The sequence below is a fragment of the Oryzias latipes genome, chromosome 21 (genome assembly GCF_053564925.1).
Source record: "Oryzias latipes strain Hd-rR chromosome 21, Olatipes_Hd-rR_3.1".
NCBI lineage: Eukaryota > Metazoa > Chordata > Actinopteri > Beloniformes > Adrianichthyidae > Oryzias > Oryzias latipes.
In genome coordinates this window covers 35265557-35337645 of record NC_136257.1, presented here as the reverse complement: position 1 = coordinate 35337645, position 72089 = coordinate 35265557, and the positions used below count along the sequence as shown (strand labels likewise).

General features: G+C 45.7%; 2 long non-coding RNA genes across 5 annotated transcripts; one reads left to right on the top strand and one right to left on the bottom strand.

The window, feature by feature from the left end:
- Positions 1–12625: 12625 nt before the first annotated feature.
- On the top strand, positions 12626–23512 carry LOC111947102 (uncharacterized). Its single transcript, XR_002872919.2, has 5 exons — positions 12626–20062; positions 20591–20625; positions 21092–21249; positions 21582–21677; positions 23041–23512. It is a non-coding gene; the product is annotated as an uncharacterized LOC111947102 (long non-coding RNA).
- A 3058-nt stretch (positions 23513–26570) lies between these two features.
- On the bottom strand, positions 26571–64559 carry LOC144988903 (uncharacterized). Of its 4 annotated transcripts, none has more exons than XR_013652982.1 (5): positions 59214–64559; positions 58333–58397; positions 57931–58088; positions 43728–43852; positions 26571–26927 (listed from the first exon to the last, which is right to left on the bottom strand). It is a non-coding gene; the product is annotated as an uncharacterized LOC144988903 (long non-coding RNA). The 4 variants fall into 4 exon arrangements; XR_013652981.1 differs by having other exon boundaries at positions 57931–58397; positions 59214–59471; positions 63193–64559; XR_013652980.1 differs by having other exon boundaries at positions 57931–58397.
- Positions 64560–72089: the final 7530 nt, after the last annotated feature.

Here is a 72089-nt window from a genome sequence, read left to right as displayed (position 1 = left end):
GAAGGAAAACGCAGCAACAAAGACAGAAAACACAGCAACTAGGAAGGCAAACGGAGCAACAAAGACAGAAAACACAGCAACTAGTAAGAAAAAAGGAGCAACAAAGTCGGTAAACACGGCAACAAAGACAGAAGACGCAGCAATGAGAAAGGAAAACGCAGCAACAAGGAAGTAAAACGCAGCAACAAAGACAAAAAACACAGCAATGAGAAAGGAAAACGCAGCAACAAGGAGGAAAACGCAGCAACAAAGACAAAAAACACAGCAATGAGTAAGGAAAACGCAGCAACGAGGAAGGAAAACGCAGCAACAAAGACAGAAAACACAGCAACGAGGAAGGCAAACGCAGCAACAAAGACAGAAAACACAGCAATGAGGAAGAAAAACGCAGCAAAAAAGACAGAAAACACAGCAATGAGGAAGAAAAACGCAGCAACAAAGACAGAAAACACAGCAAGGAGTAAGAAAAAAGGAGCAACAAAGACGGTAAACACGGCAACAAAGAAGGAAATCGCAGCAATGAGAAAGGAAAACGCAGCAACGAGGAAGGAAAACGCAGCAACAAAGACAGAAAACACACCAATGAGGATAGAAAACGCATCAACAAAGACAGAAAACACAGCAATGAGGAACAAAAACGTAACAACGAGGAACGAAAGCGCAGCAACGACGAAGGAAAAAGCAGCAACAAAGACAGAAAACGCAGCAACGAGGGAAAAAACACAGGAACAAGGATGTAAAACCCAGCAACAATGACAGAAAACAAAGCAACGAGTAAGAAAAAAGGAGCAACAAAGACAGAAAACGCAGCAATGCCGAAAGAAAACGCAGCAACGAGGAAGGAAAACGCAGAAACAAAGACAGAAAACACAGCAACTAGTAAGAAAAAAGGAGCAACAAAGACAGAAAACACAGCACTGAGGAAGAAAAACGCAGCAACAAAGACAGAAAACACAGCAATGAGGAAGAAAAACGCAGCAACAAAGACAGAAAACACAGAAACGAGTAAGAAAAAAGAAACAACAAAGTCGGTAAACACGGCAACAAAGAAGGAAAACACAGCAACAAGAAGGAAAACGCAGCAACAAAGACAGAAAACACAGCAATGAGGAAGTAAAATGCAGCAACAAAGACAGAAAACGCAGCAACGCGGAAAAAACACGCAGCAACGAAGAACGAAAGCGCAACAACGACGAAGGAAAAAGCAGCAACAAAGACAGAAAACGCAGCAATGCGGAAAGAAAACGCAGCAACGAGGAAGGAAAACGCAGCAACAAAGACAGAAAACGCAGCAACGCGGAACGAAAGCGCAGCAACGAGGAACGAAAGCGAAGCAACGATGAAGGAAAAAGCAGGCGAGGAAGGAAAAACGGAGCAATGAGGAAGGAAAATGCAGAAACAAGGACGTACAACCTAAAAAACAAAGACGGAAAACACAGCAACAAGGACGGTAAACGCAGCAACAAAGAATGAAAACATAGCAATGAGGAAGGAAAACGCAGCAAGAGGAAGGAAAGCGCATAAACAAAGACAAAAAGAACAGCAATGATGAAGGAAAACGCAGCAGCAAAAACAGAAAACACAGCAACGAGTACGAAAAAATGAGCAACAAAGACAGTAAACACGGCAACAAAGAAGAAAAACGCAGCAATGAGAAAGGAAAACGCAGCAACAAGGAAGTAAAACGCAGCAACAAAGACAAAAAACACAGCAATGAGGAAGGAAAACGCAGCAACGAGGAAGGAAAACGCAGCAACAAAGACAAAAAACACAGCAATGAGGAAGGAAAACGCAGCAACGAGGAAGGAAAACGCAGCAACAAAGACAGAAAACACAGCAACGAGGAAGGCAAACGCAGCAACAAAGACAGAAAACACAGCAACTAGTAAGAAAAAAGGAGCAACAAAGTCGGTAAACACGGCAACAAAGAAGGAAAATGCAGCAATGAGAAAGGAAAACGCAGCAACAAGGAAGTAAAACGCAGCAACAAAGACAAAAAACACAGCAATGAGAAAGGAAAACGCAGCAACAAGGAGGAAAACGCAGCAACAAAGACAAAAAACACAGCAATGAGGAAGGAAAACGCAGCAACGAGGAAGGAAAACGCAGCAACAAAGACAGAAAACACAGCAACTAGGAAGGCAAACGGAGCAACAAAGACAGAAAACACAGCAACTAGTAAGAAAAAAGGAGCAACAAAGTCGGTAAACACGGCAACAAAGACAGAAGACGCAGCAATGAGAAAGGAAAACGCAGCAACAAGGAAGTAAAACGCAGCAACAAAGACAAAAAACACAGCAATGAGAAAGGAAAACGCAGCAACAAGGAGGAAAACGCAGCAACAAAGACAAAAAACACAGCAATGAGTAAGGAAAACGCAGCAACGAGGAAGGAAAACGCAGCAACAAAGACAGAAAACACAGCAACGAGGAAGGCAAACGCAGCAACAAAGACAGAAAACACAGCAATGAGGAAGAAAAACGCAGCAAAAAAGACAGAAAACACAGCAATGAGGAAGAAAAACGCAGCAACAAAGACAGAAAACACAGCAAGGAGTAAGAAAAAAGGAGCAACAAAGACGGTAAACACGGCAACAAAGAAGGAAATCGCAGCAATGAGAAAGGAAAACGCAGCAACGAGGAAGGAAAACGCAGCAACAAAGACAGAAAACACACCAATGAGGATAGAAAACGCATCAACAAAGACAGAAAACACAGCAATGAGGAACAAAAACGTAACAACGAGGAACGAAAGCGCAGCAACGACGAAGGAAAAAGCAGCAACAAAGACAGAAAACGCAGCAACGAGGGAAAAAACACAGGAACAAGGATGTAAAACCCAGCAACAATGACAGAAAACAAAGCAACGAGTAAGAAAAAAGGAGCAACAAAGACAGAAAACGCAGCAATGCCGAAAGAAAACGCAGCAACGAGGAAGGAAAACGCAGAAACAAAGACAGAAAACACAGCAACTAGTAAGAAAAAAGGAGCAACAAAGACAGAAAACACAGCACTGAGGAAGAAAAACGCAGCAACAAAGACAGAAAACACAGCAATGAGGAAGAAAAACGCAGCAACAAAGACAGAAAACACAGAAACGAGTAAGAAAAAAGAAACAACAAAGTCGGTAAACACGGCAACAAAGAAGGAAAACACAGCAACAAGAAGGAAAACGCAGCAACAAAGACAGAAAACACAGCAATGAGGAAGTAAAATGCAGCAACAAAGACAGAAAACGCAGCAACGCGGAAAAAACACGCAGCAACGAAGAACGAAAGCGCAACAACGACGAAGGAAAAAGCAGCAACAAAGACAGAAAACGCAGCAATGCGGAAAGAAAACGCAGCAACGAGGAAGGAAAACGCAGCAACAAAGACAGAAAACGCAGCAACGCGGAACGAAAGCGCAGCAACGAGGAACGAAAGCGAAGCAACGATGAAGGAAAAAGCAGGCGAGGAAGGAAAAACGGAGCAATGAGGAAGGAAAATGCAGAAACAAGGACGTACAACCTAAAAAACAAAGACGGAAAACACAGCAACAAGGACGGTAAACGCAGCAACAAAGAATGAAAACATAGCAATGAGGAAGGAAAACGCAGCAAGAGGAAGGAAAGCGCATAAACAAAGACAAAAAGAACAGCAATGATGAAGGAAAACGCAGCAGCAAAAACAGAAAACACAGCAACGAGTACGAAAAAATGAGCAACAAAGACAGTAAACACGGCAACAAAGAAGAAAAACGCAGCAATGAGAAAGGAAAACGCAGCAACAAGGAAGTAAAACGCAGCAACAAAGACAAAAAACACAGCAATGAGGAAGGAAAACGCAGCAACGAGGAAGGAAAACGCAGCAACAAAGACAAAAAACACAGCAATGAGGAAGGAAAACGCAGCAACGAGGAAGGAAAACGCAGCAACAAAGACAGAAAACACAGCAACGAGGAAGGCAAACGCAGCAACAAAGACAGAAAACACAGCAACTAGTAAGAAAAAAGGAGCAACAAAGTCGGTAAACACGGCAACAAAGAAGGAAAATGCAGCAATGAGAAAGGAAAACGCAGCAACAAGGAAGTAAAACGCAGCAACAAAGACAAAAAACACAGCAATGAGAAAGGAAAACGCAGCAACAAGGAGGAAAACGCAGCAACAAAGACAAAAAACACAGCAATGAGGAAGGAAAACGCAGCAACGAGGAAGGAAAACGCAGCAACAAAGACAGAAAACACAGCAACGAGTAAGAAAGAAGGAGCAACAAAGACAGAAAACGCAGCAATGCGGAAAGAAAGCGCAGCAACGACGAAGGAAAAAGCAGGCGAGGAAGGAAAAACAGAGCCATGAGGAAGGAAAATGCAGAAACAAGGACGTAAAACCTAAAAAACAAAGACGGAAAACACAGCAATGAGGAAGGAAAACGCAGCAACGAGGAAGGAAAGCGCAGAAACAAGGACGTAAACGCAGCAACAAAGATGGAAAACACAGCAATGAAGAACGAAAGCGCAGCAACGACGAAGGAAAATGCAGAAACAAGGACGTACAACCTAAAAAACAACGACGGAAAACGCAGCAACAAAGAAAGAAAACGCAGCAATGCGGAAAGACAACGCAGCAACGAGGAACGAAAACGCAGAAACAAAAACAGAAAACACAGCAACGAGTAAGATAAAATGAGCAACAAAGACGGTAAACACGGCAACAAAGAAGGAAAACGCAGCAATGAGGAAGGAAAACGCAGCAACGAGGAAGGAAAACGCAGCAACGACGAAGGAAAAAGCAGGCGAGGAAGGAAAAACAGAGCAATGAGGAAGGAAAATGCAGAAACAAGGACGTACAACCTAAAAACAAAGACGGAAAACACAGAAACAACAAATTAAACGCAGCAACAACGACGGAAAACACAGCAACAAGGACGGTAAACGCAGCAATGAGGAAAGAAAACGCAGCAACAAAGACAGAAAAAACAGTAACGAGTAAGAAAAAAGGAGCAACAAAGTCGGTAAACACGGCAACAAAGAAGGAAAACGCAGCAATGAGAAAGGAAAACGCAGCAACAAGGAAGGAAAACGCAGCAACAAAGACAGAAAACACAGCAACAAGGACGGTAAACGCAGCAACAAAGACAGAAAACACAGCAATGAGGAAGGAAAACGCAGCAACGAGGAAGGAAAGCGCAGCAACAAAGACAGAAAACACAGCAACAAGGACGGTAAACGCAGCAACAAAGACAGAAAACGCAGCAACGAGGAACGAAAACGCAGCAACGACGAAGGAAAAAGCAGGCGAGGAAGGAAAAACAGAGCAATGAGGAAGGAAAATGCAGAAACAAGGACGTACAACCTAAAAACAAAGACGGAAAACACAGAAACAACAAATTAAACGCAGCAACAAAGACGGAAAACACAGCAACAAGTAAGATAAAATGAGCAACAAAGACGGTAAACACGGCAACAAAGAAGGAAAACGCAGCAATGAGGAAGGAAAACGCAGCAACGAGGAAGGAAAACGCAGCAACGACGAAGGAAAAAGCAGGCGAGGAAGGAAAAACAGAGCAATGAGGAAGGAAAATGCAGAAACAAGGACGTACAACCTAAAAAACAAAGACGGAAAACACAGCAACAACGACGGTAAACGTTGCAATGAGGAAAGAAAACGCAGCAACGAGGGAGAAAATGCAGAAACAAGGACGTAAAACCTAAAAAACAAAGACGGAAAACACAGCAATGAGGAAGGAAAACGCAGCAACGAGGAAGGAAAGCGCAGAAACAAGGACGTAAACGCAGCAACAAAGATGGAAAACACAGCAATGAAGAACGAAAGCGCAGCAACGACGAAGGAAAATGCAGAAACAAGGACGTACAACCTAAAAAACAACGACGGAAAACGCAGCAACAAAGAAAGAAAACGCAGCAATGCGGAAAGACAACGCAGCAACGAGGAACGAAAACGCAGAAACAAAAACAGAAAACACAGCAACGAGTAAGATAAAATGAGCAACAAAGACGGTAAACACGGCAACAAAGAAGGAAAACGCAGCAATGAGGAAGGAAAACGCAGCAACGAGGAAGGAAAACGCAGCAACGACGAAGGAAAAAGCAGGCGAGGAAGGAAAAACAGAGCAATGAGGAAGGAAAATGCAGAAACAAGGACGTACAACCTAAAAACAAAGACGGAAAACACAGAAACAACAAATTAAACGCAGCAACAACGACGGAAAACACAGCAACAAGGACGGTAAACGCAGCAATGAGGAAAGAAAACGCAGCAACAAAGACAGAAAAAACAGTAACGAGTAAGAAAAAAGGAGCAACAAAGTCGGTAAACACGGCAACAAAGAAGGAAAACGCAGCAATGAGAAAGGAAAACGCAGCAACAAGGAAGGAAAACGCAGCAACAAAGACAGAAAACACAGCAATGAGGAAGGAAAACGCAGCAACGAGGAAGGAAAGCGCAGCAACAAAGACAGAAAACACAGCAACAAGGACGGTAAACGCAGCAACAAAGACAGAAAACACAGCAATGAGGAAGGAAAACGCAGCAACGAGGAACGAAAACGCAGCAACGACGAAGGAAAAAGCAGGCGAGGAAGGAAAAACAGAGCAATGAGGAAGGAAAATGCAGAAACAAGGACGTACAACCTAAAAACAAAGACGGAAAACACAGAAACAACAAATTAAACGCAGCAACAAAGACGGAAAACACAGCAACAAGTAAGATAAAATGAGCAACAAAGACGGTAAACACGGCAACAAAGAAGGAAAACGCAGCAATGAGGAAGGAAAACGCAGCAACGAGGAAGGAAAACGCAGCAACGACGAAGGAAAAAGCAGGCGAGGAAGGAAAAACAGAGCAATGAGGAAGGAAAATGCAGAAACAAGGACGTACAACCTAAAAAACAAAGATGGAAAACACAGCAACAACGACGGTAAACGTTGCAATGAGGAAAGAAAACGCAGCAACGAGGGAAAAAACGCAGAAACAAGGACGTAAAACCCAGCAACAAAGACAGAAAACAAAGCAATGAGGAAGGAAAACGCAGCAACGACGAAGGAAAAAGCAGGCGAGGAAGGAAAAACGGAGCAATGAGGAAGGAAAATGCAGAAACAAGGACGTAAACGCAGCAACAAAGACAGAAAACGCAGCAATGCGGAAAGAAAGCGCAGCAACGACATAGGAAAAAGCAGGCGAGGAAGGAAAAACAGAGCAATGAGGAAGGAAAATGCAGAAACAAGGACGTACAACCTAAAAAACAAAGACGGAAAACACAGGAACAAGAACGTAAATGCAGCAACAAAGATGGAAAACACAGCAATGAAGAACGAAAGCGCAGCAACGACGAAGGAAAATGCAGAAACAAGGACGTACAACCTAAAAAACAACGACGGAAAACGCAGCAACAATGAAAGAAAACGCAGCAACGCGGAAAGAAAACGCAGCAACGAGGAACGAAAACGCAGCAACGACGAAGGCAAAAGCAGGCGAGGAAGGAAAAACGGAGCAATGAGGAAGGAAAATGCAGAAACAAGGACGTACAACCTAAAAAACAAAGACGGAAAACACAGGAACAAGAACGTAAACGCAGCAACAAAGACGGAAAACACAGCAATGAGGAAGGAAAACGCAGCAACGAGGAAGGAAAGCGCAGAAACAAAAACAGAAAACGCAGCAATGCGGAAAGAAAACGCAGCAACAAAGACAGAAAACACAGCAACGCGGAAAGAAAACGCAGCAACTAGGAACAAAAACGCAGCAACGACGAAGGAAAAAGCAGGTGAGGAAGGAAAAACGGAGCAATGAGGAAGGAAAATGCAGAAACAAGGACGTACAACCTAAAAAACAAAGACGGAAAACACAGCAACAAGAACGTAAACGCAGCAACAAAGACGGAAAACACAGCAATGAGGAAGGAAAACGCAGCAACAAAAACAGAAAACACAGCAACGAGTACGAAAAAATGAGCAACAAAGTTGGTAAACACGGCAAAAAAGAAGGAAAACGCAGCAATGAGAAAGGAAAACGCAGCAACAAGGAAGGAAAACGCAGCAACAAAGACAGAAAACACAGCAATGAGGAAGGAAAACGCAGCAACAAAGACAGAAAACACATCAACGAGGAAGGCAAACGCAGCAACAAAGACAGAAAACACAGCAACGCGGAAAGAAAACGCAGCAACGAGGAACGAAAACGCAGCAACGACGAAGGAAAAAGCAGGCGAGGAAGGAAAAACGGACAAATGAGGAAGGAAAACGGAGCAACAAGGAAGGAAAACGCAGCAACAAAGAGAGAAAACACAGCAATGAGGAAGGAAAACGCAGCAACAAAGACAGAAAACACAGCAACGAGGAAGGCAAACGCAGCAACAAAGACAGAAAACACAGCAACGCGGAAAGAAAACGCAGCAACGAGGAACGAAAACGCAGCAACGACGAAGGAAAAAGCAGGCGAGGAAGGAAAAACGGACAAATGACGAAGGAAAACGCAGCAACAAAGACAGAAAACACAGCAACGCGGAAAGAAAACGCAGCAACTAGGAACAAAAACGCAGCAACGACGAAGGAAAAAGCAGGTGAGGAAGGAAAAACGGAGCAATGAGGAAGGAAAATGCAGAAACAAGGACGTACAACCTAAAAAACAAAGACGGAAAACACAGCAACAAGAACGTAAACGCAGCAACAAAGACGGAAAACACAGCAATGAGGAAGGAAAACGCAGCAACAAAAACAGAAAACACAGCAACGAGTACGAAAAAATGAGCAACAAAGTTGGTAAACACGGCAAAAAAGAAGGAAAACGCAGCAATGAGAAAGGAAAACGCAGCAACAAGGAAGGAAAACGCAGCAACAAAGACAGAAAACACAGCAATGAGGAAGGAAAACGCAGCAACAAAGACAGAAAACACATCAACGAGGAAGGCAAACGCAGCAACAAAGACAGAAAACACAGCAACGCGGAAAGAAAACGCAGCAACGAGGAACGAAAACGCAGCAACGACGAAGGAAAAAGCAGGCGAGGAAGGAAAAACGGACAAATGAGGAAGGAAAACGGAGCAACAAGGAAGGAAAACGCAGCAACAAAGAGAGAAAACACAGCAATGAGGAAGGAAAACGCAGCAACAAAGACAGAAAACACAGCAACGAGGAAGGCAAACGCAGCAACAAAGACAGAAAACACAGCAACGCGGAAAGAAAACGCAGCAACGAGGAACGAAAACGCAGCAACGACGAAGGAAAAAGCAGGCGAGGAAGGAAAAACGGACAAATGACGAAGGAAAACGCAGCAACAAAGACAGAAAACACAGCAACGAGGAAGGCAAACGCAGCAACAAAGACAGAAAACACAGCAACGAGTAAGATAAAATGAGCAACAAAGACGGTAAACACGGCAACAAAGAAGGAAAACGCAGCAATGAGGAAGGAAAACGCAGCAACGAGGAAGGAAAACGCAGCAACGACGAAGGAAAAAGCAGGCGAGGAAGGAAAAACAGAGCAATGAGGAAGGAAAATGCAGAAACAAGGACGTACAACCTAAAAACAAAGACGGAAAACACAGAAACAACAAATTAAACGCAGCAACAACGACGGAAAACACAGCAACAAGGACGGTAAACGCAGCAATGAGGAAAGAAAACGCAGCAACAAAGACAGAAAAAACAGTAACGAGTAAGAAAAAAGGAGCAACAAAGTCGGTAAACACGGCAACAAAGAAGGAAAACGCAGCAATGAGAAAGGAAAACGCAGCAACAAGGAAGGAAAACGCAGCAACAAAGACAGAAAACACAGCAATGAGGAAGGAAAACGCAGCAACGAGGAAGGAAAGCGCAGCAACAAAGACAGAAAACACAGCAACAAGGACGGTAAACGCAGCAACAAAGACAGAAAACACAGCAATGAGGAAGGAAAACGCAGCAACGAGGAACGAAAACGCAGCAACGACGAAGGAAAAAGCAGGCGAGGAAGGAAAAACAGAGCAATGAGGAAGGAAAATGCAGAAACAAGGACGTACAACCTAAAAACAAAGACGGAAAACACAGAAACAACAAATTAAACGCAGCAACAAAGACGGAAAACACAGCAACAAGTAAGATAAAATGAGCAACAAAGACGGTAAACACGGCAACAAAGAAGGAAAACGCAGCAATGAGGAAGGAAAACGCAGCAACGAGGAAGGAAAACGCAGCAACGACGAAGGAAAAAGCAGGCGAGGAAGGAAAAACAGAGCAATGAGGAAGGAAAATGCAGAAACAAGGACGTACAACCTAAAAAACAAAGATGGAAAACACAGCAACAACGACGGTAAACGTTGCAATGAGGAAAGAAAACGCAGCAACGAGGGAAAAAACGCAGAAACAAGGACGTAAAACCCAGCAACAAAGACAGAAAACAAAGCAATGAGGAAGGAAAACGCAGCAACGACGAAGGAAAAAGCAGGCGAGGAAGGAAAAACGGAGCAATGAGGAAGGAAAATGCAGAAACAAGGACGTAAACGCAGCAACAAAGACAGAAAACGCAGCAATGCGGAAAGAAAGCGCAGCAACGACATAGGAAAAAGCAGGCGAGGAAGGAAAAACAGAGCAATGAGGAAGGAAAATGTAGAAACAAGGACGTACAACCTAAAAAACAAAGACGGAAAACACAGGAACAAGAACGTAAATGCAGCAACAAAGATGGAAAACACAGCAATGAAGAACGAAAGCGCAGCAACGACGAAGGAAAATGCAGAAACAAGGACGTACAACCTAAAAAACAACGACGGAAAACGCAGCAACAATGAAAGAAAACGCAGCAACGCGGAAAGAAAACGCAGCAACGAGGAACGAAAACGCAGCAACGACGAAGGCAAAAGCAGGCGAGGAAGGAAAAACGGAGCAATGAGGAAGGAAAATGCAGAAACAAGGACGTACAACCTAAAAAACAAAGACGGAAAACACAGGAACAAGAACGTAAACGCAGCAACAAAGACGGAAAACACAGCAATGAGGAAGGAAAACGCAGCAACGAGGAAGGAAAGCGCAGAAACAAAAACAGAAAACGCAGCAATGCGGAAAGAAAACGCAGCAACAAAGACAGAAAACACAGCAACGCGGAAAGAAAACGCAGCAACTAGGAACAAAAACGCAGCAACGACGAAGGAAAAAGCAGGTGAGGAAGGAAAAACGGAGCAATGAGGAAGGAAAATGCAGAAACAAGGACGTACAACCTAAAAAACAAAGACGGAAAACACAGCAACAAGAACGTAAACGCAGCAACAAAGACGGAAAACACAGCAATGAGGAAGGAAAACGCAGCAACAAAAACAGAAAACACAGCAACGAGTACGAAAAAATGAGCAACAAAGTTGGTAAACACGGCAAAAAAGAAGGAAAACGCAGCAATGAGAAAGGAAAACGCAGCAACAAGGAAGGAAAACGCAGCAACAAAGACAGAAAACACAGCAATGAGGAAGGAAAACGCAGCAACAAAGACAGAAAACACATCAACGAGGAAGGCAAACGCAGCAACAAAGACAGAAAACACAGCAACGCGGAAAGAAAACGCAGCAACGAGGAACGAAAACGCAGCAACGACGAAGGAAAAAGCAGGCGAGGAAGGAAAAACGGACAAATGAGGAAGGAAAACGGAGCAACAAGGAAGGAAAACGCAGCAACAAAGAGAGAAAACACAGCAATGAGGAAGGAAAACGCAGCAACAAAGACAGAAAACACAGCAACGAGGAAGGCAAACGCAGCAACAAAGACAGAAAACACAGCAACGCGGAAAGAAAACGCAGCAACGAGGAACGAAAACGCAGCAACGACGAAGGAAAAAGCAGGCGAGGAAGGAAAAACGGACAAATGACGAAGGAAAACGCAGCAACAAAGACAGAAAACACAGCAACGCGGAAAGAAAACGCAGCAACTAGGAACAAAAACGCAGCAACGACGAAGGAAAAAGCAGGTGAGGAAGGAAAAACGGAGCAATGAGGAAGGAAAATGCAGAAACAAGGACGTACAACCTAAAAAACAAAGACGGAAAACACAGCAACAAGAACGTAAACGCAGCAACAAAGACGGAAAACACAGCAATGAGGAAGGAAAACGCAGCAACAAAAACAGAAAACACAGCAACGAGTACGAAAAAATGAGCAACAAAGTTGGTAAACACGGCAAAAAAGAAGGAAAACGCAGCAATGAGAAAGGAAAACGCAGCAACAAGGAAGGAAAACGCAGCAACAAAGACAGAAAACACAGCAATGAGGAAGGAAAACGCAGCAACAAAGACAGAAAACACATCAACGAGGAAGGCAAACGCAGCAACAAAGACAGAAAACACAGCAACGCGGAAAGAAAACGCAGCAACGAGGAACGAAAACGCAGCAACGACGAAGGAAAAAGCAGGCGAGGAAGGAAAAACGGACAAATGAGGAAGGAAAACGGAGCAACAAGGAAGGAAAACGCAGCAACAAAGAGAGAAAACACAGCAATGAGGAAGGAAAACGCAGCAACAAAGACAGAAAACACAGCAACGAGGAAGGCAAACGCAGCAACAAAGACAGAAAACACAGCAACGCGGAAAGAAAACGCAGCAACGAGGAACGAAAACGCAGCAACGACGAAGGAAAAAGCAGGCGAGGAAGGAAAAACGGACAAATGAGGAAGGAAAACGCAGCAACAAAGACAGAAAACACAGCAACGAGGAAGGCAAACGCAGCAACAAAGACAGAAAACACAGCAACGAGTAAGAAAAAAGGAGCAACAAAGACAGAAAACGCAGCAATGCGGAAAGAAAACGCAGCAACGAGGAAGGAAAACGCAGTAACAAAGACAGAAAACACAGCAACGCGGAAAGAAAACGCAGCAACGAGGAACGAAAACGCAGAAACGACGAAGGAAAAAGCAGGCGAGGAAGGAAAAACGGAGCAATGAGGAAGGAAAATGCAGAAACAAGGACGTACAACCTAAAAAAACAAAGATGGAAAACACAGCAACAATAATGTAAACGCAGCAACAAAGACGGAAAACACAGCAACAAAGAAGAAAAACGCAGCAATGAGAAAGGAAAACGCAGCAACAAGGAAGGAAAACGCAGCAACAAAGACAAAAAACACAGCAATGAGAAAGGAAAACGCAGCAACAAGGAGGAAAACGCAGCAACAAAGACAAAAAACACAGCAATGAGGAAGGAAAACGCAGCAACGAGGAAGGAAAACGCAGCAACAAAGACAGAAAACACAGCAACTAGGAAGGCAAACGGAGCAACAAAGACAGAAAACACAGCAACTAGTAAGAAAAAAGGAGCAACAAAGTCGGTAAACACGGCAACAAAGACAGAAGACGCAGCAATGAGAAAGGAAAACGCAGCAACAAGGAAGTAAAACGCAGCAACAAAGACAAAAAACACAGCAATGAGAAAGGAAAACGCAGCAACAAGGAGGAAAACGCTGCAACAAAGACAAAAAACACAGCAATGAGTAAGGAAAACGCAGCAACGAGGAAGGAAAACGCAGCAACAAAGACAGAAAACACAGCAACGAGGAAGGCAAACGCAGCAACAAAGACAGAAAACACAGCAATGAGGAAGAAAAACGCAGCAAAAAAGACAGAAAACACAGCAATGAGGAAGAAAAACGCAGCAACAAAGACAGAAAACACAGCAAGGAGTAAGAAAAAAGGAGCAACAAAGACGGTAAACACGGCAACAAAGAAGGAAATCGCAGCAATGAGAAAGGAAAACGCAGCAACGAGGAAGGAAAACGCAGCAACAAAGACAGAAAACACACCAATGAGGATAGAAAACGCATCAACAAAGACAGAAAACACAGCAATGAGGAACAAAAACGTAACAACGAGGAACGAAAGCGCAGCAACGACGAAGGAAAAAGCAGCAACAAAGACAGAAAACGCAGCAACGAGGGAAAAAACACAGGAACAAGGATGTAAAACCCAGCAACAATGACAGAAAACAAAGCAACGAGTAAGAAAAAAGGAGCAACAAAGACAGAAAACGCAGCAATGCCGAAAGAAAACGCAGCAACGAGGAAGGAAAACGCAGAAACAAAGACAGAAAACACAGCAACTAGTAAGAAAAAAGGAGCAACAAAGACAGAAAACACAGCACTGAGGAAGAAAAACGCAGCAACAAAGACAGAAAACACAGCAATGAGGAAGAAAAACGCAGCAACAAAGACAGAAAACACAGAAACGAGTAAGAAAAAAGAAACAACAAAGTCGGTAAACACGGCAACAAAGAAGGAAAACACAGCAACAAGAAGGAAAACGCAGCAACAAAGACAGAAAACACAGCAATGAGGAAGTAAAATGCAGCAACAAAGACAGAAAACGCAGCAACGCGGAAAAAACACGCAGCAACGAAGAACGAAAGCGCAACAACGACGAAGGAAAAAGCAGCAACAAAGACAGAAAACGCAGCAATGCGGAAAGAAAACGCAGCAACGAGGAAGGAAAACGCAGCAACAAAGACAGAAAACGCAGCAACGCGGAACGAAAGCGCAGCAACGAGGAACGAAAGCGAAGCAACGATGAAGGAAAAAGCAGGCGAGGAAGGAAAAACGGAGCAATGAGGAAGGAAAATGCAGAAACAAGGACGTACAACCTAAAAAACAAAGACGGAAAACACAGCAACAAGGACGGTAAACGCAGCAACAAAGAATGAAAACATAGCAATGAGGAAGGAAAACGCAGCAAGAGGAAGGAAAGCGCATAAACAAAGACAAAAAGAACAGCAATGATGAAGGAAAACGCAGCAGCAAAAACAGAAAACACAGCAACGAGTACGAAAAAATGAGCAACAAAGACAGTAAACACGGCAACAAAGAAGAAAAACGCAGCAATGAGAAAGGAAAACGCAGCAACAAGGAAGTAAAACGCAGCAACAAAGACAAAAAACACAGCAATGAGGAAGGAAAACGCAGCAACGAGGAAGGAAAACGCAGCAACAAAGACAAAAAACACAGCAATGAGGAAGGAAAACGCAGCAACGAGGAAGGAAAACGCAGCAACAAAGACAGAAAACACAGCAACGAGGAAGGCAAACGCAGCAACAAAGACAGAAAACACAGCAACTAGTAAGAAAAAAGGAGCAACAAAGTCGGTAAACACGGCAACAAAGAAGGAAAATGCAGCAATGAGAAAGGAAAACGCAGCAACAAGGAAGTAAAACGCAGCAACAAAGACAAAAAACACAGCAATGAGAAAGGAAAACGCAGCAACAAGGAGGAAAACGCAGCAACAAAGACAAAAAACACAGCAATGAGGAAGGAAAACGCAGCAACGAGGAAGGAAAACGCAGCAACAAAGACAGAAAACACAGCAACTAGGAAGGCAAACGGAGCAACAAAGACAGAAAACACAGCAACTAGTAAGAAAAAAGGAGCAACAAAGTCGGTAAACACGGCAACAAAGACAGAAGACGCAGCAATGAGAAAGGAAAACGCAGCAACAAGGAAGTAAAACGCAGCAACAAAGACAAAAAACACAGCAATGAGAAAGGAAAACGCAGCAACAAGGAGGAAAACGCAGCAACAAAGACAAAAAACACAGCAATGAGTAAGGAAAACGCAGCAACGAGGAAGGAAAACGCAGCAACAAAGACAGAAAACACAGCAACGAGGAAGGCAAACGCAGCAACAAAGACAGAAAACACAGCAATGAGGAAGAAAAACGCAGCAAAAAAGACAGAAAACACAGCAATGAGGAAGAAAAACGCAGCAACAAAGACAGAAAACACAGCAAGGAGTAAGAAAAAAGGAGCAACAAAGACGGTAAACACGGCAACAAAGAAGGAAATCGCAGCAATGAGAAAGGAAAACGCAGCAACGAGGAAGGAAAACGCAGCAACAAAGACAGAAAACACACCAATGAGGATAGAAAACGCATCAACAAAGACAGAAAACACAGCAATGAGGAACAAAAACGTAACAACGAGGAACGAAAGCGCAGCAACGACGAAGGAAAAAGCAGCAACAAAGACAGAAAACGCAGCAACGAGGGAAAAAACACAGGAACAAGGATGTAAAACCCAGCAACAATGACAGAAAACAAAGCAACGAGTAAGAAAAAAGGAGCAACAAAGACAGAAAACGCAGCAATGCCGAAAGAAAACGCAGCAACGAGGAAGGAAAACGCAGAAACAAAGACAGAAAACACAGCAACTAGTAAGAAAAAAGGAGCAACAAAGACAGAAAACACAGCACTGAGGAAGAAAAACGCAGCAACAAAGACAGAAAACACAGCAATGAGGAAGAAAAACGCAGCAACAAAGACAGAAAACACAGAAACGAGTAAGAAAAAAGAAACAACAAAGTCGGTAAACACGGCAACAAAGAAGGAAAACACAGCAACAAGAAGGAAAACGCAGCAACAAAGACAGAAAACACAGCAATGAGGAAGTAAAATGCAGCAACAAAGACAGAAAACGCAGCAACGCGGAAAAAACACGCAGCAACGAAGAACGAAAGCGCAACAACGACGAAGGAAAAAGCAGCAACAAAGACAGAAAACGCAGCAATGCGGAAAGAAAACGCAGCAACGAGGAAGGAAAACGCAGCAACAAAGACAGAAAACGCAGCAACGCGGAACGAAAGCGCAGCAACGAGGAACGAAAGCGAAGCAACGATGAAGGAAAAAGCAGGCGAGGAAGGAAAAACGGAGCAATGAGGAAGGAAAATGCAGAAACAAGGACGTACAACCTAAAAAACAAAGACGGAAAACACAGCAACAAGGACGGTAAACGCAGCAACAAAGAATGAAAACATAGCAATGAGGAAGGAAAACGCAGCAAGAGGAAGGAAAGCGCATAAACAAAGACAAAAAGAACAGCAATGATGAAGGAAAACGCAGCAGCAAAAACAGAAAACACAGCAACGAGTACGAAAAAATGAGCAACAAAGACAGTAAACACGGCAACAAAGAAGAAAAACGCAGCAATGAGAAAGGAAAACGCAGCAACAAGGAAGTAAAACGCAGCAACAAAGACAAAAAACACAGCAATGAGGAAGGAAAACGCAGCAACGAGGAAGGAAAACGCAGCAACAAAGACAAAAAACACAGCAATGAGGAAGGAAAACGCAGCAACGAGGAAGGAAAACGCAGCAACAAAGACAGAAAACACAGCAACGAGGAAGGCAAACGCAGCAACAAAGACAGAAAACACAGCAACTAGTAAGAAAAAAGGAGCAACAAAGTCGGTAAACACGGCAACAAAGAAGGAAAATGCAGCAATGAGAAAGGAAAACGCAGCAACAAGGAAGTATAACGCAGCAACAAAGACAGAAAACACAGCAATGAGGAAGAAAAACGCAGCAACAAAGACAGAAAACACAGCAATGAGGAAGAAAAACGCAGCAACAAAGACAGAAAACACAGCAATGAGGAAAGAAAAACGCAGCAACAAAGACAGAAAACACAGCAAGGAGTAAGAAAAAAGGAGCAACAAAGACGGTAAACACGGCAACAAAGACGGAAATCGCAGCAATGAGAAAGGAAAACGCAGCAACGAGGAAGGAAAACGCATCAACAAAGACAGAAAACACAGCAATAAGGAACGAAAGCGCAGCAACGACGAAGGAAAAAGCAGCAACAAAGACAGAAAACACAGCAACAAAGACAGTAAACACGGCAACAAAGAAGAAAAACGCAGCAATGAGAAAGGAAAACGCAGCAACAAGGAAGTAAAACGCAGCAACAAAGACAAAAAACACAGCAATGAGGAAGGAAAACGCAGCAACGAGGAAGGAAAACGCAGCAACAAAGACAAAAAACACAGCAATGAGGAAGGAAAACGCAGCAACGAGGAAGGAAAACGCAGCAACAAAGACAGAAAACACAGCAACGAGGAAGGCAAACGCAGCAACAAAGACAGAAAACACAGCAACTAGTAAGAAAAAAGGAGCAACAAAGTCGGTAAACACGGCAACAAAGAAGGAAAATGCAGCAATGAGAAAGGAAAACGCAGCAACAAGGAAGTATAACGCAGCAACAAAGACAGAAAACACAGCAATGAGGAAGAAAAACGCAGCAACAAAGACAGAAAACACAGCAATGAGGAAGAAAAACGCAGCAACAAAGACAGAAAACACAGCAATGAGGAAAGAAAAACGCAGCAACAAAGACAGAAAACACAGCAAGGAGTAAGAAAAAAGGAGCAACAAAGACAGAAAACACAGCAATAAGGAACGAAAGCGCAGCAACGACGAAGGAAAAAGCAGCAACAAAGACAGAAAACACAGCAACAAAGACAGTAAACACGGCAACAAAGAAGAAAAACGCAGCAATGAGAAAGGAAAACGCAGCAACAAGGAAGTAAAACGCAGCAACAAAGACAAAAAACACAGCAATGAGGAAGGAAAACGCAGCAACGAGGAAGGAAAACGCAGCAACAAAGACAAAAAACACAGCAATGAGGAAGGAAAACGCAGCAACGAGGAAGGAAAACGCAGCAACAAAGACAGAAAACACAGCAACGAGGAAGGCAAACGCAGCAACAAAGACAGAAAACACAGCAACTAGTAAGAAAAAAGGAGCAACAAAGTCGGTAAACACGGCAACAAAGAAGGAAAATGCAGCAATGAGAAAGGAAAACGCAGCAACAAGGAAGTATAACGCAGCAACAAAGACAGAAAACACAGCAATGAGGAAGAAAAACGCAGCAACAAAGACAGAAAACACAGCAATGAGGAAGAAAAACGCAGCAACAAAGACAGAAAACACAGCAATGAGGAAAGAAAAACGCAGCAACAAAGACAGAAAACACAGCAAGGAGTAAGAAAAAAGGAGCAACAAAGACAGAAAACACAGCAATAAGGAACGAAAGCGCAGCAACGACGAAGGAAAAAGCAGCAACAAAGACAGAAAACACAGCAACAAAGACAGTAAACACAGCAATAAGGAACGAAAGCGCAGCAACGACGAAGGAAAAAGCAGCAACAAAGACAGAAAACACAGCAACAAGGACGGTAAACGCAGCAACGAGGAACGAAAGCGCAGCAAAGACGAAGGAAAAAGCAGGCGAGGAAGAAAAAACGGAGCAATGAGGAAGGAAAATGCAGAAACAAGGACGTACAACCTAAAAAACAAAGACGGAAAACACAGCAATGAGGAAGGAAAGCGCAGCAACGAGGAAGGAAAACGCAGCAACGAGGAAGGAAAGCGCAGAAACAAATGTCTCATAAACATGTCTCACACATTTCTCACACATGTCTCATAAACATGTCTCACACATGTATCAGACATGTCAACCTTTCTCACACATGTCTCACAAGTCTCACACATTTCTCACACATGACACACACATGTCTCACACATTTCTCACACGTCTCAAACATGTCTCACACATGACACACATGTCTTATACATGTCTCAAACATGTCTCACACGTCTCACACACATCTCACACTTGTCTCACACATTTCTCACACGTGTCTTATTCATGTCTCACATGTGTCTTATACATGTCTCACACACATCTCACACATGTCAACTTTTCTCACACGTCACACATGTCTCACACATGACACACATTTCTCACACGTGTCTTATACATGTCTCACACACATCTCACACTTGTCTCACACATTTCTCACACGTGTCTTATTCATGTCTCACATGTGTTTTATACATGTCTCACACACATCTTACAGATGTCAACTTTTCTCACACATGTCTCACACATGTCTCACACATGACACACACATGTCTCACACGTGTCTTATACATGTCTCACACACATCTCACACATTTCTCACACATGTCTCACACATTTCTCACACATGTCTCACACTGTAAACCCGAATAGTCCAATGAGCTCAAAAGTTTTATAATCACTGAACTCAAAAGTAACAAACGAGTTGAGTCAGCTTAAAACCTATAAGCCGATTCAACTTTTGCCACAGTTATATCTTTATTGGACTGAAACATTTTGAGTAAATGAAACCTTGGAGTCAAAACTTATGAGTAATGAGACGTGATGACGTCATAACGTACGCCCATGAACGTGAACTCAGCCACAGAAGTCTTCAAGATGGCGGAGGTCTGATGCGAGTGTCAACTGGCCCAAGTTGATAACGCACATACGTCTAGGTAAGTCGTATTATTTTATTTTTTATTATATTTTATGACTTTCGCCTCTGTATTATATATTTGTTGCTTCTTTTGATGTTCCTTCTAGTATATCCTTTGTATTCATGACGTGCTCCACGAGTTTGTATGTATCTTCGAATAATATTTGTTCTGAATAAACAATTATGTATGTTTTGCAGTATCATGTCATCAGAGAATTATTGCTTGTGGATAAAAGAAGTTGTTGGGGCAAAGTTTCAAGTTTTACGTTTACCGAGTTGGTTGGCGCACATTTTAAATTATCTAACCGTTACTACTAGCTAACCGTTACTACTAGCTAACCGCTAGCTCTGGCAGAGCGGCTGCCACAGCCACATATACGACTCGGTGGGAATTGCCTTTTTTTTCTACTACTTTTTACCACAGGCTCTGTGATTTGGTAATCGTTATGTTTTTCTGTAACTTGTATTTCACGTAGTAACCTAATAAATGCAAATGTGGGCTAAGCTAGCTGCCTTACGCTAACTTGTTCTCGTATCTTATTTTTAGTGAACCGGCGGTGCGTTTGAAAAATAAGAGCGGAGGTAAGTTTGGATTGTAGTTAACATGGCTGCAATATTTAAGACACGGGCAGCTCTCAGTCCAATGAATCCTCCTGGAGAACATTTGACCTTATTGACAAATTAAATTAATTATGAATAAGTAAAAATGTCCAACCTACCTTAAGTTAATGTTATGTAGCAGTTATAACTTTGTCCTGAATTGGGCTCGAGTTAAAGTACTAAATGTATGATATAGTTTGCTTAAGACTCAAAAAACGGTATTTTGGCCCCTGGTTTGGTTGTGATTTGTGTTTCACAATGTCAAATATTTTAATATAACAGTTTTGTCTCTTCCTAAAACATCCATAAAATATTAATATGCATCCTAGATTACATATTGTGGACAGAGTATTGAGGCTATTGTAAAATGCAGCAGTTTTTCCAAGCTACCAGTAGCTTGAAAAAGCTTTAAATTGTGTTTAACATTTTAATTTATTTTTTTTTGTAGATGTGAGCTGAGTTTCATCGCATCACAAATGTCAACCTGCGAAAACAGTTTTATTTTGACCTGGACAGACAGACGCCACGGATGCTGATCTTGTTGAGACAGAAGGCAGCACGAACCGGAAGGCTCTATGCGACATTCTGCACCTCTATGATAAACAGGTGAGGTGTAACTGCATGGCATGATCAACATTATGCATTAGTATAGCTAAAAGAAGGGGCTGACTTGGATTGATTCATATTAATTCATTACTGAGTGTTTCTAATTCAGTGAATGATTGTAAATGTTTGCTTCACTGGAGAAAAAAACATCAACGTTGATCCCAATGCATTTGTAAATATGAATGTAATGTCATCTTATGTTTGGTGTATTTTTGAAATAACTGTACAATTTTAAGATAATTAAAGACTAGATGAACTGATCTGAGCCAGACCAAAGGGTGCAGTCATTTGAAATATGTTTGCCATATTAATTTGTATTTGTCTCTGTGCAGCAAGAGCAGACTGCGGATTTGAAACATACTCCTGTCCTGTACTGGCTTCCCATATACAAACGTGAGGAGGACCCACAGTTCTTCAAAGTTTGGAATGTAGGTACTTTATGATGGATAATGTTTTTTTCACTAAATACTACCAGTGACAGTGTGCTGGTTGATACTCCAGCTGTGTGGGTAATATAACTTAACCAGAAAGTCATGCCAAAGCAATGTTGTGAGGTAAAGCACATAGTCTCCTAAAATATTGCACTCCAGCTCATCTGTGCTCCTGTACCTGACCGTGGACCTCGCCTCTGGCTCGTCTGGGGCCCACAGCCGTCCCCTATTTCATCTGGATGACGCCAATCCGCTGGACTTTAAAAATTCAGTTGTTGAACTAGAAAATGTAATTCTTCTCTAAGAGTTCTGGAACATCGCCTGTCCGTCCTGGGGGAGGAGTCTTTTTTTATTTATTTTTTTTTTTAAAGGAGTTTTTCCTAACTGTGTAAGAGGGTCTAATGGCAGGGATGCCCAGTTTAGTTTAGTCTGTTTAGTTTAGCCAATACCTAATGTATTATGATTTCATGTTCTTGTACAATTGCCGGTATGAAGCCCATGGAGACGACTTTTGTTGTGACATAGGACTATATAAATAAAATTGAACTGAATCTTTGCTCTTAAGTTGCATTGGCAAGAAGGTGACATTCTTTCCAGCAGGTTGTGTCATTTTTATGGAGATGTTCTGTGCTGTAGTTGAAAAACTGCCCCATAACAGAGACACAACCTGGTGGAGAGTAACGAGTGCTAACTGTGAGAGCATGACATCAGGAAAGAGTTCCAGAGGGTGAATACTAGGTAAGCAGCTGGGTCGGATGGAATTCCTGGACGTGTCCTGGAAGGTACTGACCATCCAGCACAAGCTGAGAGTTATGTTGGTGAAACTGGTTAGGTGGAGGGAGGGGTGGGGTTTGGGCAAATAAATGTGATCCTGTTTTCAGATTGTCATGTTACAAAAGCTTTTGTTTATTTTTTTGTGTACAGTGCCTTATGGAATCATGAGGACTCTTACATATAGTCTTATTTTGATTTCATTTGATTTCGTATTATATAAGCTCTGTTCTTCCCGATCCTTTTCAAGCAATAAATCAATCTCTATGTGACTTTAGTTAAAGATCACTGTATTGAATTAAGCAAATGTGATTTAAGTGGCTTTTATTTTTTGTTTTATTTTCTGTCTTTTTAATCTATGCATTTCATCATTTCTGTAATGAGTTTGATAAATGTTTAAATTCTTTATTGCTTTGACTGCAATCCTTGAAATCATTAATTTAAATCAACTTTAATAATTTTCCTGATGTGTAATTTCTGACCTTCTCTTAAAATGTCAATTTCAGGTTGTAGTTTTTGCATAAAGTTTTCTTCCCTCAAACGATCAATTCTCTCTCTTTAATACTACACTGTATTTTTTCCTTTGCAGATTAAAGCGTCACCAGAGGCAGACAGCACCTCTGTTGGCATTCTGACCGTCAGCAACAACAATACAAGTTCAGTGCATTTCTGTCCGCTCAGTACAGCAGTTGTGGTGGAAGATGAGCTTGTGGTAGGCGACATTCCTAAATGGGTATTTTTGATCGCTAATGTTTGTAGGGAAAGGGCAGCCTAAGAAAATACAGTTCTATGTGGGAAAAGTGTAGTAAAAAAAAAAAAGGCTAATAAACCATTTTTGCTTTTCTTGAAATGTAAGAATGCTCTTTTTTATAAAGTTGTATAAGGAAATGGTGTAAAAAAGATTAGTGCTCATTTTTTGCTTTTCTTGAAGACTGATTTTTTTTTTTTATGGCTTGTGCACTTTTTCTTAACACAAATTGTGCAGTGTTTTATATTTTCTAGTACCACAAGTTGTTCAAATGTACTTGTGTAAGGTAGTTTAAAAATAAACTTGCAATTACAATTCTGCCTCAGTTTTTCTTTTGTAAGAATGGTCCTGACTAAGAAGGATAAAAAAGGCTTAGTTTAGACTTCAAATGATTAATTTTGAGTTGAGATATATTAAAGTTTTTTAGTTAATTAACAAATGTATTAAGGTTCAATAAAAACAAAATATTCTAGTTTAGTAAAGTAAGAATCTTTAAGTTAGTTAAATAAAAAGTTATTGTTTACTTTTAGTTAAATTGTTTTATTTTATTCAACTCAAAGATTTTAAGTTCAAATAACTTATACTTTTTAAGTAAGTCAACTTAAAAATTATTATGTATTATTATGCCGGGCGGATGGCTGCCTGGAGTGCGGAGTGGGTCTCCCTTGGGGGGTCCTGGCTCGTACCTGGGGTTGGGGCGGGGGGATGCCCGGAACTCCTGGGTGGTGGTGGGGTGCTCGTCTGGGGCTGTGGGCGTCCTTCTCCGGTGGGGCCCTGCGTTGGGTTCTCCCGGCGCGGCGGGGGGGCTGCTCTCCTGGTTGGGCTGGGGCGGCGCCCTCTTTCCCTCCGTGCCTCCCTGCTCTCTGGCTCTGGGGGCCTTGCGGCGGCCCTGCTGGCCCTGGCCTGGGTGGCGGGCTTGGTCGCCCGGGCGGCGGTTGTTCCCTGCCGGTTCCCGTGTGGCGTTGGGGGGATTCCGGCTGCCGCTGCTGGTGCGGTGGGGGTCTTGGGGTGGGGATGGCTGGGCACTCTCCCTCCTTCTTTTCACGTTCCACCATCCATTTTAGAAGAACATAAACACTCACCTGAGCACAGGTGTTAGCTCAACAGACTGAATGACTGAAATATTTCACACTAGTTGGTTTAAAGGCATAAGTATGTGTGTGAACACTATCTGTTTTGTGTACATGTCGACAGGTGGACATTTTTGCAACTAACAGGTGTGTTTATAACATTTGAGTGTGTGTGTGGACAGGCTCCGCCCTTTTTTTTTTGTTTTTTTTTACATTTGAACCTTACCATAATGATTAACAACCAGTAAACTTGTTGCTTTATGCTGCTTCATGGTCTTATCCCCCTTCCCCTCCTATTATCACCCCCTACCCCCCCTCTCTCTAACGTCCCTCTCTCTTCTTCCCCTCTTTCCTTTTCCGTCCGGTCCAACACCAAAGATTTTCAGACATGTTTGAAATTAATAAAGTTTGGCCTCAATTACAAAAGGGGTTTATTCAGACATACCTTTGGTTTGTCTGAAGATTAATAACCCCTCTTGTTAAAGTAAAATATGTCCAACCCAAGAGGCCCTCAGCTCTCATCTGTCTGCCCAGCTGTTGGACAGGACAAGTTAAAAAAAAAAAAAAAAAAAAAAAAAAATTATTGTGTAATCTGTTTCCTCAAAAATTTTGAGTTCACTGAACTTATTCGGGTTTACAGTGCACACATGACACACACATATTTCACATATGTCTCACACATCTCACACATATTTCACACATGTCTCACACATCTCACACATGTCTCACACATGTCTCACACATGACACACACATGTCTCACACGTGTCTTATAAATGTCTCACACACATCTCACACATTTCTCACACATGTCTCCCATGTCTCACACATGTCTCACACATGTCTCACACATGTCTCACACATTTCTCACATGTCTCAAACATGTCTCACACATGACATACATGTCTTATACATGTCTCAAACATGTCTCACACGTCTCACACACATGTCTCAAACATTTCTCACACGTGTCTTATACATGTCTCACATGTGTCTTATACATGTCTCACACACATTTCACACATGTCTCACATGTCTCACACGTCTCACACATGTCTCACACATTCTTGTTATGAAGATAATCTTTTTTAGCCGTGTCACCATTAATAATAAATCTCTATCTGGGGGTTTGTGCTTCGCCTGAAGGATTTGGAGAACATTTGAGTCAAAACCATTTCAGAATAAAACTGAATTAAATCTGATTCTGTTCAATGCTGATTTATAAATATTTGACAAGAAGATCAGACAAGAAATCTCCATCCACCCATCCATCCATCCATCCATCCATCCATCCATCCATCCATCCATCCATCCATCCATCCATCCATCCATCCATCCATCCATCCATCTTCTAAACCTGCTGTATCCATTTTGGGGTTGCTCAGGTTGCCAGAAACGGTCTTGGCTTCTGTTGGGTGAATTGCGCAGGTCGCCAGTCTGGCCCAGAGCACGCAATCACTCCCACAACACAATTTTCATCATGCAGACGATACACGGTTGTATTTATCCACTAAACCTGACCAGAATGACCATATAGAGAAACTGAATCCCTGCATCTGAGACTCCAGATTCCAGTTGACTCGTCTGTGGTTCTGTAACTGAACATGTACTTCTTCTCTGCTCCTGCACCTGGTTGTAGACCCACCCCTCTGGGTCGTCTGGCGCCCCCGTCCCTCAACCCCATCTGGATGATGCTGGACTATTTAAACATGTAGTTGTAGGGTTAGATAAGTTAATTCTTCTCTAAGAGTTCTGGTAATCGCCTCTCCGTCCTGGGGGAGGATCCCTCCTTCATGTGGGCACCCCTTGAGATTTCTGCTTTTTTTCCCAAAGTCCGTTTTTTTGAGTTTTAGTTTTTCCTCACCGTGAAGGAGGGTCTAAGGGCATGGATGTCCAGTTTAGCTTTGTCTGTGTAGTTAGTTCATTTTAGTATTTTCCTGTTGAATTCTATGTATTCATGATCCTTTTGAGTTCATGTTTACTTTACAATTACCGGTATGAAGCCCATCGAGACGACGGCTGTTGTGAATTTGGGCTATACAAATAAAATTGAATTGAATTGAATTGAACACACACACATGCACGTCTAGGCATGATTTAGAGTAACCAATGAACCCATGAAGTGTGTTTTTGGACTGTAGGAGGAGGGAAGGCCCACATGCATGCAGGGAACATGTAGGTTCCATACGGGGGGGGGGTCAGCTGGGATTTGAACCAGGGTTTTCTCACTGTGAGGCGAGGATGCTGATCACTCTTCCTCTGTGCAGCCCTCCAACCTTCCTGACATCTTCATTAGAAACAAAGGACATGCCCAAATCTCCGCTGGAAATCTTCCAAACAGCGGTTTCCTTCAAAAGTGTCATGATTTCACAAGGATGAGGAACCCAGATGCTGCAACCCAGAAGGAAGACAGGTAAGTGGATGATGAGAAAGGATTTATTGTTTTCTCCAGAGGTGAAGATGGTTGGTTTGAAGAGTGTCCAGACTAGACGTGGCTGTGGCGAGGCTGGAGGGTCTTGAAGCGGTTAGCGGGTGCCGAGGGTTTCCGATCTCCTGAGGCGTAGAATGAAAGGTCCGCGCTGCCGTCACTCGTGAGAGGTTGGATCCATAAGGGGTAACAAACTGGCGATGAGTAGAGGCGTTGGATCTCCTTATGAAGCTGCAGCAGAGATTTGATTTTATTGATTTATTTCAAGCATTGTAGTCAAAGCAATAAAGAATTTACACATATTTATCAAACTCATTACAGAAATGATGAAATGCAGAGATTAAAAAGACAGAAAACAAAGCAGAAATGTCACTTAAATCATATATGCTTAATTAAATACAGTGATCATTAACTGAGGTATAAGTAGAGTTTGATTTATTGCTTGAAAAGGAGTGGGAAGAAGGAAGCTTATATGATCCATCCGCTACTGAGTTCATTCATAGTTTGTAAATTGGTGTTTGTCTCCACTCTTATAGATAGGAATCACTTTGGCTATTTTCATTTGGTTTGGGAATCTCCCAGTTCGTAATGATAAGTTACATATGTATGTTAGAGGCTTAGATACACTATGAATGACTTTTTTCACCACCTTCATATCTATATCCTCACAATGTTTTGAGTTTTTACTCTTGAAATTATTCACAATTGATATCAGTTCATTTTCGTTCACATCAGAGAGAAAGATTGAGTGTGGCATCCTTTCGATGGGTGGATTATTGTCTTTGCTAGTTTTGCATTTTGGAATTTCCGCTGCCAACTCTGGACCCAGGTTTACAAAGTCATCATTGAGACCGTTTGTTGCTACATTGATGTCATAGCTTTGACCCTTCTCATCTGTAAAGTAATCTGGATAAGTTCACTTTTTTGTCCCATTTTTAACGATGTTATTTAATATTTCCCAAACTCGCTTTACGTTGTATTTATTTTCATTCAGTAGATTATTGAAGTATACTTTTTTACTGTAACGTGTTATTTCAGTTAGTTTATTTTTATATGACTTATATCTTTGTTCAGTTTCTCTTGTCCTCTGTTTTAAGAATTTTTTATAGAGGTTATTTTTGTAGACCGGTGGTTAACCAAGGGCATTTGGCAAATTTGTTCTTGAATTTATAAATTGGACAGTTCTTATTGTAAAGTGAGCTAAATATTTCTAAATAACATTTATAAGCGATATCGACATCTTTCTCTCTGTACACAGAGTTCCAGTTTTGTCTGGATGAGTCATTATTCAGAGCATTCACGGTTTTTTCATTTCTTAACCTTTTATAGACTGGTTCTTTTATCATTTTCTTTGTCTTCACCTTGATGTCAAATAGTGCAAAAACTGGTAAATGATCAGTTATGTCACATATCATTAGTCCACTTATATGAGTGTATTCTATATTATTTGTAAAAATCTTATCAATGAGAGTAGCACTTTGAGTAGTGATTCTGCTGGGTCTTGTTATGGTTGGATAGAAACTCATAGCATACATTCTGCTGATAAAGTCGTCGGTGGCTTTATGTTTGCTGGGGTTTATCAGATCCATATTGAAGTCTCCACAGATGTATAATATTTTGTTATTTAGAGAGGTAAACATCTTTTCCATCCAGTCACTGAACACTTCTAAGCTTGACCCTGGCGACCTCTAAACACAGCTTATCATGACATTTTTCCCTGAATTGTTACATATTTCAATTGTAAGACATTCCAGTATTCTATCCACTGCCACAGACAATTTATCAATTACCATAAACTTCATATTTTTTTCCACATATATTGCGACTCCTCCACCTTTTTTGTTTACTCTGTTCACATAGTTAAGTTCATAGTTCTCCAATTCAAAGTCAGCGTCCTTGTCGCGGCTGAACCAAGTCTCAGATATGGTTATGATATCAAAGGAATGCCCGATGTTCTGTAAATAGTCCTTGATGTCTACATGCTTCTGCTGTTAAAGTGAATGATTGACAGTTTTTCTTCTGGGTTAACAGAGTTTTTAAAGTCATCTATGCTGTAATATTTGCAGTCCATATTAACAGTGGAAAAGAATTGATCAGGGTCGATGTCTTGAAGGTTTTTGTCATTATCACTGAATATTTTAAGGTCGGTTTGCTCACCATTCAGATCTCTCTGAGAGTTGTGGTTGCGGGTGACTGTTGAAGAAAAAGTTTTGTTTTTTTCAGAAGCCATGGATTGTAGAGTTCGTCTCCTCATCTCGTAAGACCAGCATCTTCACATATCTCTTGTTAAGACTGTAGTTGGTAAATATTTTTCCAAATCTTGCAGGCTCCTGATAAGAACAACCTTGGACTGCTCAGGGGAGCCACAGAGTGTGGCATAAAATTTACAGTCTTTTACCCAGGTTCCTTGAATTTTCCCCTGCTTTTTCAAGTAACGTGCTCTTCTGGCGATGTCGGCATTCCTTTTCGTGAGGTTGTCATTCATGAAAACATTGGTTCCCCTCACATTTCTTCCTTGCTTCAATAAAGCTGCTTTCTGTTTCCGATTGACAAACTTTAAGAGGATTGCTGGTTTGTAGGTGTCTTTTTTCCTGGGAAGCGGTCTGCAGATCTCCACAGTGTTGGTGTCCATAGAAATGCCATTGGACTTTAGGAGCTCCTCCACCTGTTTTTCCACAGAGCTCATCTCCTGCTCGTCGGATTCCTCACCGTTCCCGGCGGTCACTGCATGCGCGTATGACCGGGGTTTGATTTTCAATCCGGTGATTATCACGTCGTTAGATCTGGAGATCTGCTCTTGGTCATCCATTCGTTTTTCAATTATATCCATCCTGTTGAAACACTGCTCCTGCAGAGCCCGGACCTGCTTCACCTCTCCGACAGCATCCAGAATTTGTCCGTGAACAATCTTCATAGCTTTGATCTCTTCCAGCACAAAATCAAGTGTCTTCCTCAAGTCCTCATATTCCTCAGACACCGAGTTTCTTCTCGGTGGCATGTTTAGGAATTGCTTTTCTCAATATGCGGTAAATAGAGTTGAGAACTGCAGCTGCTCTATGCCTGCGTGGCGTCTTCTCCGAGAGCCGGAAGTCGACTCGGTGAGATGAGGAGAGTGATGGCAGCTGGTGGCAATCAGGAACATCAGCGGCAAGCTGGATGGAGGAGGAGACTGCCAGGCACCATGGCAGTACCCCCCCCCCTCAACAACCGCCTCCAGGCAGTCCGGGACGCCGATCCGGGTGGGCCCGATAAAAGGCGGAGATGAGGGCAGGGTCCAGGATAAGGGAACGGGAGACCCAAGAGCGTTCCTCTGGTCCGTAGCCCTCCCAATCCACGAGGAACTGGTGGCCGCGACCCCGGCGGCGGACGTCCAAAATCCGGCTGACCGTATAAGCTGGAGCGCCGTCGATGAGCCGGGTGGGCAGAGGGGAAGCGGACGGTGGGCAAAGCGCGCTGTCAACAACAGGTTTGATCTGGGAGATGTGAAATGTAGGATGGACCTTGAGAGCTGCCGGGAGCCGGAGACGGACACAGGTGGGGTTGATGATCTTGTCCACAATGTAGGGACCAATGAAGCGGGGAGCGAGCTTGCGAGAGGTGGCCTGAATGGGGATATTTCGAGATGACAACCAGACTTTCTGACCGGGATGATACGCAGGGACCCACCACTCGATGACGATTGGCCATACGGCAGTTGGTCTCCCTAGTGTGAAGCAGTGCCGCCCTGGTCTGGTGCCAGATGCTCTGACAACGACGGAGATGGTCTTGTACAGAGGGGACAGCGAGGTCCAATTCGTGAGATGGGAACAGAGGTGGTGAAAATCCCAGAGCAGCTTCGAACGGGGACAGGCCTGTGGCGGAAGAGGGGTGAGTGTTGTGCGCGTATTCAGCCCAAACTAGATACCTGGACCAGTCAGAGGAGTTCCGGTCGGCGAGACAATGTAGTGATGTTTCGAGCTCTTGGTTAGCTCTTTCAGCTTGGCCGCTAGATTGGGGATGATAGCCTGAGGACAGGCTGACTGTGGCCCCCAAGGCACCACAGAAGGCCTTCCAAACCTTGGAGAAAAACTGGGGGCCCCGATCCTTGACAATGCCCACGGGAATACCATGGTGACGGAACACATGCTGGACCAGGATCTCAGTGGTTTCAGTGGCTGTGGGCAACTGTGGGAGCGGGATAAAATGGACAAATTTAGACAAGCGGTCTATGACCGTGAGAACGAACATGTTTCTCTGAGAAGGTGGGAGACCGGTCACAAAGTCCGGGGCAATGTGGGACCAGGGACGCCCGGGAGTGGACAACGGATGGAGGAAACCAGACGGTGGTGAGTTGGAGGTCTTGGAGCGGGCGCAGGTGGTACAGGCAGACACATACTCCTTAACGTCCTTAGTCATGGAGGGCCAGAAAAAACGCCGACGGAGGAGGCAGAGAGTCCTGGTGACCCCGCCGTGACAGGCAATACGTGAGGCGTGGGCCCAGGTGATGACGTCGGACCTCAGAGACCGGGGTAAATAAAGAGTTCCGTCAGGCGGTTCTGGGTGATTGGGTTCCTCACCTTGAGCTTGCATCACTTTATTTTCAATGTCTCAGGTGACGTTTCCAACGATGCAAGTGGAGAGAATGATGGGGGTCGTGGTGCCGTCCTGGTCATCAGAGGAGCAGTATTTCCGTGAGAGGGCGTCCGGCTTAATATTTCGGCTTCCTGGTCTGTAGGTTATGGTGAAATTGAAACAATCAAAGAATAGGCACCAGCGGGCTTGACGGTAGATTCAGTCTCTTGGCGGAGCGAAGGTATGAAAGGTTCCTGTGCTCAGTCCAAACAATAAACGGATGAACCGCACCCTCCAGCCAGTGACGCCACTCTTACAGCGCTAATTTAATAGCGAGTAGTTCACGGTTGCCCACATCATAGTTGCGCTCAGCAGGAGACAGTTTCTTAGAAAAGAAAGCGCAGGGCTTTAATTTGCCGGAGGACTCTTCCCGCTGACATAATACAGCCCCGACGCCTGAGTCGGAGGCGTCGACCTCGACCACGAATTGTCTAGCTGGGTCGGGTTGTATTAGTATGGGGGCGGTGCTGAAGAGGTTCTTGAGAGTATCAAAGGCTTTTTGGGCATCCGTGTTCCATTGCTAGGCCCGAGCAGTGGAAGTGAGTTGCGTAAGGGGAGCCGCGATGGCACTGTAATTTCTAATAAACCGCCTGTAGAAATTGGCGAACCCCAAAAATTGCTGAAGTTACTTACGAGTAGTAGGGGGTTCCCACTTGGAGACGGCCTCGATTCTAGCGGGTCGGGTCGAATGCTACCTGCCTCGAAGATGTACCCTAAGAAGGGGATGACGGTGGAGTGAAACTGGCATTTTTCGGCTTTGACAAAAAGCTGATTTTCAGACAATCGTTGGAGTACCTGACGAACGTGGTTTCTGTGGTGATCAGGATGTTTAGAGTGGATCAGTATGTCATCAAGGTAAACAAAAACGAAGCGGTTGATAAAGTCCCGTAGGACGTCGTTTATGAGGCGCTGGAACACGGCAGGAGCGTTAGTGAACCCGAATGGCATGACGAGATACTCATAATGACCGAGAGGAGTTTTGAAAGCGGTTTTCCATTCATCACCCTCCTTGACCCGAACCAGATGATAAGCGTTTCGTAGGTCAAGCTTGGAAAATATACGGGCCTCCTGAATAGAATGAAAGACAGAGCTGATGAGCGGAAGGGAGTACTTGTCTTTAACTGTGATCTGATTTAGTTCTCGATAGTCAATGCATGGTCGGAGGGTTTTGTCCTTCTTCTCGACAAAAAAAACCCCTGCGCCGACAGGGGAGGAAGAAGGACGAATGTGCCCTGAGTAAAGCGCCTCTTGGATGTAAACCTCCATAGCTGCTTTCTCGGGGCCAGAGAGATTGAACAGCCTACTCTTAGGGAGAGGAGCACCATCCAATAAAGTGATGGAACAGTCGTAAGGCCGGTGGGGAGGTAAGGTACCGGCCTTAACTTTACTGAAGACGGTGTGAAGATCGTGGTAGCAACTAGGCATGTTAGACAGATCGATCTCTTCAGGAGATTTAATGGAGGCAGAATTAGCGGGTGGAACAGCGGATTGCAAACAGTTAGCGAGACAGAACTCGCTCCAACCGATAATGCGACGATGGACCCAATCAGATTGACGAAGCCAAGAGAACCCCAGAATGATGGGGTTCTGGGGGGTATGAGTTACGAAGAATCGGGCGAGTTCTCTATGATTACTAGAAGTAATTAATAACACCGGTTCCGTACGGTGAGTAATAACCGAAAGGTGCTGAGCCTCCAACCCAGCGGCTTTAACAGGGGAAGGAAGGGACTCGGTAGGCAGGGACAGGCGAGTAACTAGGCTGTGATCAATAAAATTCTGTTCAGCGCCGGAGTCAATCAAGGCGTGGAGATCCAGAGTTTCAGAAGCATGACTTAACTTGACAGGAATGAGGAGAAAATCTTTAGAAGATGACATGACATGACCCGCCCGCAGCCTGTCCTCTAGTGGGGGGTTTTGGAGTTTAAACGCAGGCTACATTGGTGTACCTGGTGTCCTGGTTTTCCGCAGTAAAAGCAGGCCCCTTCGATCCGGCGCCGCTGCCTCTCCTCTGCGGAAAGCTTGGAGTGCCCAATCTGCATGGGCTCGTCGGTCTGACTGCGAGAGGTTTCAGATTGGATTATAGGAGAAATGTGTGCCGCCGTACCTTGTGGTGGATTAGCAGGACTTCTGCGTGGAGGCTGAAGTCTTTCATGCTGTCGTTCACGTAAGCGGGTGTCCGAACGGAGAGCTGCCATGACGAGCTCCTCAAAAGAGTGGGCTTCTGGCTGCGAACACAGGTGGTCTTTAATGGCTTCATTTAAAGACGGATAGAAGACCCCTCTTAATGCTGGATCCGTCCAGGCGGCTTCCACCGCCAGGATTCTGAAGTCTATGACGTGGTCGCTCACTGAGTGATTTCGCTGCTTAAGAGCGAGAAGCTTCCGTGAGGCTTCCTCCTGCTTACGGGGTTGGTCAAAAACCAGCCTGAATTCATTAATGAAGCGCTCGTATGATAGGTGGGTGACAGGATTGGCGGCCAGGAAAGCCTGAGCCCACTGCAGCGCTTTATTGTGGAGTGAGTTTACGATTAGGGTAATCTTGCTGAGGTCGGAATCATAATACCTCGGAGCTTGCTGGAACAGTAGACTACATTGCAGCAGGAACCCTCCACAAGCTTCGACGTCGCCGAAGAATGGTTCCAGCTGTAGGCGGTAGTTTTCAGGTGACGGACCAGAAGCGGAAATGGCCGCGATGCTGGAAGCTCCGGGGGGCTGGCGCTTTCTGGCTCCTCTCTCTCTGTGTGGGGTGGGTGGTGCTGGGCCGGGGTCAGAAAAAACGGGGATGGGGCCCCTGGTCTGGGGGGGCCGGACCCCTATGCTGGGGGGTGGGGCTGGGGGACGGCTGTTTGACTACCGGGGGACAGTCTACCAGCTGTCCCTAACTTACCCCCTTCCTCATATAACCTCATATTAGGGTGAAGAGGTGGGGGGCTTAGCCTGCGATGCGCCTTGGGGGGGGGGGGCGCTACTTGGCAGTGGTCCCCCCTCCCATCATTGCTGTATTGAGTGGGCCCCCCCTCTTTCGGTTTTATTTGCACCTTAGAAATGTAGGGCCCTTGGTAGGGGGGGTGAGGGGATATCACTGTGAGTAATCAGGAGATGTCCCCTCAGTGTCCTACCCGCCAATTTTAACTGCACCCCCCTTAGTACACACACCCCTCCCCCTTCAAAATATACATTCCAACATAAACACACATACATGCACACACGTTTTGCAAGGAAGGTGGGACCTAGGACCATCTGTCCCTTACCCCTTCCCTGGTGGGGGTACGGGGCCCTTGGCAAACGGCCGTGTCCCCTGGGTGCCGGTTTCCTGGGCGCGGTGGTGCTCTCTCCGCACGGGGGGGGGGGGGGGGGGTGTTCACATCACACCTGGGCCGGGGGTGTCCGTGTCGCTGGGGGGTTGGCTGGCCCCTGCCTTGCTCCTCCCTGGATCAACCGTGGGCCGGGTGGGTGGCTGCCTGGAGTGCGGAGCGGGTCTCCCTTGGGGGGTACTGGCTCGTACCTGGGGTTGGGGCGGGGGGATGCCCGGAACTCCTGGGTGGTGATGGGCTGCTCGTCTGGGGCTGTGGGCACCCTTCTCGGGTGGGGCCCTGCGTTGGGCTTTCCCGGCTCGGCGGGGGGCTGCTCTCCTGGTTGGGCTGGGGCGGCGCTCCCTTTCCCCCCGTGCCTCCCTGCTCTCTGGCTCTGGGGGCCTCGCGGCGGTCCTGCTGGCCCTGGCCTGGGCGGCGGACTGGGTTGCCCGGGGGACGGTTGTTCCCTGCCTGTTCCCGTGTGGCGTTGGGGGTTCCGGCTGCTGCTGCGGCAGGGGGTCTTGGTGTGGGGATGGCTGGGCACTCTCCTTCCTTCTTTTCACATTCCACCGTCCATTTTAGAAAAACATGAACACTCACCTGAGCACAGGTGTTAGGTCACCTTTGCACTAATAGTTTGCATGACTGAATGACTGAAATATTTCACACTAGTTGGTTTGAAGGCATAAGTATGCGTGTGAACACTATCTGTTTTGTGTACATGTTGACATGTGGACATTTTTTTCAGCTAGCAGGTGTGTTGATAACATTTGAGTGTGTGTGTGGACAGGCCCCGCCCTTTTTGTACTACATTTGAACCTTACTGTAATGATAAACAACCAGTAAACTTGTTTCTTTATGCTGCTTCATGGTCTTATCCCCTCCTATTATCACCCTCCTACCCCCCCCCCTCTCTCTAACGTCCCTCTCTCTTCTTCCCTTTTTTCCTTTTCCGTCCGGTCCAACATCAAAGATTTTCAAACATGATTGAAATTAATAAAGTTTGGCCTCAATTACCAAAGGGGTTTATTCAGACATATCTCTGGTTTGTATGAAGATTAATAACCCCTGTTGTTTAAGTAAAATATGTCCAACACAAGAGGCCCTCAGCTCTCATCTGTCTGCCCAGCTGTTGGACAGGACAGGTTAAAAGAAAAAAAAAAGAAATAGACCCCAACGAGCCAGCAGGGGGCCAAAGAGTTGAGATTTTGAAGACAGATCAGTCCTGGAAGTGTGTGTGTGTGCGTGGGGGGGGGGGGGGGTAAACTGCATTTATTGACCCTCCTCGCAACTGGTCCCATCTGAGACCAGATCCAGGGACCTGAGACCAGAAGCATATTCTCAGCAGGACCAGGAGCTGCAGCATGAAGACAGACTCCAGAGTTCTAACCAAGCATTCAAAGTTTGGAACGTCCTTGAAGAAAAGTGTCCCAAATTGTTTTATCCAAGTGCTGTCAGACAAACCTAGAACCCATCGCTCTTCATTTTTATTAAAGAATTCCTTTGATGTTTCAGGAAGCTCTAATTATTTCCTTCATGATTTGGGTTTTTGCTGGAATAAGCGTGATAGCGCCGTCATCTACAGACGAGTAATGTAATTACTGATAAAGCAACTCGTGTAAACCCCTTTGAATGTCTAAATGATGGACTCCTGTTCCACTCAGGTGAGCCCCCCCCCCCCCGCACTGATAGGAATCTTCACATTTAATTAACTCACTTAAAGACGTTTCATCTCAGGCCTTCCAGCTGCACATATTAAAAACAAGCCTCATTCCAAAGAACAATTGGATGTGAGCGTCACTGCTGACCCAAAGTGGGGCTTTACCGCTACACCGTGGGGGACGCTACACAGACATCTAAACATCAGACCTCCTTCTCTCACGTCTATAAAGATGCTATAGGTCCAAGCTGTAAGAGAACTATCAGAGCTGTTACCTGAATCTGTCTGCAGACCTGTCTCAGCATCACGTTCTCAGTGGAGGACAAGTCTGAAGAATTCAGAAGAAACTTCTTTTCATCTATGAGGAATCATGCTTTTATTCAGGTTTCTGACCTTTAACCTCTATTTCCAACTGCAGTGTATTCTCATCAGCTGTTAAACACTGAGTGTGTTTCTCTGCCTTTGACTGTCCGCTGAGGGAGGATAAGCTGCTGGTTTGAAGGTCAAGCAGGAGGCAATGGGTCTCATGTTTTGGAGTCCTTGAAATGATCCAACTGTGTGTTTGAACCCTGCCACAGGCTGGACACTCCCCACAAGCTGGATACTTTACCACAAGCTGGACACTCCACCACAGGTCTGCGTCTCTGGTTGGTCTGGAAAGGTTTTAAATTCTCTGGAGACTCGAAAACCCGAAAAGGACCACTGATAAATGCTCTATCCATCCATCATCATTCTATCCATTATCCATCCATCCATACATGATGTCTCTGATGCAGGCATTCAGTTTCTCTATATGGTCACTTTCTTCAGGTTTAATAGATAAATACAACTGCGTATCATCTGCATAACAGTGAAAATTAATGCTGTGTTTCCTAATTATGTTTCCTAATGGTAGCATAAACAGGATGGGTCCCAAAACTGAGCCCTGTGGGACTCCATAGTTAACTCGACTGCACTGAGAGGAATGTCCATTTACATTAACGAACTGATACCTATCGGATAAATAGGATTCAAACCACTGGAGAGCAGATCCTCTGATCCCTATGTCCTGCTCTAATCTATGGAGTAAAATACTGTGGTCGATAGTGTCAAAGGCTGCACTGAGGTCTAACAGGACCAGAATAGAAAGTAGTCCCTTTTTCTGAGGCCAATAACAAGTCATTAGAGACTCTAACTAGAGCAGTTTCCGTGTTGTGGTGAGGTCCATTCAACCATTATCCATCCATCCATCCATCCATCCATCCATCCATCCATCCATCCATCCATCCATCCATCCATCCATCCATCCATCCAGAAGGTCCACCATCACCTTCAGGAGACATTTGTCCTTGAGAACTTGACACTCAGGTGTCAGTCACTGTTATCACATTTTAATTGCTTCCTTCCGCCCCCACCCCACTACCCTCTAATCGGAATCTGTCATTTCAAAGGTTCGGGTCTGTAACAAAGGGGACGTTGGTTATTATAATTTACATGTTGTTTGTTTGTTTTGTTGCTCCACCTGTAGTCAGATGTTCTTTCGGTTCCTCCTGTGTCACTTCCAGAGCTTCTCCTGTTTGCCTCTCAGAGCATCTGAGCCTTTTTCTGTCTTCTCACTCTCAAAATGGATCTGATCAGATGGTCTTTTAATTCAATCAACAGTATTTCTCCACGGCTGGACGGTGGCGCAGTGGTTAGCGTTCTTGCCTCAAAGAAGGCCTCCGGTTCAAGTCCCGGCTGAGGGATGTGAAAAACGACATCAATGGGGGACTTTTCTGTGTGGACTTTGCATGTTCTCCCCGTGTATGCGTGGGTTCTCTCCGGGGTCTCCAGCTTCCTCCCACCGTCCAAAAACATGCTTCATAGGTTAATTGGCAACTCCAAATTGTCCCTAGGTGTGAGAGTGAATGGGTGTGTGTTTGTGGACATTCTACCCTGCGACAGACTGGTGACCTGTCCAGGGCGTCCCCTGCCTTTGCCCACAGGATAGGCCAGGATAGGCTCCAGCAGCCCCGTGACCCCGAAAGGGAAAAGCGGTTAAGAAAATGAATGAAAAAAAAAAGTATTTCTCCACAATAACAACCAGGAAAGCCGACCCTTCCTGCCCAGATGGTAGTTTTGGGGCTGAATACACCAACGATGCATGGGGCAGGGTGTCTGTGGATGATGTAGAAGACATCGTCTTATTCAGATGTTTGAGAATCAGATTTCTGACAGCTGGAGAATCTGATGTATCCGGTAGTTTAGAAGCTCCTGACGCTTCTAGATGGGTTCTTGAAGTTCTATGGAGAAACACGACCAATAGCTCGAAGCCTTGCTTGCCCGGCAGTGCAGAGCGCTTGCAGTCCTTAGATTTGTACAAAGAACGGATGACAACATTATGCTCAGATCAGTGGAGACGGAAACAAATCACTCTGAATTTTCATCCATAGAAGCCAACCCACAGATAGACGGACGGACGGACATACGCCTTGGACTCTGGCCGCCTTAGACATCCCATAATCCACTTGGTCGAATCTGTACATTTTTCCCTGGGGGGGCTGATTGCTAATATGCCTAATTCCTCACAAAACTGCATTTCTTTGGGAACTTGAAAATTGTCCAGGTCATGCAGAATGGTAGAAAGATTCTGTTCCAGAAAGAAAGTTGGATCTGTCATCCACAGATAGAGAATAGATCTGAAGTTTTCAATCTGTCTTAGTGAAGACAGATGGATGAATTAAACTTCAACCAACATGCCCGACATGTCAGGTATGTGAAAAAACACAATCCTGTGTGATAACAGAAGACACTAAGAAGTCATGTCCAACCCTCCTCAGACTAGTTCAGTTTTATGAGTTACGTCAGGAATGATTGTAACAGTTAGTCTGCAACAAGAAGAGGTGGAGCCACTGACAGCAAGGACGAGGAGAACAACAATCAGTCTGAAGCTCATCAGACTGATGACATCATCAGACTGATCTGATGATGTCATGTGGATGAAAGGTGAAAAAAGAAGCCACTCCTCAACTTGAGGAGGTTTCAGTGGATGTTAGTCAGGCTGTAAAATCCAGACATGGGATTTAATGGAGGTGGGAGGGAGCAGCTGTCTGTGGACATCAGTGGGAGTAGAAAACAGTTCAGGAATCTGAGGAGGATGACACATGGCTTAAATCCACACATGAGGCTCTGCTTGTGAGCCTGGACTTCCTCCAGCATGGCGGTGAACGAGGTGTAAGGAGCGCTGATGTGAGCGCGCTCCGTCCACACATCTGAATCCAGTCATTTGCACATTGTTCATGATGGTGTTTGATTATATGAAGAAGAACACGGATGCTCTTCTTCTCTTTTGTTCACACATTTTGCCTGTGCGCTATCTTTTAATGAGATCAGGCTTCATTAAAGCAGCCCTCCCACCCAAACCCTCCTCAGGTCTGCAGCGATGGACAGCACATCTCAGCTCATCTCTGCTAATTAAAACAATGAAGCAAAAAGGAACAGGTGGTGTTAATGAAGCTGAGGAACATGCTTCAGCAGATCGGAGCTTGAAGGTCATGCAGGGTTTCGTAGGTTGGTTCTGGTCTGTCTTCATTGTCAGACTTCCTCTTTTTTTTAACAGTTCTCACAAGAACCGCCATGGCAACTACAGGAAATGTTTGGCTGCAGTTCCCTGAACCTCCTATGGAGGCCTTCCTACAGCCAGTTCATTAAATTATTTTCATCTTTGTCCCTGTTTGGAAACCAACCTGACACCTTCTTTTGTGGAGCTGGCATATTGTCCACATGGTGTGTGTGGATGTTTATGTGTGTGTGGATGTCCATGTGTGTGTGGATGTCCATGTGTGTGTGGATGTCCATGTGTGTGTTTGGATGTCCATGTGTGTGTGGATGTCCATGTGTGTGTAGATGTCTATGTGTGTGTGTGGATGTCCATGTGTGTGTGGATGTTTATGTGTGTGTGGATGTCCATGTGTGTGTGGATGTTTATGTGTGTGTGGATGTCCGTTTGTGTGTGGATGTCCATATGTGTGTGGATGTCCATGTGTGTGTGGATGTCCATGTGTGTGTGGATGTCCATGTGTATGTGGATGTTTATGTGTGTGTGGATGTCCGTGTGTGTGTGGATGTCCATGTGTGTGTGGATGTCCATGTGTGTGTTTGGATGTCCATGTGTGTGTGGATGTCCATGTGTGTGTAGATGTCTATGTGTGTGTGTGTGGATGTCCATGTGTGTGTGGATGTTTATGTGTGTGTGGATGTCCGTGTGTGTATGGATGTCCATGTGTGTGTGGATGTTTATGTGTGTGTGGATGTCCGTTTGTGTTGATGTCCATATGTGTGTGGATGTCCATGTGTGTGTGGATGTCCATGTGTGTGTGGATGTCCATGTGTGTGTGGATGTTTATGTGTGTGTGGATGTCCATGTGTATGTGGATGTTTATGTGTGTGTGGATGTCCATGTGTGTGTGGATGTCCATGTGTGTGTGGACGTTTATATGTGTGTGGATGTCCATGTGTGTGTGGACGTTTATATGTGTGTGGATGTCCATATGTGTGTGGATGTCCATGTGTGTGTGGATGTCCATGTGTGTGTGGATGTCCATGTGTGTGTGTGGATGTTTATATGTGTGTGGATGTCCATGTGTGTGTGGATGTCCATGTGTGTGTGGATGTCCATGTGTGTGTGTGGATGTTTATATGTGTGTGGATGTCCATGTGTGTGTGGACGTTTATATGTGTGTTGATGTCCATATGTGTGTGGATGTCCATGTGTGTGTGGATGTCCATGTGTGTGTGGATGTCCATGTGTGTGTGTGGATGTTTATATGTGTGTGGATGTCCATGTGTGTGTGGATGTCCATGTGTGTGTGGATGTCCATGTGTGTGTGTGGATGTTTATATGTGTGTGGATGTCCATGTGTGTGTGGATGTCCATGTGTGTGTGGATGTCCATGTGTGTGTGGATGTTTATATGTGTGTGAATATCCATTTATGTGTGGATGTCCATGTGTGTGTGGATGTCCATATGTGAGTGTGGATCTCCATGTGTGTGTGTGGATGTCCATGTGTGTGTGGATGTCCATGTGTGTGTGGATGTTCATGTGTGCGTGGATGTCCATGTGTGTGTGGATGTCCATGTGTGTGTGGATGTTTATGTGTGTGTGGATGTCCATGTGTGTGTGGATGTTTATGTGTGTGTGGATGTCCATGTGTGTGTGGATGTCCATGTGTGTGTGTGGATGTTTATATGTGTGGGGATGTCCATGTGTGTGTGGATGTCCATGTGTGTGTGTGGATGTCCATGTGTGTGTGTGGATGTTTATATGTGTGTGGATGTCCATGTGTGTGTGGATGTCCATGTGTGTGTGGACGTCCATGTGTGTGTGGATGTCCATGTGTGTGTGTGGATGTTTATATGAGTGTGGATGTCCATGTGTATGTGTGGATGACCATGTGTGTGTGTGGATGTTTATATGTGTGTGGATGTCCATGTGTGTGTGGATGTCCATGCGTGTGTGGACGTCCATGTGTGTGTGGATGTCCATGTGTGTGTGTGGATGTTTATGTGTGTGTGGATGTCCATGTGTGTGTGGATGTCCATGTGTGTGTGGATGTTTATGTGTGTGTGGATGTCCATGTGTGTGTGGATGTCCATGTGTGTGTGGATGTCCATGTGTGTGTGTGGATGTTTATGTGTGTGTGGATGTCCATGTGTGTGTGGATGTCCATGTGTGTGTGGATGTTTATGTGTGTGTGGATGTCCATGTGTGTGTGGATGTCCATGTGTGTGTGGATGTCCATGTGTGTGTGTGGATGTTTATATGAGTGTGGATGTCCATGTGTATGTGTGGATGACCATGCGTGTGTGGACGTCCATGTGTGTGTGGATGTCCATGTGTGTGTGTGGATGTTTATGTGTGTGTGGATGTCCATGTGTGTGTGGATGTCCATGTGTGTGTGGATGTTTATGTGTGTGTGGATGTCCATGTGTGTGTGGATGTCCATGTGTGTGTGGATGTCCATGTGTGTGTGTGGATGTTTATATGTGTGTGGATGTCCATGTGTGTGTGTGGATGTTTATATGAGTGTGGATGTCCATGTGTGTGTGGATGTTTATGTGTGTGTGGATGTTTATATGTGTGTGGATGTCCATGTGTGTGTGGATGTCTATGTGTGTGTGTGGATGTTTATGTGTGTGGATGTCCATGTGTGTGTGTGGATGTCCATGTGTGTGTGTGGATGTTTATATGTGTGTGGATGTCCATGTGTGTGTGGATGTCCATGTGTGTGTGGACGTCCATGTGTGTGTGGATGTCCATGTGTGTGTGTGGATGTTTATATGAGTGTGGATGTCCATGTGTATGTGTGGATGACCATGTGTGTGTGTGGATGTTTATATGTGTGTGGATGTCCATGTGTGTGTGGATGTCCATGCGTGTGTGGACGTCCATGTGTGTGTGGATGTCCATGTGTGTGTGTGGATGTTTATGTGTGTGTGGATGTCCATGTGTGTGTGGATGTCCATGTGTGTGTGGATGTTTATGTGTGTGTGGATGTCCATATGTGTGTGGATGTCCATGTGTGTGTGGATGTCCATGTGTGTGTGTGGATGTTTATATGAGTGTGGATGTCCATGTGTATGTGTGGATGACCATGCGTGTGTGGACGTCCATGTGTGTGTGGATGTCCATGTGTGTGTGTGGATGTTTATGTGTGTGTGGATGTCCATGTGTGTGTGGATGTCCATGTGTGTGTGGATGTTTATGTGTGTGTGGATGTCCATGTGTGTGTGGATGTCCATGTGTGTGTGGATGTCCATGTGTGTGTGTGGATGTTTATATGTGTGTGGATGTCCATGTGTGTGTGTGGATGTTTATATGAGTGTGGATGTCCATGTGTGTGTGGATGTTTATGTGTGTGTGGATGTTTATATGTGTGTGGATGTCCATGTGTGTGTGGATGTCCATGTGTGTGTGGATGTTTATATGAGTGTGGATGTCCATGTGTATGTGGATGTCCATGTGTGTGTGTGGATGTTTATATGTGTGTGGATGTCCATGTGTGTGTGGATGTCCATGTGTGTGTGGATGTTTATGTGTGTGTGTGTGTCCATGTGTGTGTGGATGTCCATGTGTGTGTGGATGTCCATGTGTGTGTGGATGTTTATGTGTGTGTGGATGTCTATGTGTGTGTGGATGTCCATGTGTGTGTGGATGTCCATGTGTGTGTGGATGTCCATGTGTGTGTTCCTGTGATGAAATGGTAAACTTTTTAACCCTTGTGCTATCTTAGATGACCCCCCCCCTTCCATTGAGGTGTTCTCCCTACCATGACAAAGGTGGATAAAGGTGGAAAGATTTCATGTAATCCATGGACACCAGTGAAGATCACAAATCATTGAAGAAAAAAGGTTCAGAGCACTGTCTAGTGGGTCTAGATGACCCAACTCCCAATGTTAAAGTGGCTAGCATAGCACAAGGTTTAAAGTGTAACCCTTCCTTAACCTCACCATGGCGGGGATAAGCTCCAGCAACCCTGTGGCATGTGGTTGATTGGTTTGGAAGTTGGATGAATGCCGGGACTCCTTCAGGTAAGATCTGGTTTTTTGGTTCTGTGCGTCCATCATCTTTATTTCTGGAAGAGAGAAACTGTGTATGAGGACAAAATATTTCTGAGTAAAGAAGTCTTTTCCATCCCACCCCAGAGGTGACACTTTCAGTTCCTGTTTGCAGTTAGATGCAGAATAAAACCTAACTGGAGACAGGTCACTCCCCAAAGTAACCACCAGGGGACGTGTTTTTCCACAACTCCGGTCTAAACCTGACAGAAACAAATGTTTAGTTTGGATCCAAACCTTGGCGTTGCCTTCTAACAGGTGATCGTCTTAGGTAATAGTTCATCTGACTCAGTTTCATGTCATCTGTGTGTTTCTGGAAAATTCTTCCTGTGAAACTCCGCCCTCAGGTGGAGATGCAGCCCGGACTGCCAGCACTCAAAGTACTTTTCAAAGCATCTCTAAATGTGATTCATTGCTGAGAGTTGCACTTACAGATACATCTGTGTGTTTTCCAGCTGCTCTTCATCAATTAATAATATTTCTGTGAGTGCAGAGTGAATGTGGAGCAGAAAGGGCAGCGGAGACGTGGCGGAGACGAGAGCTCAGAAATGCTCACACTAATCAGAAGACCTGCAGGTCAGCGCAGAGACCTCAGAGAAAATGAAACTTTTATTCAGAGGTATTTTTATGAGGAAAACTTCAGTTAGAGTGGAAGAAAAAATCTCCCCCGCCTGTAGAAACATGAGGGTGGAGCGTCATGGGACATGTGTGGGGGTTTGAAACCTTTTATTGGTTTTCCGTTTCTATTCTCGGATCTGGAACGTCCACATCTGAAGATGGTAAACAAGCACAACAATCAGGTAAGCGTTTGGTCCGAGCGTAAGCTTTATATGAAATGGCCTGCAAACGGCATGGCGGCCAGAGCCGTCCGGCTTCTTCTTTATCAAACCCCTTCTCTGCCTCACAGCCCGTCGAGGCAAAAGGAGCAATTTTTCTCCCGATTCGGAGGAAGTAGGATTTGGTTTTCAGTTTAGTGTCATGATTAGCTTTAGTGAAGCAGACCCAGACGTTGGAACCCAGAAGGAAAACGCAGGTGAGTGTTGAGGTAAGTAAAAGATTTATTTATTTTGTCCAGTGAGGTTTGTACTTGTGACTTCATGATGGCGGCACGCAGGAGTGCATCTGCCTCTCATGCTCCCGGTACCAACACCGTTTTCAGGACTGCTTTCGATGACTATGCTTTGTTAACAGACTCTATGGCCAGTCTCACCGATACTACCAGCGTTAAGAAGCGCATAAAATACAGCCGGACCGAAATAACAACCATAAAGGACAGTTTGGACTCAAACACAACAACAGCGGGCCCTGGACTCAAGGCCTTACTGGGCAGGCTGCATCTCCTAAGGACACCGAAGTGGCGCAAGGATATTGGCCGAACAGAGAGCAAGAGGAAGCGGAGTGCTAGCCAGGCTAAATGCTAACGCCGGCAGGCCGCCGATCCCGTCTTTGTTCCTGGCCAACGTCCGCTCCCTGGACAACAAGATGGACATGCTTCGACTGAGGCTGGGGGCTTCCAGTGAGATGAGGAACTCTGCAGTTATTTGTCTAACGGAAACCTGGCTGAAAGACAACATGCCGGACCCAGCCTTTCAGCTCGACGGACGGCTTCTGTTCCGGGCGGACCGCAACCAGCAGTCGGGGAAAACCCGCGGGGGTGGACTGTGTATCTACATCCACAAAGGCTGGTGTACAAACTGCACAGTGGTGAACAGCCACTGCTCCGAGGCGATAGAGCATATGACTGTTAAATGCCGGCCACACTATCTGCCTCGTGAGTTTACGGCGGTGTTTATCATGGCTGTTTACATCCCGCCGGGCGCTAACGCTAATGCTAATGCTAACGAAGCGCTAACGGAGCTGCACAACAACATCAGCTCGTTCCAGCACAAGCACCCGGAGGCTTTTTACGTGGTTGCAGGGGACTTCAACCATGTAAACCTGACAGACCCTCTGCCCAAGTTCCACCAGCACATCAACTTTCCAACACGCGGAAATAATATTCTGGACTGTGTCTACACCAACAAAAAGGACGCATACAGAGCTGTCCCCCATCCTCATTTGTGTTTTTCAGACCACATTGCGATCATGCTGGTCCCTGTTTACCGCCCTCTCCTCAGACGACAGGCACCAACACAGCGGACCATCACAGTGTGGCCTAGTGAGGCTGCATCAGCTCTGCAAGACTGTTTCCAGCACACAGACTGGCAGATGTTCAGGGAGGCAGTTTCGCATGAGGGGGAGGTGGACCTAGAGGATTATGCATCAGGAGTCCTCGGGTACATCAGTAAGTGCACGGAGGATGTCACCAGCACCAGGACTGTAACGGACTACCCCAACCAGAAACCCTGGCTGAACGCAGAGGTGCGGGCTCTGCTGAAACACAGGAATGCTGCGTTCAAGTCAGGTGACAAGGTGGCACTCAGAGCGGCAAGAAGGGAGCTGCATGCTGGGGTGAGGAGGGCCAAGGCCGCCTGTGCTCAGAGGATTCAGGGACACTTTACGTCGAATGACCCTCGGAGTATGTGGAAGGGCATTAAGTGCATTACAGAGCATTACACCAGAGATGCACAATGCCCTGAGGACCCCTCTCTACCAGACGCACTCAACCTCTTCTACTCCCGCTTTGAGGACTCCAACACCGCCCCTCCCAGCACCAAACTCACCATCCCACCTGGCGAAGAGCCTTTCAGTGTGACGCCCGCTGAGGTGAGGAGGACCCTCCAGAGGATCAACCCTCACAAAGCTGCTGGACCCGACAACATCCCTGGACGGGTGCTGAAGGACTGTGCACACCAGCTCACAGAGGTGCTGACAGACATCTTCAACACCTCCCTGATGCAGGCAGTGGTCCCCACCTGCCTTAAAACCGCCACCATCATTCCAATACCCAAATCATCCACAGTGACAGGTCTGAATGACTATCGGCCAGTTGCCCTGACACCGATAGTCATGAACTGTTTCGAAAAACTGGTCATGACACGCATCACAGAATCCATCGGTATCACCAAGGACCGGCACCAATATGCATACAGGTCAAACCGATCCACAGAGGACGCCATCTCCTCTGTGGTCCACACAACCCTCACCCACCTAGAGAACAAGAACGCGTACGTTCGACTGCTCTTCGTGGACTTCACATCAGCTTTTAACACCATCATCCCGCAGACCCTCACCCAGAAACTACACACACTAGGACTGAACCCCACTCTGTGCAACTGGGTCTTGGACTTCCTGACAGACAGACCACAGTCTGTAAAAATCCGCAACGTCTCCTCCTCCCCGATCACCCTCAGCACGGGCTCCCCCCAGGGCTGTGTGCTGAGCCCCCTCCTGTTCAACCTGCTCACGCACGACTGCACAGCGATTCACCCCAGCTGTCTGATCGTGAAGTTTGCGGATGTCACAGCTGACATCCGCAAACAACGATGAGTCCGACTACAGGCAGGAGGTGGAACATCTGGAGAGCTGGTGCAGAGACAACAACCTCTGCATCAACGGGAAGAAGACCAAGGAGATGATCATGGATTTTAGGAAGGACAGATGCCCCCCTCCCCCCATTCACATCGGAGGGGACGCGGTGGAAGTGGTTTCCAGCTTCAGGTATCTGGGCGTGCACATCTCCAGCGACCTCACCTGGAGCACCAACACCTCCTGCCTGGTCAAGAAGGCACACCAGCGCCTGTATTTTCTGAGGAGACTCAGGTGTGCTGGGATGGGGATCTCAGTCCTGACCTCCTTCTACAGGTGTGTGGTGGAGAGCGTCATGACCTCCTGCATCACTGTGTGGCACGGCAGCTGCTCTGCGGCGGAGATGAAAGCTCTGCAACGAGTGACAAAAGCTGCACAGAGGACTATGGGCTGTAGCCTGCCGTCCACCACTGACATCTATACGACCAGATGCAGGAAACGGGCCTCCCGCATCCAGAAAGACCCCACTCACCCCTCACACCCTCTGTTCTCCCTGCTCCCCTTAGGCAGGAGACTGAGGAGCATAAAGAGCAGGACCACCAGACTGAGGAACAGTTTCTCTCCTGAAGCAGTCAGACTGCTGAACTCCGGTTGATCACTGCACCCCCCCCCCCCTCTCCATGGACAACAAGCTAATTCCCAAGTGCAATATCACAGGGCTGTGCAATGCTTAACATAACATACTGTGCAATTGAAAAATACTTCTGTGCAATACTCCGTAACAGTCTGATATCATTATTGATAGTATATTTATTTATGTCTGAATGTAAACGGCTGGCCCGGGACCAGAGAGCCTAATTTCGTTTTATCATGATAAAATGACAATAAAGTTTCCTGATTCCTGACGAGCCAGGTGACTGAATCGTAGCTCGTAGCGTGACTTGACCGTGACTCGTGACTGGACTGTGGCTCGTAGCTTGACTGGAGTTCAGTAAGGGTTCGAGGTTTGGCAGAAGAGTCCTCGGGATTCCGTATGCAGCTTCTGTTCCGTAAGACTGGATACTTGGTGACCACTCATGGTTAGTTTGTCCTGGAGAGGAGGCATAGAACGAGGTTTGGCAAGAGCATTAATGCATGGACTAAGAAACTTAGGTCCAAGGTGGGACCTTGGACCATCTGTCCCCTACCCCATCCCTGGTAGGGGGTACTGGGTCCTTGGCAACGGTGGCCGTGTCCCCTGGGTGCTGGTTTTCCGGGCCCGAGAGTGCTCTCTCCGCGCAGGGAGAGGGATCCCTGAGCTCTCTGGCAAGGCCAAGAGCCGGGGATCATATCACACCTGAGCTGGGGGGTGTCCGTGTCCCTGTGGCGTGGGTTCTGATCCTTGCCCCTGAGTGCTGGGCCCCGCCAAATTTCTAACAGTGGCCGAGTCTGGTGGGCCCCCCTTTTCTCCGGGGTGCCCCCCTCCTGGATGGGGACGGCTGGCCCCTGCCTTGCTCCTTTCTGGACCAACCGTGGGCCGGGTGGGTGGCTGCCTGGAGCGGGGAGCGGGTCTCCCTTGGGGGGTCCTGGCCCGTACCTGGGGTGGGGCGGGGGGATGCCCAGAACTCCTGGGTGGTGATGAGGTGCTCGTCTGGGGCTGTGGGCACTCTTCTCGGGTGGGGCCCGTCGTTGGGCCCTCCCGGCGCAGCGGGGGGGCTGCTCTCCTGGTTGGGGTGGGGCTGCGCTCTCTGTCCCCCCTTGCCTCCCTGCTCTATGTCTCTGGGGGACTCGTGGCGGTCCTGCTATCCCTGGCCTGGGTGGCGGATGTGATCGCCCGAGGGGCGGTTGTTCTCTACCTGCTGCCGTGTGGCGTTGGGGGGATTCCGGCTGCCGCTGCTGCGGGGGTCTTGGTGTGGGGATGGCTGGGCACTCTCCTTCCTTCTTTTCACATTCCACCATCCATTTTAGAAAAACATGAACACTCACCTGAGCACAGGTGTTAGCTCACCTTTGCATTAACAGTTTGCATGATTGAATGACTGAAATATTTCACACTAGTTGGTTTTAAGGCATAAGTATGTGTGTGAACACTATCGGTTTTGTGTACATGTTGACATGTGGACATTTCTGCAGCTAGCAGGTGTGTTGATAACATTTGAGTGTGTGTGTGGACAGGCCCCGCCCTTTTTGTACTACATTTGACACAACTACCAATTTCAACAAAATATTTCCTGTCTTCCAGATAAGACTTGAGCCAACTTAGGGCAGATCCAGAGATGCCAACCCAGTCTTGGAGTCTGTGCAAAAGGATCCCATGATCAACAGGATCAAAGGCAGCACTCAGGTCTAGCAGGATTAAGACAGTGACTTTGCCATCATCAGTGTTCAGGCGGATGTCGTTGGTTACCTTGATAAGAGCAGTTTCTGTGCTATGATGGGGTCTAAAACCTGACTGAAAAACATCAAATGAATTGTTTAATAAGAGAAAGTCAGTGAGCTGTTGGTAGACAACTTTTTCAAGGACTTTTCCTAAAAATGGCAGATAAGAGATAGGTCTGTAATTATTCAGTACAGTGGGATCAAGACCGCTTTCTTCAGGAGAGGTTTAATGACTGCAGTTTTTAAAACCTCTGGAAATATTCCAGATTGAAGAGACATGTTAACTATTTGAGTAATTGATGGCAACACACTGTTCAGGACAGACTTTAGAAATCTAGTGGGTAACACATCAAGGCAGCATGTAGATGAGCTCAGACGGGTGATGGTCTCTTGGACAGTTTGGTCAGTGACAGGTACAAAGTGAGTCAGCTTAGAGTGAGTAGGTGGCCGTTCGATAGTTATATGTGTTGTGGAGTTGATGGCTTTTTTAATGCCCTGAACCTTGTCATTAAAAATCACAGCAAACTCATTACATTTGGGTGTGCAAACCAGTTCTATTGGTAGCTGGGTTGGAGGGTTAGTTAATCTGTTTACTGTTATGAACAGGACACGAGAGTTGCTGCTGCAACTTCCAATGATTTCAGAGAAGTACCTTTCCCTTGTTCTGCATAAGATCTGGTTGTAAGCGTACAACTCCCCCTTATACATTTCATAATGAACCTGGAGTTTTGACTTGCGCCACTTTCGCTTAGCTCTGCGGCACTGTTGTTTCTGTGCCCTGACTAGATCATCGTTCCTCCAGGGAGCTTTCTGTCTATGTTTTCTCAATTTAACCTTCATAGGGGCAATGGTATCCAGAACATTCAAGATGCTAGAAGTAACAGAATTCAGCATTTCATCAACATTGGCACCAGAGGCGTTTTCAGGGTTAATCATTTCTACAAACTGTGCCCTAGTGCTCTCATTTATTTGTCTCCTTTGGACAACTGCAGGGCCAGGCGGTGGTTTGGGAGCAACAGACAGGTCAAAGAATACACAGAAATGATCAGAGAGGGCGACATCAACCATACTGACATTGTAAATATTAACCCCCTTTGTGATGAGCAGGTCCAGAGTGTGCCCTCTGCTGTGGGTGGGGCAACTTACATGCTGAATTAGATCAAAGGTTTCAAGGACAGCATTGAGCTCTTTTGCATTTCTGTCATTGACATTATCAACATGAACATTAAAATCACCTGTAATGACTAGACCATCAAAGTCTGTGCACACAACTGAGAGCATTTCAGTGAAATCATCAATGAAACTTTGGCTGTGCTGAGGAGGTTTGTACATGACTATGCAGAGTAAGGGAGGAGTGTGTTTTAGCTCAATCTTAAAGGACACATACTCAAATGATGAAAACACACCAAATGATAGTCTGCGGGTTGCAATATTATCTTTAAACAGTGCAGAAATGCCTCCACCCTTTTTATTTTCTCGTATTTCCGATACATGTTTGTAGTTGGGGGGAGTTGATTCGACTAGAACTATGTTTCCTGTGTTTTTGTCAAGCCATGTTTCAGTTAAAAACACAAAATCAAGATTAAAAGAAGAGATAAGATTACTGATTAAAAATGATTCGTTGCATAAAGATCTGACATTGAGTGCAGCAAGTTTGAGATTAGTTTCCTTGGGACTGGTCAAAACCTTCTTGCAAGGGATGTGAACTAGATTTCTTTGATTGGACAGTCTAACTGCCCTTTTTTGCATTCTACGTGGTGCAACTACAGGTATAGCACCAGAAGGAAGTTGTTCATCACAGGGCCCCAGTTTGACATAAGTAAAAGTAAAAGTAAAATATGTCCAACACAAGAGGCCTTCAGCTCTCATCTGTTTGCCCAGCTGTTGGACAGGACAAGTTTAAAAAAATAAATAAATAAATAACTTAGTTGACCAGACTAAGCCCCATCAGGGGCAACGAACTGGCGATGAATGCTGGCGCAGGATTTCCTTACACTATAAACCCAAACAGTTGTACTGGCTCATAACTGTTAAGGTTACACAACTTAAATGTCATTTTGTAGTTGATTTAACTATAAAGTATTAAGCTCTTTCAACATTTATTCAAATTTAACTTAACAGTACTCAATATTTTAACGCTTGTTTGAATCTATCACTCAAAAATTTTAGGATCCCTGAAGTAGGGTCATTATGTCATCAAGTTCTGGTGGCAGGGTCTTTTATTTTGTCAACGTTAGCTCAGCTGGCCATGTTGTATTTGCCGAATGCGAGTATTCGACGTTTGAAATTGAAAGTTGACCATTTGATTTTTCTTCATTGCGTTACGATTTTGCCTCGCTTCAAGACGCCCGAACCTCGATTTTTTTCCCATCAGCCTCATTGCTGTTGTTTTCCTCAGTGGCGTCTTGTCTTCAGCATTTGGTAAGTATCGTTCACGGTTTGATTAAAAATCCTCCTATTTACTAACGTAAATGTGGTTTACTGTTGTTTTAATGCGACATATGTACATTAGTTCGTCATAGCAGATATGGCGACCTGACTCAGTTCTTCTAGTCTTCGGTTACATCCATGGTCTGGACCTACAGTTCCCCAAAAAACTTGAACTTGCCCTTATATTTATTCAGAACGCTGTCATGAGCCGTGAGGACAGCAAACCACTGAAAGGAAAAGAATGTTTCATTGAGTGAGTCTCCCAGAATGGGCAATTTGTTGGTTTAAGTGTTATGCAAGTAATGGGTTTTGTTGTGATCATTTGCTTTTTCTGCTGTACACTACAAAACCCATACTTTTTGTTAATATGTTGTGTTAAACTCTTATAATGCAGTTTTATTGCACTGATTGTTTCTTTATCTTCTTGAAATTTGTGCATTTTTTATAAAAAAAGCAATTAAAAAAAGTGTATTAAGCAATTACTATTGTGTGGCTTTCACGTTTGTTGTTTTTTTTTATCAATGTTAGCTCATAAAAAGTTGTAGTGGGGCAGTATCAATACCTCTGTTTAGAATACATTTCAGATCCAAACATTTTAAGCTGAAGAATTTTAAATATTTTCAATGCTACACACATTTAATGAATTAGATAATTTATAAAACATTTGAGTAAATTTTACATATTTTATGAGTTGAGTAATATTATAAAAATGTAGTTAGTTAAAGCGTTTTTTTTAAGTTGGAAAATATTAAAAACTTTGAGTTAATAATCTTTTTTTATAAGTTGAGGAATCTTAATATTTTTAAAATGAAATAATACAAATTTAAGCCAAATGAAAATATACTTTTTAAATCATTTAAAATGTAAAATTTTAATAATAGAACTTAAAAATGATTGTGTAATCTGTTACACAATAATTTTTAAATTCAGTCAACTCGTTATGGTTTACAGTGTATGTGCGTCTTGTGGTTGATGAGGTGAGTGGTCACAGCTGGTTCGAGTCAGGAACAGAGCAGAGAGGGGAGGGGGAGGAGAGACTGCCAGAGGCACCATGACATTTCCTCCACATAAGTCATGACCCCCTCCACTCTTGTCTGGGTTTCTGTCTTATTCACAAAGATGAAAGCTTATATTTAACGTTTTTTACTGAGAAAGTTTTGTTTGCAGTGTGGTGGCATGAATATCACTTTATACACAAACTCGACCCGAAGGAGTGTCTCGTCACGAATCACCCTAATGAACCTTCGTGGACAGAAAGCTCTGTTCAAAAGCTTTAACTGAACGAGAACAACTCCCAGAGATCTGGGGCCTCATTCATAAAACTTTGCGTAGGATTTGCGTCAGAAGTGGCGTACGGATGAAACATAGGACGTGCGTACGCACAGAAATATTGGGATTTATAAAACCGTGCGCACGCACATCCTACGCATCTTTCCCTTAATAAATCACAACCAATTCTAAATGCAGCGCAGCTTTTGCGGCTTCATGACACGCCCATAGTTGCCCATAAATAGTCCGTGAAACGGCCACAAACACAGAGAGGAAATCAAAACAACGTAACTTCACTCAATGTGAAGTAGAAGTTATCGTTGGCGAGGTGGAAAAGAGGAGAAAAGTGTTGTTTGGAGGGCACAGTGTGGACATTACTAATGCCAAAAAGACACGTGAGTGGCAAACAGTGGCAGACGCCGTAAATGCTGCAGCCTCACAACCTCGGACCGTGGCCGAAATAAAAAAGAAATGGTCGCAGAGGTCCAACAGGACGGCTGGAGGAAGTCAGAACCGGCTCATAAGCCACTCGTCCTCGTTTGCCAGCAAGTCTTCTTGCTGTCTAAAGATGCGTTCACTCTGAATTCTTCCATTTGCCACATCTTCTAAGAGCACAAGATCAGCCATTGTGCGTCATTACGCATTGTGATGGGGCATTTTATTTCCCTCCATTTAATTACATCTGACAAGCTACAGATGTCGGTAATAATCCACGTGGAAATGGGAAATTGATCAGCGCAAATGTAATTTCTTGTTGCTTTCTGAATTGTCGAGACATACGCCATACATTGTTTTATCAAAAATAAAACAAACTAAAGGCATATGCATGAATACCATAATTCCGTAGCTTATGAAGAAATGTTTTACTATGAAAACAACTTTCCCCAGAGGACAATTAGTAAATCTCTATCGATCGATCGATCGATCGATCGATCGATCGATCGATCGATCGATCGATCGATCGATCGATCGATCGATCGATCGATCTATCTATCTATCTATCTATCTATCTATCTATCTATCTATCTATCTATCTATCTATCTATCTATCTATCTATCTATCTATCTATCTATCTATCTATCTATCTATCTATCCATCCATCCATCCATCCATCCATCCATCCATCCATCCATCCATCCATCCATCCATCCATCCATCCATCCATCCATCCATCCATCCATCCATCCATCCATCCATCCATCCATCTATCTATCTATCTATCTATCTATCTATCTATATCTGCTCCTCCAGACGGACACATTAACGAGAATATCAGTTTTGTACATTATTTCGTTCTGTTAACTATATTATTTATGAGGATGAATTGCACAACATGCCAATATTGCAGAACATATTTCACTTTTCTTTTTGCAAATAAGTGTTCATTTGAATTTCTGTTGTAATTTTCGTTTGATTGTTTTTGTTTGTTTCACTGCTGATCGATCAAACGGGTGTTGGTGTAGCTGTTAATTGTCAGACTTGCTTTGTGAAGTCTTCATGTTATTTCTGAGAGGCAGTATTGTCATTTTCACTTTCACGTGTTTCTTCCATCTGCCGACGGCGTCGCCGTTTCTCATTTCACCCGTTTTTGTGCGTACGCCTGGGTCAGAGCGTGGAGGACCGCACATTTTCCCGTCAAGTTTGCTTTTTATAAATCTCAACTATTGCGTAGAGAGTGGCGTACGCCTTCTTTTGTGCGTACGCAACCTTTAGAAATGAGACCCCAGGGCTTTAAGGACTTTTTATCAAGGAGGAGGAACATGAAAGGGAGGAGTAGAACCTAAGAGGAGAAGAACCAATGTGAGGATGGGAACTGAAGAGAGGAAGAGAACCACAAGTAGGAGGAGACCCAAAGAAGGGAGAAAAAATCAGAGAGGGAGGAAGTAAAATGGTAAAGGAAAGCAGAGGAGTGAATAGTTGGGCCCCGTGCAGATCTGCTGCTCACATCCAGAGAACAGAGTTTTAAAGATCTTTAAGAACAATTTTATAAAGTTTATTGCTGAACGTTTTCACTGCAGTTTTTCACACATAAAAGTCGATGCTCTTTTTTTTAGGATCTTTGTACAAATTCAGATGAATCATTTTATTAATTTTTAAGCAGTAAATTCACGTGTCTCATTCTTCCTTTCAGAGATTTTTAGTTGAAACATTTTCACATCAGATTAATCTGGAGATTACGATCAAAACATGACAGCAGAAACGTCCGGAGTCATGGACCCCCCAGCATTGCCCCCCTAACCATTCAGTATTGATGTTTAGATAGAAGTGTGTGTGTGGTGGGGCAGATGTTTGTGTCTGTCAGTCTGATAAGATAAAACATTGTCTGCTCAGTAAATTCACCACAGCATCATCTCAGAAAACCTTTTCTGCATGTCTGCAGTCTGACCGTCTCCACACTGCTGGGGAGGGAGGGGTTTAGGACAGAGATGAAAGCTCCAGATAAGACCAGGGCCACGTTCTGCTCGGTTTGATGCATGTGCCGATTCACAGACATCTGAAGACCTGGTGGCTGCTGGCCCAATGTTGCCATGGCAGCCGCGGTCCGGCTCTCTGCCTCATGGAGCAGAATGAAGTCATTCTAAACAGCAGCCAGACTCTGAGAACGCAGCAGACAAACGTGCAGACTTTAAGCTATAGCAGAGGAATGCGCAGATTCTCAGCACGCAGCCGAGGAAATTACAGACTCTGAACTACAGCAGAGGAATGCGCAGACTCAGAGCATGCAGCCGAGGAACACGCAGACTCTGAGCATGCAGCCAGGGACAATGCAGATACTGAGCACGCAGCACAGAAACACGTAGACTCTGAACATAAGAAGACGAATGCGCAGACTCTTAGGATGCATTAGAGAAACGCGCAGACTCTGAGCACACAGCAGAAAAACATGCAGACTCTAAGCAGGCAGAAAAACGTTTGAAATTGAAAGTTGACCATTTGATTTTTCTTCATTGCGTTACGATTTTGCCTCGCTTCAAGACGCCCGAACCTCGATTTTTTTCCCATCAGCCTCATTGCTGTTGTTTTCCTCAGTGGCGTCTTGTCTTCAGCATTTGGTAAGTATCGTTCACGGTTTGATTAAAAATCCTCCTATTTACTAACGTAAATGTGGTTTACTGTTGTTTTAATGCGACATATGTACATTAGTTCGTCATAGCAAATATGGCGACCTGACTCAGTTCTTCTACTTTTCGGTTACATCCATAGTCTGGACCTACAGTTCCCCAAAAAACTTGAACTTGCCCTTATATTTATTCAGAACGCTGTCATGAGCCGTGAGGACAGCAAACCACTGAAAGGAAAAGAATGTTTCATTGAGTGAGTCTCCCAGAATGGGCAATTTGTTGGTTTAAGTGTTATGCAAGTAATGGGTTTTGTTGTGATCATTTGCTTTTTCTGCTGTACACTACAAAACCAACACTTTTTGTTAATATGTTGTGTTAAACTCTTATAATGCAGTTTTATTGCACTGATTGTTTCTTTATTTTCTTGAAATTTGTGCATTTTTTATAAAAAGTGCAATTAAAAAAAGTGTATTAAGCAATTACTATTGTGTGGCTTTCACGTTTGTTGTTTTTTTTTATCAATGTTAGCTCATAAAAAGTTGTAGTGGGGCAGTATCAATACCTCTGTTTAGAATACATTTCAAGTCCAAACATTTTAAGCTGAAGAATTTTAAATATTTTCAATGCTACACACATTTCAGAGAAACGCCCAGAATCTGAGCATGCAGTTGAGGAATGTGCAGACTTTGAGCATGCAGCACTGAAATGCGCAGACTCTGAGCATGCAGCCGAGGAATGTGGCGACTCTGTGCACACAGCAGAGGAACGGCAGACTCTGACCAATCAGCTGCAAAAACAGCAGTTTATGAATGTTTCCTTGTCTTGCAGACAGTCTGGGATGGAGCTCTGAGGCACAGACTGCTGCTCATCACTTCTGGTTTGAGGGGAAAAGCAAAGTTTGAAAAATATTTGTAACTGTTGCCATGGCCACATGGGAAATGGGGGGAGTCACAGTCCACATTAGAGGAAGTTTGTAAAGCCTGAGATGTGGTCTTCCCCCTGACTGTCTGCTGAGGATGCAGAATTTGTGGCTGCACTGCCTTGGTATCACATGTTTGGTTTCACACATCGCTGTGGCAGAAAAACCAGGGAAAGGAGGTCAGAAACATGTTTGAGCAGCACCTGACTTGTCCTCGAATAGGAGGAGCAGAATGTTATCAGGGTTAAATCGGGCCACAGGCTCCTCTTCACGTCCAGGGCCGCGCTGAAGAGAGGCAGACGTGGTGAGTCAGAAAAAGAGAAAATAAGGTGAAATAAAGACTGAGGAACAGAGAAAGCGCCTGAAGCTCCAAACAATCTCATGAGTGCACCGTGGCGGCGTCTGGGAGAAGGTCAGAGCTTTCATTCTGAAAGGGAGGAAATTGTTCGACCCGCTGAAACTGTTTACTGCTGGAGATATTAGTTCTGAGCCTTTTGCTCTTTGCTGAACCTCCAACATGCCGCAGGAGAAGCAACAGCAGCTGAAGGCCTTTGGGAACTTTGGAAACAGAACTCAGAAGATGCAGATGTGGACAGTCCAGCAAAGGTTCATCCTCCAAAACAGCTGATCTTTACAAAAGTGACTCACGGCTGCTGAGGCGGAGAGGTCGGTTTCTGTCTGCAGGACCAACATTCATCCAGCCAACATCCATCTGTCCATCTTTCATGGAAGGTCAGGGTCAGTCTGTGGTTCAGGGTCTGCTGTAGATGGAAGACTGTCGTCCTCTGGGTGTCCCGTTTGTTCAGCTGAAGGAACACCAAAGATGTAGATGGATGTCCTGACCAGGGGCCAGTCAATCACATGTCAGCACCAGGAGCCTAAGGGCCCCTCACAACACAATTATATCAGTCTGCCTTCCTTCAAAAGCAATTCCACAACATCAATAGTGGGCCATTGTGTGGGCCAGACGTGACCACAAGCGCCGATCGATGGCCATTTATTCTGCTGTGGATTCTCTCTTTGTTTCTTGGGGGGAAGGGGTGCACTAACCAGGTGTAGACTTTTGTTTGACAGCAGAGACAGGTGAGGTGAGGCGGACAGGACCCTCGACGGAGCTGAGAACACAGGAATAAAAGTAGAGATGTTTTACCAGAACCTGTCCAGAGAATTCCGGCCCATATCAGCGGCTGGTTCCGTGTCGCGGGGTTCTCTCAAGAAATTCAGAAAAAAATACAAAAACAAAAACGGGTAGGCAAGCCAGGAGAGATTTCACAGGGTTTTTACCCTTTTTAATAGAGTCTTTGGGAGACACACAAAAAAATAAAGCAGGGATGAAAGCAAAACAACATAAATTCATCTGATTTCAGATCATATCACCTTCAATTGTGTTTGAATTTGAATGGCACTCCTTCTGCCCATTTCTCTCTCTCAAACTCTCAGTCCCTCTGCCATGATGAGAGTGAGGCTTCCTCCCCATTGTGAGAGTGAGGCGCCTTCTTATGTACCTCTTGCCACTCCCACATAATTGGGCACCCTACTTAGAAAATTGTAAAGAAAGTTATTCTCAAAATATTTCATATTTCCTTCAATATTTAAATTGTCCTTCATCACGTTAACTTCAGCCACAAATAATTCAACTGAAATTATACAAAGAAAAAACAAGACACAAAAACAAGATAAATTAGGAACAGCTGTTCCATAAGATTCACAACAATATATAAACAAAAAAACAAATCCCTCGGTTTGGCTGTCAACGGAGGGGGCGTGGCTAAGACGCCGCTGCTGCTGAGCTGCTGCTGAGCTGCTGCTGGCTGCCGTGAGTAAGCGTTTCTATGTATGTGTATGCTGAAAACTACTGATGACCGAAAATGTTTGGTTATGACGTGGACGCGCGCACGACCCTGTGTGGGTGTGTGTGTATGTGTGCTCACGGTGTTCGCTCAGGCCGAGAGACGGAGCCGTTTCCTCATCATGGTGGAATTCCTGCCTTCATCACTGTCCGGACAGCAGGGAGAAGTGCCACGCAGGAATGAAGCACTGGCATTGGTCTGAAGAGGATCCCAAAATGTATTCACTAAGGAATCCACATCAGTTCGGGATAGACCATCAGCATGACGACTCTGAGGTCCTCACATGCACAGTAGTTCAGCGACTAGTGTCACGGGTAAGAGGGCGGAGTCACAAGCAGCCTGCAACCAGACACCAAAGAAAAAGATGAAGACAAGAAGAAAAGACCGAACAGATCAGAAAAAAGACTCCATTTACTGCTAACGCTCACAGGACAAGATCCCAATGTGAAGAGCATCCATCCGTTTGTCCATCTGTCCATCCAACCGTCCATTCGTCCGTCCATCCGTCCATCCATCCATCCGTCCATCTGTCCGTCCGTCCATCCATCCGTCTGTCCATCCAACCGTCCATCCGTCCGTCCGTCCATCCATCCATCTGTCCATCCAACCGTCCATCTGTCCGTCCGTCTGTCCATCCATCCATTCGTCCGTCCATCCGTCCGTCCATCCATTCGTGCGTCAGTCCATCCATCCATCCATCCGTCAGTCCATCTGTCCGTCCGTCCATCCGTCCATCCATCCATCCATCCGTCCGTCCGTCTGTCCATCCAACCGTCCATCTGTCCGTCCGTCCGTCCGTCCATCCATCCGTCCGTCCATCCATCCATCCATCCGTCCATCCGTCCATCTGTCCATCCAACCGTCCATCCGTCCGTCCGTCCATCCATCCATCTGTCCGTCCATCCATCCATCCATTAGTCCATCCGTCCGTCCATCCGTCCGTCCATCTGTCCGTCCATCCATCCATCCATCCGTCTGTCCATCCAACCGTCCATCCATCCATCTGTCCATCCAACCGTCCATCTGTCCGTCCGTCCATCCATCCATTCGTCCATCAGTCCATTCATCCATCCGTCCGTCCATCCGTCAGTCCATCTGTACGTCCGTCCGTCCATCCATCCATTCGTCCGTCCATCCGTCCGTCCGTCCATCCATTCGTCCGTCAGTCCATTCATCCATCCGTCCGTCCATCCGTCAGTCCATCTGTACGTCCGTCCGTCCATCTGTCCGTCCATCCATCCATCCGTCTGTCCGTCCGTCCGTCTGTCCATCCAACTGTCCATCTGTCCGTCCGTCCGTCCGTCCGTCCATCTGTCCATCCGTCCATCCATCCATCCGTCCGTCCGTCCATCCATCCATCCGTCGGTCCATCCATCCGTCCGTCCGTGCATCCGTCAATCCATCCATTCGTCCGTCCATCCGTCCGTCCATCCATTCGTCCATCAGTCCATCCATCCGTGCGTCCGTCCATCCATCCGTCCGTTCATCCGTCAGTCCGTGTGTCCGTCCATCCATCCATCCGTCCATCCATCCGTCCGTACATCCGTGCGTCCGTCCATCCATCCGTCCGTCCATCCGTCAGTCCATCCAACCGGCCATCTGTCCGTCCATCTGTCCGTCCATCCATCCGTCCGTCCGTCCATCCATCCATCCATTAGTCCATCCGTCCGTCCATCTGTCCGTCCATCCATCCATCTGTCTGTCCATCCAACCGGCCATCTGTCCGTCCGTCCGTCCATCTGTCCGTCCATCCATCCGTCCGTCCATCCATCCATCCATTAGTGCATCCGTCCATCCATCCATTCGTCCGTCAGTCCATTCATCCATCCGTCCGTCCATCCGTCAGTCCATCTGTACGTCCGTCCGTCCGTCCATCCCTCCGTCCATCCATTCGTCCGTCAGTCCATTCATCCATCCGTCCGTCCATCCGTCAGTCCATCTGTACGTCCGTCCGTTCATCTGTCCGTCCATCCATCCATCCGTCTGTCCGTCCGTCCGTGCGTCCGTCCGTCCGTCTGTCCATCCAACCGTCCATCTGTCCGTCCGTCCATCTGTCCGTCCATCCATCCGTCCGTCCATCCATCCATCCGTCCGTCCATCTGTCCGTCCATCCATCCGTCCGTCCGTGCATCCGTCAATCCATCCATTCGTCCGTCCATCCGTCCGTCCATCCATTCGTCCGTCAGTCCATCCATCCATCCGTCCGTTCATCCGTCAGTCCTTGTGTCCGTCCATCCATCCATCCATCCATCCATCCGTCCGTTCATCCGTCAGTCCTTGTGTCCGTCCATCCATCCATCCGTCCGTCCATCCATTCGTCCGTCCATCCGTGCGTCCATCCATCCGTCCGTCCATCCGTCAGTCCATCCGTCCGTCCGTGTGTCCGTCCATCCATCCATCCATCCGTCCGTCCATCCGTCTGTCCATCCAACCGTCCATCTGTCCGTCCGTCCGTCCGTCCATCCATCCGTCCGTCCATCCATCCATCCATACGTCCATCTGTCCATCCAACCGTCCATCCGTCCGTCCGTCCATCCATCCGTCCGTCCATCCATCCATCCATTAGTCCATCCGTCCGTCCATCCGTCCGTCCATCTGTCCGTCCATCCATCCATCCATCCGTCTGTCCATCCAACCGTCCATCCATCCATCTATCCATCCATCTGTCCATCCAACCGTCCATCTGTCCGTCCGTCCGTCCATCCATCCATTCGTCCATCAGTCCATTCATCCATCCGTCCGTCCATCCGTCAGTCCATCTGTACGTCCGTCCGTCCATCCATCCATTCGTCCGTCCATCCGTCCGTCCGTCCATCCATTTGTCCGTCAGTCCATTCATCCATCCGTCCGTCCATCCGTCAGTCCATCTGTACGTCCGTCCGTCCATCTGTCCGTCCATCCATCCATCCATCCGTCCGTCCGTCCATCCATCCGTCCGTCCATCTGTCCGACCATCCATCCGTCCGTCCGTGCATCCGTCAATCCATCCATTCGTCCGTCCATCCGTCCGTCCATCCATTCGTCCATCAGTCCATCCATCCGTGCGTCCGTCCATCCATCCGTCCGTTCATCCGTCAGTCCGTGTGTCCGTCCATCCATCCATCCGTCCGTCCATCCATTCGTCCGTCCATCCGTGCGTCCGTCCATCCATCCGTCAGTCCATCCGTCTGTCCATCCAACCGGCCATCTGTCCGTCCGTCCGTCCATCTGTCCGTCCATCCATCCGTCCGTCCATCCATCCATCCATTAGTCCATCCTTCCGTCCATCTGTCCGTCCATCCATCCATCTGTCCATCCAACCGTCCATCTGTCCATCCAACCGTCCATCTGTCCGTCCGTCCGTCCATCCATCCATTCGTCCGTCAGTCCATTCATCCATCCGTCCGTCCATCCGTCAGTCCATCTGTACGTCCGTCCGTCCGTCCATCCCTCCGTCCATCCATTCGTCCGTCAGTCCATTCATCCATCCGTCCGTCCATCCGTCAGTCCATCTGTACGTCCGTCCGTTCATCTGTCCGTCCATCCATCCATCCGTCTGTCCGTCCGTGCGTCCGTCCGTCCGTCTGTCCATCCAACCGTCCATCTGTCCGTCCGTCCGTCCGTCCATCTGTCCGTCCATCCATCCATCCGTCCGTCCATCTGTCCGTCCATCCATCCGTCCGTCCGTGCATCCGTCAATCCATCCATTCGTCCGTCCATCCGTCCGTCCATCCATTCGTCCGTCAGTCCATCCATCCATCCGTCCGTTCATCCGTCAGTCCTTGTGTCCGTCCATCCATCCGTCCGTCCATCCATTCGTCCGTCCATCCGTGCGTCCGTCCATCCATCCGTCCGTCCGTCCATCCGTCCGTCCATCCGTCCGTCCATGTGTCCGTCCATCCATCCATCCGTCCGTCCATCCGTCAGTCCATCCGTCCGTCCGTGTGTCCGTCCATCCATCCATCCATCCGTCCGTCCATCCGTCTGTCCATCCAACCGTCCATCCATCCATCTATCAATTTCCTTTCATGAGAGTGAAAGATCTCATCTCATAGGATTTCATGAGAGATCTTATGCTCACCTGGAATGATTATGGAGACATACGGTGTTCCTGCTCGGAGGATGGACTGGAATTCTTACCAGGGGTTGGGAGAAAGTTCTGACAGAATGCTGATGGTCACTGGTCCACTGAATAAAAAGAGATGAAGCAGATAAATGTAGCTACCTCCTTTTATGGATCGGGGAAAAGTGGCGTGATTGTTTTTTCCTCCAACACATGCAGCCTCAAAGGAAACTAAACAGCTATAGAGAGCGCATGCCACCCAGATACACGAGTCATTAAACGATGCAGACAGAGCAGGATTCACTTCAACAGTCTGTCTCTGAGCTGCTGGTCAAAGTCTGTGGTTACCCAAACAGTGAGATCACACCAATGGTGTCCAGATAACAGAGGTCACTTTGAACAAAGGTCCACCTACAGGACACGTACCTCCTGTGTGAGACCACAAAGTACCTATGAGGTGTGTCCCACTGAGGGAAAACAGAGCATGGAATAGAAAAACTCAAATCAAACACCCCAGCCCACCCAAAAGATTTGAACCAATCGGTTTGAGCGCTGTAAATGTTCAGATGCACGTCTTTGTAAACACAACAGAGACTTCAATCTAGGAAAGAAAATTGAACTGAAAACAAAGAAAAGTTTTATTGAACATCAAAAAGATGTGCTGAGGTAAAAGAGGTTTAGGAAGTGAAACAATAAGAGAGGTTTATGAATAATTTCAGTTACAGATCTGTTACAGCTTCCAGGAAAGATCTGGGAAAGTTCAGAAGACTGAAGAACAAACCGTGAGGAAAAGAACCAAAATAAAAGCCAACAACTAGAATACAAAAGACGCTTCCATTCTGAAAACAGGAAAGACCACTCCCTAAATACAGAAAGCTAATTGATAAGTACCGGCAGCTGTGACTGTGTCAGAGAAGTCAGGGGTCAAGACATCCATGAGAATTCACAGCCCAGATGCCCCAAAACACGGGGCAATTCACAACAATATCAGCTGTCCTTCCTATTTTCCATCAACTTCACTTCATATTCTAAAAGTGAATGAATAATCCTCACAGAGTTCATAAGCGTGATTAGTTTTTCCTCACTGAAGTGCTGCAGCAGGTGATAACATGCAGACTGAAGCTGTGACGCTTCCAGCAAAGCCACAGATTCTAAAGTCACACGGACTTCATTTTAGCACGGCGGGAAAACAAAAGTGGACAAATGCGTCCGGCTTTTCTTCCCAGCAGGAAACATTCCTGTGTGGGGAGCTGGGCGGTGCCGATAAGCCGCTCCGCTGCCAGCTTGGCGGCAGAAAACAGTCCAATCAATACATCGTTAATTATCAGTTTAATGTGGACAAGCATGGGGGGGTCGGGGGCAGCCTGGGGGTGGCATGTCAAGTGGGACAGATGGAAGAACACCCCCAAAGATTAGAAATGACTTTTTTCTTCAGACTTTTGTGGATGACAAGTTTCTGCGCATATTTTGTGTTTTATGGGATTTTTACAGTCAGATTAGGATACCTTTATGGTGTGAGAGCCCCCACCCCAACCAAACATTTAGTCCACTTTCAGTCACTTTGGTTCCAAACTGCAGACTCTAGTAAGATTAGATAAGATAATGCATTATTTATCCCATGAGAGGAAATTGATGTTACAGCAGAGCAGAAAACACCAGACCAGCAAGTGTAATCTAATTACTAGGGTCCGAAAAAACAACAAAACATATTCCAGTTTCTTCTTATGTTGAAATTTAGAAAAACAAAGACCACTGAAGAAGGAGCACACTGAAGACATCAGGAACGAGGAAAATCCAGTCAGGGGAGGCAAACAAATCCAACATCCGTGATACAAAGACCAAAACTCTGAGGCACAAAAGGCAGATCGATGCACCAAGGAGACAGACTACACCTCACCCATGAACAGAAAAAACAGCAAAAACCGTGAGAACGGTGAACAATAAACCACTAAAGAGTATGAAGAACTGGCAGTCCTAAATCCTGAGCTCACAGGCGAGATGAATGAAAAAGATTAGGCAAACCAGGTGGAGACTTGCAGAATGGAGAGCAAGCCAGGTAAACACAGAGTTAATGTCGACTAAAGGTAGAGTTAACGTAGAGTAAACGTGGAGTTAATGTGGAGTATACGTAGAAGTAACAGAGTAAACACTTTATTCAACCTTCATTTTACCAGGAATTCTCTTGAGATAAAAAACATTTCCAAGAGGCATTGGCACTTACACACAAAAACAGATAAACACAAAAAGAGGAAAATAAAACTAATTTAAATCAGCTGAAGAATAACATGTACACTCGTTGGTCACACACTCAGAATGCTTTGTTTTAAAGCATTTTTGGGAGATATGTTGCTGCAGGCGCAGAGACTTCTGAGCGCTAATCCACGGGAGCAGAGCAGCAGAGGAAAAGGCACTTTTTCCAAAATCTGTGTGGTTCCTGGGAACGAAGAGGAGGAGCCGGGGTTAGGATCAGAAGTTGTATCCACTGTTAGCACGAGACAGGAGACGGCATAAGTTTGATGGTACTTTTCCATATAGCCAGTGTCTTTGTTGTCTGAGGCTGAGTGAAGGCTGTGAAAACAGAGCGTTCAGGTCACAGGGACTGGGATAAAGCGGAGAGCACTGTGATAAACTGAGTCCAGGCGGTGGAGAGCTGAACAGAATGTCCCCATAATCCAGTACTGGAAGGACTTTGGAAACCAGCCTGTAATCCATTTTGTGAACGGGCTCTGGAGAAGGTCACACATTTGGTCTTTTTTGCATGAAGGACCATCTTACACTGAAGGAGAGAAAAATGGAAAGCTCTCTGGAGCTCATTCCCACCATGACTACTGGAGGAGGCAGTTGTGCCGATGATTGTATCATCTGCATATAGATGGAACTTAACAGTTGGTAATTGACTACCCAAGTTGTTTTTAAAAATAGTGAAAAGCAAAGGGGCCAAAATCAACCCTTGGTGAACTCCTCTACTGATGTTCAAGAAGTCTGATTTCACACCTTCAATAAACACACATTGTGTCCTCTCTGAGGGAACCCAATGTGTCTTCCTAAACCACTCAATGGCAGAATCTCCCACACAAACGTCACTAATTCTGTTTAGTAGATCAATAGTAAAGGCTTTAGACAGACCAACAAAGAGAGCAGCACAATGCAGTGTTCTATCCAAGGCATTGATTATGTCACTTGATACAGACAATGCAGCTGTTATGGCACTGCAGAGGAAATGTAGAGTTAACTTAGTGTTAATGTCATGTTAATGCAGTGGTAATGTAGAGTTAATGTAGAGTTATGTTCTCCATGTGTTCTGATCTTATATAAAAGTGAACCATCGTTCCTTGTCCCCGCATGACTGCAGCTCTGCAGACATTACGCCCCGTGTTTCTTCCACAGCCTGGCGTGGCGGCAGCCAGGGGGCGGTCCTTCCATCTTAACTGGAGCAGGAGAAAATGTGATATTTTCCAGGGGCAAACGGAGCCACTCAGCCTCACGGAGGATGGGCTCATTTGTACCGGGTCACAATCTGACATGAACTCTGTGTGAACCTGACACCAGTCCAGGTCATTCTGGTGTAAAGTCCAAGTCCAGAAGATCTTACCGGTACGGTTCTGACAATACATGCTGTGCCCCCCCCCCCCCCCCCCACACACACACAATCTAATTCAAGCTAATTAAAACAGGAACTGCTGGTAAATGGTAGCATGAACGCATCTGATCCGCTCTTGTGCTGAAAGACAGCTTAGTCGTCCCCCCCCCCAACGAGGGTTAACCTTTGATCTTAACCTGAGGAAATATGCTCTGCACTTTCAATGACATTCCAAAGAGAAGCCAACCCCCCCCCCCCCCCCCCACACCCTTGTTTAAAGAGCATTTGTGGGCCGTAGAGAAGGCCAGCTTCCAGGACTGGTGCGGGGGGGCCTTTCATGACAGGGTGTTGGTGACATGCTGGACCATGTCTGATCCCTAGTGGCTCCAGCTCATGGTCTCCATGGGCCAAAGTTCTGCTGCAGATGCTGCTGGAGGATCAGAACGAGTGCAGAAGATTCAGGAGGTCCGTCGGTACCGATTCAAGTCAGTAACAGGAGTCTGCAGTCCCTCACAGTTCAGGTCAAGGAAACGCGGTGAAGCATGTCACCACCATTCCAAGTTCCTGGTATTTCTCCAGTTTCTCGTGTTCCTTCTTCTTGATGTTTCCATTGTTTGCCACTGCCACATCCACCACAACGGCATGGTGAGGAGCTTTCGTGTTTTAACATCCGTGGTCTGTATCTCTTCCTTTGGCCATCTTATTATTCCTGCAGGGTATCTGATAACTGGCAGTGCATAGCTGTTTATTGCCCGGGCCTTATTTTTGCCATTGAGCTGGCTTCTCAGGTCTTGCCTTACTCGTTGGAGGTATTTAGCTGTTGCAGCTTTCCTTGTTGCCTGCTCCAGGTTGCCCTTTGCCTGTGGAATTCCAAGGTACTTGTAACTGTCCTCGATGTCTGCTATTGTTCCTTCTGGGAGTGAGACCCCTCCTGTGTGGACTACCTCGCCTCTCTGGTCAGGTTAGTGTTAGGTCGCTGGTCAGGTGTGGTGAACGGTGGAGTTCTTGTTAAAGTCCATTTGAAATCTGAACTTATGCGTTAAATCCACGAGACGTCTGCATAGCAACAAGATTTCTTAACTTGGATCAAACTGAACTTTAAACATCAAAACAGGACCAAACAGATTAATGCCACAGATGAAAAGTCCAAATCAAGCTGAGGTCATCTCCGTCAACCTGCAGCACCTGTCAGTCTGAATGCAGGGCAGCGTTCACTCTTGTCCCTGTAAGTCCAGACAAAGCCTCAGATGCGCTGGAACAGAGCGTGAGAGAAAGTGGCCTGCTTCCCCTCACTGTGCTGCCGCCGGCTCTTTGAAATGAAACATGGTGTTGACAGCTTTACTTTCCTCGCCTGAGCGGGTCTGTGGTGCAGGACAGAAAGGATCCCTGACAGGCGGCACGCTGCGCTGCCGGAGCAGAGAAACATGAAGGCAGCTGGAGGATTTTTATAACCGCAACTATGCTGTGAAAAACAAAATACAAGCACTTTTCTTTATAATGTTTCTATAGCAGAAAATAATCTGAAGGTTTGAACGGATCAAAGGTTTTAAAACTCATGTGACGAATAAGCAGAAGTTAAATCTTCACTCAGGCTTAGTTTCCATGACAACCTCAGTCAGTCAAACAGCTGAGTAGCTAAATGTTTCCATCTCTGGCAGAAATAACTCCAAGTCTAAACAGTTTAGTTATCTTCATGCAGGAAGTTTTAGCGCTAAAAGCTCACCTGGCTAAGAAGAGGTACATCGTTAATGATACGCTATCGAGGGGAAATTGCCAAAGTGATTGGTCTGAGTCGGCCCGAGTCATTGTTCCTATGGTAACCACTCTCACCAATCACAAGTGAGCTTGTTGTGAAGCCACACCCCCACCACTTAAAAGCAGGCTGCACGAAATCTGTCAATCATTTTGAACATGGGGCCAACAGGCTCCGCCTACTTTTGTCTGAGATCCAGATACGGCGTCTTCTCTGAAGTTCTTAAGTCCAAACCGTTTCAAATATTCCTCACGGTCCCAGAGAGTCCAAAATATTTAAAAACGCCTTCAATGCTAAATGGCGTTTACTTATACAGCGCTTTTCTACCTTCTTCTAGGCCCAAAGCGCTTTGCAGTCACACACACATTCACACACTGGTGGCGGCTCCGCTGCCGGACACAGGCGCCCGCCTACCACCAGAGGCAAGGTGGGGTTCAGAGTCTTGCCCAAGGACACTTCGACTCATGGGCGTGCAAGGATCGAACCTGCAATCTTACGATCGTGGGTCGACCGCCCTGAGCAGCGGTCATTTTAAATGTCATAGTTTTCAATAGAAACAGAAGTGGATTCATGTAAACAGAGTTCTTCCTGGCTGAACACAGAAGGATAGAAATGCAGGAAAGTTTTGTGCTGAAATCATTTTCAAAACATTTATGAAGTGAAATTCGCCAAAAAACTAATAGGGAAGCCTCAGTTTGCTGGAAGGAGTGTCCCAAAGAACAACTGGAGGGGTTGTGTGAGTCCAGAGGACAAACGGGGAAGGTAAACATCAAACCGATCCGATTTCTGCTTCCTCTGAAGCTCTGAGCTTCGGCTGAAACAGCTGCAGGTAAAATGACGTGTTTGTCGCCTGCTTTGGGTTGTCACGCTCCTTTCTGAGGAAGGAGGCATTTCTCCATCTGTTCCTTGTTTGTAACTTTCTTTGTGCCCAGGCGCAGCGTGTGGAGCGTTCAGCCGCCATGTGACAGCCAGCTTTCAACGCTGGGATTAGGAGCGCTGAGGGTTCCTCATGTCTGCCTGAGAGCCGTGAAAGATTCATTTAGTCCTCTGAAGACCAGCAGCCGCGTGACCTTTAATGTCCTCCTTGGAGCAGCGTCACTGATGAAGGACCTCTCCTCTTCGTCAGTGGTCCCCAACCTCGAGGACCGACCCGGGGGGTCACTTGGTACCAGGCTGCAGGGAAAAAAAACGTCATTTACTCTAATTTAGTTTAATTATTAACTAAATCTGAAGGAAGTTTTTTTTTTTTTGTAAAAGCATCCAGATTTTGTCCTCCGACTCTGTTCTGTTGTTCTTGGCCCTGCAGGGGGTGGGTGGGTGGGTGGGGGGCAAAACCTTTATTCCAGTGGTGGAACAGATGCTTCACACTGCACCAACAGGCACTGATGACCAACGGGTCTCTGTGGTTCCTGTTTACTTCTCACACATTAGTCCTAGCACCACCCAGAAAAGCTGGGGGGGTCATTGTTTTGGCGTCTCCCCTGCTGCCCGTCATCACCTAGTTTGTAAGTGAGGGTCTTCAGAGGAAGGCGGATCAGGAAGGTGTGGACTAACGAGTGGAGAACGTAAACATGGAACGTTCTCATGGAGAGCTGGACTCAAGCCTGGGGGGGGGGGGCACCATTCATCCCAAAGAAAATTCTGCTGCCATCTGGTGTAACTTAATACCCCCCCCCCCCCCCCCAGCCTCATTTGGAAAAAAGCTAAAGTGAAGCTGGAGAGCCAACAGGAAGCGTGAATCATCTCCCATCATGCAGCGGGGCCGTTCGCTCGTCTCTCAGCGGGCCTCATCAGTGAGCTTGTATACTGCTCTAATACATGCCAGCCGCCCTGTCGGCCCCCCCAATGCCACAAAGCACCCGACCTATTATTACAGCCCCCCCACGCCGGCATGCCGCTGCTGCTCTGAATGCACGGCAGATTGGAGGAGGAAGTGACGGCGCGCTGCGGTGTTTGACGGGGGTGGGACCCACGGCGTGAGTATTTACAGAAAATTGATTCTGAGCATCGGCACGTTTCAGCCATCCGAGAAATCAGAGAACAAGCAAACATTTGCTCCTGAACTCAGCAGCGATTGAGGACCTGCAACCCGAACCCATCAAACCCCTTCAGGAGGACGATGGAGGCTGCAGGTCCAGACTGGACTTGTTAATGATGCCTTACAAACCGTCAGGAGTGCACTCCATGTTGTTGCCCCCCTGAAACCTAAGTTCGTCAGACAAAACCGAGTAGCACCGTGGTTTAACGCTCATACACGTTCTCTTAAACAAGAAAACCGTAAGTTGGAAAGAGAATGGCGCCGCTCCGGTTCAGAGCAGTCTCTGGATATCTGGAAATATAGCCTATTAAATTATAAAAAAGCTCTGCGTAGAGCTAGAAGCCAGTACTATTCAACCTTAATATCAGAGAATGGAAACAATCCAAGATTTCTTTTTAGCACTATTGCTAAATTAACTCGCAGTCAGAGCTCAGTAGAACCACATGTTCCTGTTTCTCTCAGCTCTGATGATTTTCTTACATTTTTCGATAGTAAAATCTCAAATATTAGACATAAGTTAAATCAAGTTATTCCTACTATCAGCCCAGAACAGGCTGAAGCGGTAGAAATGGAGGCATCCATAGAAACCTCTGTAACATTAGACTGCTTCACTGCTGTGGATCAAGTGGAAATAACATCAATTATTACGTCCTCCAAATCCTCAACTTGTCTGTTAGACCCAATTCCCACCAGACTTTCTAAAGAAACTTTTCCCCTAATTAATGATCCCATATTAACAATGATAAATGCCTCTCTGGAAACGGGTTACGTGCCACAGTCTTTTAAATATGCAGTTGTTAAACCTCTTCTGAAAAAGCCCAGTTTGGATCCTAGCATCTTGGCCAACTATAGACCGATATCAAACCTGCCCTTTATTTCTAAAATCCTAGAAAGAGTTGTAGTTAAGCAGCTTTACTGCCACCTACAGGACAACAGCCACTTTGAAGACTTTCAGTCGGGGTTTAGACCTCACCACAGTACGGAAACTGCACTAGTTAGAGTCTCTAATGACTTGTTATTGGCCTCAGAAAAGGGACTACTTTCTATTCTGGTCCTGTTGGACCTCAGTGCAGCCTTTGACACTATCGACCACAGTATTTTACTCCATAGACTAGAGCAGGATATAGGGATCAGAGGATCTGCTCTCCAGTGGTTTAAATCCTATCTGTCCGATAGGTATCAGTTCGTTAATGTAAATGGCCATTCCTCTCTGTGCACTACTATTAACTATGGAGTCCCACAGGGCTCAGTCTTGGGACCGATCCTGTTTACGCTTTACATGCTACCCCTAGGAAACATAATCAGGAAACACAGCATTAATTTCATTGTTATGCCGACGATACGCAGTTGTATTTATCCATGAAGCCTGACCAGAATGACCAGATAGACAAACTGAACGCCTGCATCAGTGACATCAAGACCTGGATGACAATTAATGACCTCCTCCTGAACCCAGAAAAAACTGAGGTCATTATACTAGGTCCTAAAAACCTCAGAGATGCTCTGTCTGCTCAGATAGTCTCCCTGGATGGCATAAGTATAGC